Source organism: Rhinopithecus roxellana, chromosome 19, assembly GCF_007565055.1.
Source record: "Rhinopithecus roxellana isolate Shanxi Qingling chromosome 19, ASM756505v1, whole genome shotgun sequence".
Lineage (NCBI taxonomy): Eukaryota > Metazoa > Chordata > Mammalia > Primates > Cercopithecidae > Rhinopithecus > Rhinopithecus roxellana.
The window spans coordinates 42,163,437-42,235,525 of NC_044567.1; the positions used below are offsets into that span (position 1 = coordinate 42,163,437).

Here is a 72,089-nt window from a genome sequence, read left to right on the forward strand (position 1 = left end):
CAAGTAGCTGAGCTTACATGCATGCACCACCAAGCCCTGCTAATTTTTGTATTTTTAGTAGAGGAGGGGTTTCGCCATGCTGGGCAGGTTGGTCTCAAACGCCTGACCTCAGGTGATCCACCCGCCTGAGCTTCCCAAAGTGCTGGGGTTACAGATGGGAACCACCACACCCGGTCCCAAGACAGCTCATTCTTGAAGAGAGTTCATCAGCATTAAACATGTAGTTATTCAAAATGAAGTCAGAAAATAAAGACCAATAGCCAGAATGAGTGAGTCTACCCGCAGAGCAGGTTGGATTTTCAGGGGAGTTAAGTTAAATGAGTCAGGCCAGGCTGGGCGCAGTGGCTCACGTGTATAATCCCATCACTTCGGGAGGCTGAGGGGGAGAATCATTTTAACCTAGGAGTTTGAGACCAGCCTGGGAAATATGGCAAAAACCCCATCTCTACAAAAATACAAAAATTAGCCAAGTGTGGTGGCATGCACCTTATTCCTAGCTACATGGGAGGCTGAGACAGGAGGATCCCTTGAGCCCAGGAAGGGCAATTGTGTGTTAAAGGCATTATTTACCTTTATGAGGAAGGGTCCTAGAGAGTAAACCTGGGTCAAGGACAGCTGAAACAAGACCCTCTTGCCTGACAAGTTCTACAGAACTGCACCTCCTTCTTGTTTACTCCAGGTCTCTGAAACGATCCTACTCTACCTGCTTCCTATTCCATGAACAACTTCCTTCCTTTATCTCTGGCTTCTTTTTTTGGAGACGAGGTCCGGCTCTGTCACCAAAGCTGGAGTGCAGTGACACAATCTTGGCTCACTGCAACCTCTGACTCCTGGTTTCAAGCGATTCTTGTGCCTCAGCCTCCCAAGCACCTGGGACCACAGGTGCGCACCACCACATCCAGCTGATTTTTGTGTTTTTTGTAGAGATGGGTTTTCACCATGGTGGCCAGGCTAGCTCTGACCTCTTTTTATTTTTATTTTTTTAGGCAGTATCTTGCTCTGTCACCCAGGCTGGAGTACAGGGCCATGAACTTGGCTCACTGCAGCCTCAACTTCCTGTGTGCAAGTGATCCTCCCACCTTAGCCTCCTGAGTAGCTGGGACTACAGGCACGCACCACCATGCCCGGCTAATTTTTGTATTTTTTGTAGAGGTGGGCGTTTTGCCATGTTGCTCAGGCTGGTCTTGAACTCCTGGGCTCAAGCAATCTGCCCAACTCCACCTCCCAAAGTGCTGATATTACAAAGATAAGCCATCCTGCCCAGCCAGATAATTACTTATCAGACTTTTTTTTTTTTTTTTTAATTGAGATGGAGTCTCACTCTGTCGCCCAGGCTGGAGTGCAGTGGCTCGATCTCAGCTCACTGCAACCTCTGCCTCCCGGGTTCAAGCAATTCTCCCACTTCAGCTTCCCTAGTAGCTGGGATTACAGGCACCCGTGTCAATGCCCAGCTAATTCTTTTTATTTTTTAATTTATTTTTTAAGGTCAGATAATCTTTATTTACCAATTTATATAATTTGTATACCTAAGAAGAATTTCAGGCAGTTTATAAAGTTACAACTAGTACAGTAAACTTTTTTAAAAATAGAAGATAACATTAGAAACATGAAACAAATGGAAAACAAATAATAGGACATCAGTGAAGCCAGTGGTGAAATGAGTGCCCAAACGCACACACCCTCAGAGATTGTAGATGCCTCCCTTTGTCATCAGATTAGAAATTGGGTGTCACAGTGTATTTTGCTAGGGTGGTTGTAACAAAGGTCACAAATTTGTTGTCTCCCAGTTCTGGAGGCCAGAAGTTCAAGCTCAAGATGTTGGCAGTGTTGGTTCCTTCTGAGGCCTGTGAGGGAAGGATCTGTTCCAGGCCTCTCCCCTTTGGCTTGTAGATGACCAATGACCACCTTTATGTTCACATGGTGTTCTGCCTGAATGTGTCTGTGTCCAGATTACCATTTGTATCAGATTAGGGCCCATCCCAATGACCTCACTTTAACTTGATTACTTCTGTAATGTCTGCATCTCCAAATAAGGTCACACCCTAAAGTACTGGAGGTTAGGACTTCAACATACATATTATGGGGAGACGCACTTCAACCCATTGCTTTCAACAGAGCAAACTGAGAGCTCATTGTTTTGTTCTATTTTGTGTTTTATGAGTTTTTTATTTTTCAAAATCTTGCTTCAGGACTTGACAGGGCTTCAGCGAGATCATTTAAATATTAATTACTATATAAAGGACTAGAGAGGGGCCCTGCGGGCTTTGGGATCACAAGGATTCTGCTAGAAGGCAGCTTGCTGCCCCTTGGACGAATTACACTCTAAGAGCTTTTTGAGTGTGAGGAAGTGGAGGCTTTTTCAGTTCTCCTATTCTACATCTCTTCAGTCCTCTATAATTAACATAAACCATCCCCTCTTCCATAATGTTGTCTAGCACTCTGGAGTTCACAATTGCTTTTGTGTTCTGGTAGTTTCATTGTAGGTTTGTTGAGTGCATAACCAAAATATCTATAGAATCTGGCTAAATGTCCTTTCACACCACTGAGAGAAATGTCAGCCAAGAATCTGTCTGGAAACATACGAGAAAGAAAAAGATTTTCACCTTTCTAAATTTTTAATGCAAATAATAATATACAACAATCTCATCTTTATGGCAGTAATGTCTGAACATTTCTTAAGAAAGCAAGAAGGTATGGAAATCAAAACTTTAGAGACAGAAGACTTTAAATGCCATCTCCTTCTCCGCGTAGAGAATTGAAGCCAGAAAGATGAAGTCTTCTGGCCCCCAAACCAACATTCCTTTTATTAGGCTTTAAAAAAAAAAAAAAAAAAAAAAAAAAAAAAAAGACCCAAATAGTACTGCTTCAAACACCACCTACAGACTGCACATGAGGATTTAGTACTGGTGCCCTTTACTTGAACCCCCTAAAGCCAAGTGTGTTTCTGAATTCAAGAATTCTTTGGGCCGGGCACAGTGGCTCACGCCTGTAATCCCAGCACTTTGGGAGGCCAAGGCAGGCGGATCACGAGGTCAGGAGATTGAGACTATCCTGGTTAACATGGTGAAGCCCTGTCTCTACAAAAAAATACAAAAAATTAGCTGGGTGTGGTGGTGGGCACCTGTAGTCCCATCTACTCAGGAGACTGAGGCAGGAGAATCGCTTGAACCCAGGGGAGGGGTGGAGTTTGCAGTGAACCGAGATCATGCCACTGCACTCCAGCCTGGGCAACAGAGCGAGACTCCGTCTCAAAAAAAAAAAAAAAAGAATTCTTTGGATTTCAGAAAGACAGTTCAGTGCAGTGTACGTACCATATATCCCTCAACATTCCCAGTAGGTTCAGGGAGAGCTACTTCTAATCAAACACACTAATATTTCTGCACCGAAGTGTGTGAATGTCCACATTATGTGCAATAAATAAGGATCATTTATAGTGTGATGTCACTTCATGGATCAGATTTTGCTACCAAAATGAGTTATGAAAACCTAGCAGTTTTCAGTTTTCAGTACTCTTTAGATTTCAGGGTTAAGGATAAAAGATTGTTCACTCTCCCTAATCTACAAGTGAGATTCTCAAGCTGCGTTTTGCAGAACTACTTAGAGTGCCCCAGCCCAGCAGCACTGAATCAGATGCTTTGGGGTGTGGCCTGGGAATTAGAATTTTTGACAAAACCCAGCTGATACTGATGCAGAGGCTGGATAAACACTTTGAGAAACACTGCCTAGGGCACAGTGCTACGGCATGGGAAACAGATGGGAACCTCAGCTGGGCTATTTTTATCACATGCCTCTCCCCAGACCTCCCTTTGACATCACTTTGACCCTGCAGTGAGGTTTCACAGAATTTTTCTATGACATTTTGATGGAGGTGGGTGTCCAAAGGACAGGAATATACAAAGATCAAAGGGACAGGAGAGAAAAACAAAGCAGAAAAAGGCAGACAGAATTACTATTCTAAACTCAAGCTACAGTCTGGTCATCGGATGATGTCACATGTATTCATTCACTGTCTACTGAGTATGTGTTATCGGTCAGACACTGGTGCAGGTAGTTGGACAATCACAAAATAATTCTAGATCAAGTAATTTTCCCTTTTGGTCATTCTCATTTCTCTCTACACCACTTGTTGTTTTGGGTTTTGTTTTGTTTTTTGAGGAGTGGGAATCAGCCACTGAAGCACATTGAGTTCTTCTGAAAGAGATCAAATGAAATAATGAAATCCACAGGCAGACAGCCCGGGCGGCGCCTTGAGCCTAGCTAAAAGTTGACCCTAAAGGCAGACAGCCCGGGCGGCGCCTTGAGCCTAGTTAACAAGTTGACCCCGGACCCAACCGATAATGTTATCTATAGATTTCAGATGTTGTATAGACAAGCATTGTGAAAGTCCCTGTCTTGTTCTTTTTCTGTTCTAAATTACTAGTGCTTGCCATATATCTCTCAAACTTCCTGAGTCCAGTATAAACATATCCCTCCATATACCTCTCAACTTACTGGGCTCATCCCACTACATGTCTCCCCACCATATATCTCTCAATTCAAAGACTACCATATATCTCAACTTTAGAAAGACACCACCTGGAAAGTCCCCGATAAGAGCACAGCCGTTTGTGAGAGCACGGGAACCAATAAAAAAACTGCTAAATGTATAGACTTAAAATGTTAACCAATTGTAATGCTGTAACCTAGAGAATTCCCTCGTTCCTCTGCAACTTTACAAGTCCTGTTTACATTAGGCTATAAAAGGCAAGCGCACGCATTGTTCAGGGCCCTCTTGTATGTTGTAAAACGGAGGGACCAAGTTCGAACTTGCATTAAAGATCCTTGCCGCTTGGCTTTGACTCTGGTCTCTGGTGGTCTTCTTCAGGGAATAAAAGGTCTGGGCATAACACTTCCAGGCGGTAGCTCCATCTGCCAAGCTTGTACTCACACCCCTCTTCAGCTGGGCGTCTGTTTCTCTAGGTTTCTTTTGCATGGGTTTGCATATGGAGATCTGGTTGTTTCTGCGGAGGTTTCTATGTTGATGTCTCTGTTTGGCGGTCTCTCAGTAGGTAGGTGTGTAACCCTTGTCAAGAAGAAGGACCCACATTTAACATCAAAATGTCCTGTGGACTCCCCACACGCTAATTGTCATCTTCTTTACATAGTTCTGGAGGTCAGAAGTCCAAAGTCAGTCTCATTGGGCTAAAGTCAAGGTGCCAGTAGAACTGGTCCTTTCTGGAGGTTCTGAGGCCACCTGCATTCCTTGGCTCATGGTTGCTTCCTTGCTTCACTCCCACCTTTTACTTCCTTCATCACATCTTCCACTCCTGACTGTTGATCCTACTGCCTCCCTGTGATAAGGAGCCTTGTTATCACATTGTCCCACCTTAGGAACCCAGGATCACCACCCCTGTCACCGGAGGTGTCCTTGCTCTCAGAGCTCCTAAGGTGGTGGCGGGCCACTTCCAAGATGGCGGTAAGCCTCGTGTTCTCTCACCTGGGGTTCTTGGCCTCACGGATTCCGAGGAATGGAATCTTGGGCCATGCAGTGAGTGTTATAGCTCTGTTAGAAACTGTGGGTCACGTAAGAGAACTGTGGAACCCAGTGACTAGTGTTCAGCTCGATTAGGACAAACCTGGGCACTTAGCCGTGCAGGAACAACGGCAAGCCTCTAGCCCGATAGGGAGTGGCAATGGGCACCTCACTGGATCAGGAGCACAGCGGATACCCTGTTGGATCCGGAGGGATGGAAGTCAGCGGCGGCTGACTGCAACGGCGGCAAACAGCAGTGGTGGAAGGCAAGCAAAAGCTCAGCTCCAGCCGTAACAAACACGGACCAGAAGATAGTGCAGTTGCAAGATTTAATAGAGTAAAAACAGAGCTCCCATACAAAGGGAGGGGACCCAAAGAGGGTAGCCCTTTTTTTATTTTTAGTAGAGATGGGATTTCACCACGTTGGCCAGGCTGGTCTCGAACTCATGACCTCAAGTGATCCATCAGCCTCAGCCTCCCAGAGTGCTGGGATTACAGGTGTGAGCCACTGTGCCCAGGCTTCTTCTGACTTTTATAGTAAATACTTTTCTTGCTTGTCTTTATACTTATATCGACTGTGTATGTATTCCTAAGCATGGTTTAGTATTGTCCCTTGAAAGAGTTATATAAGTATATATATGTGTGTGTGTGTGTGTGTATATATATATATGTATAGGCTGAGATTACAAGTGTGAGCCACCATGCCTGGTCAAGAGTTATATAAGTATACTTTATTATTTTAATATTTATTTTGAAATAATTTCCGAAAAGTTGCAAAATAATACAAAGAATCCATCTACTCTTCATTGAGATTCCTCAAATGTTAACATTTTACCAAGTTTGCTTTTAAATTTTTGTCTCTCTCTTCACTTCCCACACACATTTTTCCCCAAAACTATCATTGAATAAATTGCCTACACAATTCCCCTATCACTCATTACTCGTACTTTCTTTCTTTCTTTTTTTTTTGAGACAAAGTCTCACTGTGTTGCCCAAGCTGGAGTGCAGTGGCACACGATCTTGGCTCACTGCAACCTGCACCTCCCGGGTTCAAGCAATCCTCCTGCCTCAGCCTCCTGAGTAGCTGGGACTACAGGTATGTGCCACCATGCCTGGCTAATTTTTGTGTTTTTAGTAGAGATGGGATTTCACTATGTTGGCCAGGCTAGTCTTGAACTCCTGACCTCATGATCCACCCAACTCAGCCTCCCAAAGTGCTGGGATTACAGGCATGAGTCACTGCGCCCAGCCCATTTCTCATACTTTCTAAAAGTAAGCCTATTTTCTTACATCACAGTACAGTTATCAAAATCAAGAAGTTAACTTTGACATAGTACTATTATTTAATCTAGACACTATGCAAATTTTGCCAATGGTCTCACTAATGTCCTTTATAGGAGAAGAAAAAAAGTAAAACAATTTCTGTCTCAAGATCCAATTCAGCGTCACACATTGCATTTACTTGTCAATGTAGTCACCTTTAATATTCAATAGTTTTTTGGTCTGATTTTCATAACCTTGACACTTTTGAAAGTTACAGGCCACTTATTATGTACAATGTCCCTCAGTATGAGTTTGCATAGTATTTCCTCATAATTAGATTCAGGTTACACATTTTTGCCAGGAATATCCAGAAGTGATGCTGTGTACTTCTCCATATATATTACCAGGAAAAATAATAACCATTTTGTGGGGAGGCATTTTTTTTTTTTTTTTTTTTGAGACAGAGTTTCCCTCTTGTTGCCCAGGCTGGAGTGTAATGACTCGATCTCAGCTCACTGCAACCTCTGCCTCCCCAGTTCAAGTGATTCTCCTGCTTCAGCCTCCCAAGTAGCTGGGATTACAGGCATGGGCCACCATGCCTGGCTAATTTTGTATTTTTAGTAGAGACAGGGTTTCTACATTTTGGTTAGGTTGGTCTCAAACTCCCGACCTCAGGTGATCCACCCGCTTCGGCCTCCCAAAGTGCTGCGATTACAGGCGTGAGCCACTGCGCCCTGCCTGGGGAGGCACTTTTGAGACTAGATACAACTCCTGTTTTTAATCACATTTTTGCTTATTAATTTTAGTAACAATTGATTATTCTGACCTGAAACAATTATAACTTTGGTGGTTGACAAATAGTGATATATATTGTTTTTTGTTTTTATTTGATATGGAGTCCTGCTCTGTCGCCCAAGCTGGAGTGCAGTGGCACGATTTTGGCTCACTGCAACCTCTATCTCCTGGGTTCAAGACAGCTGTAAAACTTGTTTATTTTTAAAAAATGTTTCTAAAAGATAAAAAATGTTTTTACCTGGAAATCGAGTAAACAAGTTATTTGTATTTGTAAGAAAGCCTATGGAATGTCTCAAAAAGATCTATTCTGGCCAGACACGGTGGCTCACGCTTTGTAATCCCAGCACCCTGGGAGGCCAAGGTGGGTGGATCACCTGAAGTCAGGAGTTCGAGACCAGCTCGGCCATGGCAAAACCGCATCTCTACTATAAATACAAAAATTAGCCAGACGTGGTGTTGGGTGCCTATAATCCCCACTACTCAGGAGGCTGAGGCAGGAGAATCGCTTGAACCTGGGAGGCGAAGATTGCAGTTGCACTGAGCCGAGATCATACCACTGCACTTCAACCTGTGCAACAGAGTGAGACTGTCTAAAAAAAAAAAAAAAAGAGAGAGAGAGAAAGAAAAAGAAAAAACAGAAAAAAAGGCTATGCTAAGACCCTGGTTTCTGAAGTCCCATAGTTCCCCTAGTAGATGTTTTGGCTATGTAGTAACCACATGCATGCGTTTACCACAGTCTACCCAACCAACCTCCTCTGCTTGGACATTTGAGTAGTTTACAAGATTTTGCAATTACAGATAATCAGTAATGAATAAACCTATACATATGTATTTTCATGTTGTTGAGGTATATGTTCAGGGTCAATTCCTAGAAGTAGGATTGTTCAATAGAAGAGTAGATACATATGTGGGTTTTTTTTTTTGTTTGTTTTTTTGTTTTGTTTTTTTTTGCTTCTGAGATGGAATCTCATTCTGTTGCCCAGGCTGCAGTGCAGTGGCACAATCTCGGTTCAAAGCAACCTCCACCTCCTGAGATCAAGCCATCCTTCCACCTCAGCCTCCCGAGCAGCTGGGATGACAGGCACACACTACCATGCCCGGCTAATTTTTCTTTCAGTCGAGAAAGGGTTTTGCCATGTTGGCCAGGCTGGTCTCGAGCTCCTGGGCTTTGGCGATCTTCTGCCTCCCAAAGTGCTAAGATTACAAGGCGTGAGTCACTACACCCGGCCTCATTTTTCCTTTCTATTTTTTTTTTCTAATTTAAGGTGACTTTTCACTTTCTTACATGTTTTTGAAAGATATTTTCTTTTCCTTTAGCTTTGTAGGTTTTTGGGGAGGATTTTCAACAGTAGAAAAACCTTTAATTTCCTGACTTTTGCAATAATTTTGTATGGATGTTGGCTACTTTATTCCAAATCATTCAATTCATAAAATTCTTACTTTGAGTGGCCTTGTCAGTTGTGCCCTCTTTTCTGCAGTTTAAAGATTTTTGTTGATGCGGTGGGGGAAAACTTGGCATTTTCTCTTCTCTTTTTTTTCAATTCCCCTTTTCCTTTCACCACCCCTCCTTATAACTGATTCTCTCCCAGAAACACTTTCTATGAGGCTGCCACTCCTGGTACCACACGTTTAAGGCTGTTCCCTAAAGCCAGGGCTGTGATCTACCGAGTCCAGTTCAGTAATACTGAACCTGTGTTCAGTATTTTAGACTTGTTCTTTCACATTTCCCCCCTGGAAATTGTGTCTGTGCTTCCTCTCAGTCCTAAACTCCATTCTGCTTTGTCCATCCAATGCTTTAACCTCCTTTTCTTCACACTCCACACCCACAGGCTTATGGTGGTGGCAGGATCCCTGTTGCAAACTTTTTCCTCTATTTACAGGTAATTTGAAGTTGCAGTGTTCTGCCCTGTATAGTTTTTATTTGTCCTATTAGATTTTATGGTTGTTTTGGGAGAGGGAGGGACAGATTTACAATGAGGTTACCGCTATTATTCTCCAGCCCCAGAAATCTCTGCATGCTTTTCTTTTTTCCTTCCTTCCTTCCCTCCTTCCCTCCTTCCTTCCTTCCTTCCTTCCTTCCTTCCTTCCTTCCTTCCCTCCCTCCCTCCTTCCTTCCCTTTCTTTTTTTTTTTTTCGATGGAGGCTGTCACCCAGGCTAGAATGCAGTGGCACAATCTTGGATCACTGCAGCCTCTGCCTCCCGGGTTCCAGTGATTCTCCAGCTTCAGCCTCCCGAGTAGCTGGGATTACAGGCATGCCACCATGCCGGGCTAATTTTTGTATTTTTGGTAGAGATGGGGTTTCGCCATGTTGACCAGGCTGGTCTTGAACTCCTGACCTCAGGTGATCCACCTGCCTCGGCCTCCCAAAGTGCTGGTATTACAGGCGTGAACCACCATGTCTGGCCTGTATGCTTTTCTTAATACACAGACACATTTCAGTATCTAGTCATGATGAAAATCATTGAAAACTAGCAATAGAAAAGACGTATCTTGGCTGGGTGCAGTGGCTCATGCCTGTAAACCAGCACTTTGGGAGGCTGAGGCTGACAGATCGCCTGAGGTCAGGAGTTCATGACCAGCCTGGCCAACACGGTGAAACTCTGTCTCTACTAAAAATACAAAACTTAGCCAGGCATGGTAGCACATACTTGTAATCCCAGCTACTCAGGAGGCTGAGGCAGGAGAATTGCTTGAAACCTGGGAGGCGGAGGTTGCAGTAAGCTGAGATCATGCCATTGCACTCTAGCCTGGGCGACAAGAATGAGACTTCATCTAAAAACAACAACAAAACAAAACAAACAAACAAATAATAATTAGCTGGGCATGGCGGCACCCGCCTGTAGTCCCAGCTACTTGGGAGGCTGAGGCAGAAGAATCACTTAAGCCCAGTAGGCAGAGGTTGCAATGAGCTCAGATCGTGCCACTGCACTCCAGCCTGGGCCACAGAGCAAGACTCTGTCTCAAAAAAAAAAAAAAAAGAAAAAACAAAAAAACAAAAAAACGGAAGTATCTTGTGATCTTGTGGTATAATCAATGGTTATAAATGATAGTTATAAGTGGAGTTGAGTGTTGAGAATGGTCACAAGATTAGCAAAGGTAACGTGTTGGGCTGGGTGCTGTGGCTCATGCCTGTAATTCCAGCACTTTGGGAGGCTGAGACAGGAGTTCAAGACCAGCCTGGGCAACAAAGTGTGACTATGTCTTTACAAAAAATAAATGACATTAGCCAGGCATGATGGTGTGCACCTGTGGTCCCAGCTACTCGGAAGGCTGAGGTGGGAAGGTTGCTTGAGCCGGAGAGGTAGAGGCTGCAGTAAGCCAAGATCACGCCACTGCACTCCAGCCTGGGTGACAGAGTGTAACATACTGTACATTAGTGGCTTTAGATTGTGTCATCGAGTTGAACGTCAATGTCAAATTTGAGAAAATTGAGAAGCATCTTTTTAAAGATGGAGAGTAAGACAATGAATACTAGTTTTTATGCTGCTACTGCTCAATATAGTATTGGTGATCCTGGCATGGCAATAAAGAAAGAATTAAGAAATAAGGTATTTGACCAGGTGCCGTGGCTCACGCCTGTAATCCCAGTACTTTGGGAGGCCGAGGTGGATGGATCACCTGAGGTTGGGAGTTCACGACCAGCCCGACCAACATGGAGAAACCCCGTCTCTACTAAAAATACAATATTAGCAGGTCGTGGTGGTGCATGCCTGTAATCCCAGCTACTCGGGAGGCTGAGGCAGGAGAATCACTTGAACCTGGGAGGCGGAGGTTGTGGTAAGCCGAGATTGTGCCATTGCACTCCAGCCTGGGCAATAAGAGAGAAACTCCATCAGAAAGAAAAGAAAGAAAAGAAAGAGAAAGAAGGAAGGAAGGAAGGAAAGGAAAGAAAGAAAAGAAAAGAAAGAAGGAGGGAAGGAAGGAAAGAAAGAAAGAGGGAGAAAGAAAGAGAGGGAGAAAGAAGAGCGTGAGAACGAAAGGAAGAAGAAGAGAAAGGAGGAGGGAAGGAAGAAGAAGAAGGTTCTTGTTTCCCCTCCCTCCCTTCTCCCCTTCTCCCTCCTCCTTCGCCGCGAAAAAGCCTCCCCAAAGAAAATAAGACTACCTCCCTCCGCCCCGCAAGAATCCCCTCCTCCTCCGAAAGACCCTCCCCAAAGAAAGAAAGAAAGGTATTTTACATAAGGATTGAAAAGAAATTAAAACCATTATTTGAAGATAACAGCGGCAGGGCGCGGTGGCTCAAGCCTGTAATCCCAGCACTTTGGGAGGCCGAGACAGGTGGATCACGAGGTCAGGAGATCGAGACCATCCTGGTCTACACGGTGAAACCCCGTCTCTACTAAAAAATCCAAAAAGTAGCCGGGCGAGATGGCAGGCGCCTATAGTCCCAGCTACTCGGGAGGCTGAGGCAGGAGAATGGCATAAACCCGGGAGGCGGAGCTTGCAGTGAGCTGAGATCCGGCCACTGCACTCCAGCCTGGGCGACAGAGCGAGACTCCGTCTCAAAAAAAAAAAAATAAATTAAAAAAATAAGTAAATAAATAAAAAGAAGATAACAGCTTAAACAGAAACTCTGCAAATCCTTAGAATAAGGAAGTTCAGGCCAGGTGTAGTGGCTTGTGCCTGTAATTCCAGTGCTTTGGGAGGCTAAGGTGGGAGGATTGCTTGAGCCCAGGAGTTTGAGACAAGCTGGGGTAACATAATGAGATCCCATCTCTACAAAGAATTTAAAAATGAGCCGGGTGTGGTGGTGCATGCCTGTAGTCCCAGCTACTTGGGAGCCTGAGGTGGGAAGGTCACTTGAGCCTGAAGAATTCAAGGCTACAGTGTTATGATCATGCCACTGCATTGCACTCCAGCCTGGGAGACAGAGCAAGACCCTGAGACCCTGTCTCAAAAAACAAAATAAAAAATCCTCAAATTGAACATAACATCAACATTCAATAGCCATTCCCCTTCTCCTTTGCTAATAAAATTCCAGTTTCTTTGTGTTCCATCCCAGGATCATGATTTATCTAAACTGGTCATTCTTGGTCAGTAAGTTTGGCTAAAAATAAATATCGAAATTGGTCACAGCAAATCTATTCTTTTGTTTTTCTTGGCTCAGTGCAAACTCTGCCTTCTGGGTTCAAGCAATTCTTTGCTTCAGCCTCCTGAGTAGCTGGGATTACAGGCACCCACCACCACGCCCGGCTAATTTTTGTATTTTTAGTAGAGTGGGGTTTCACCATCTTGGCCAGGCTGGTCTTGAACTCCTGACCTAGCAATCTACCCAGCTTGGCCTCCCGAAGTGCTGACTCTGTCACCCAGGCTGGAGTGCAGTGGTGCAATCATGGCTCACTGCAGTCACAACCTCCCTGGGCTCAGATGATTCTCCCACTTTAGCCTCCCAAGTCACTGGGATTAAAGGCACATGCCACCATGCTCAATTCTTTTTTTTTTTTAGAGACAGGGTATCCCTACCTTGCCCAGGCTGGTCTTGAACTCCTGGCCTCAAAGGATTCTCCTGCTTCAGTCTCCCAAAGCACTGGGTCTATTATTCCCTTTCTTATTCAAACTTAATTCTGCATTTTCAAGGCCTTGAATTTTCAAATACAGCTTTTTCTTTCCCTGAATTTGTTTGGGATTCAAATACAGCTTTAACTCTCAATTGAAAATTCTATGTTGATGATGTTGAAAAGATTCTCTCCTTTGACCAAAACTTTAGGCAGGCCCCTCTAAGTCCTTTCTGATTAGGCCTGACCTTGGGCTTCCCTCTCTGTCCTTGTAGAATATAGTTTGGAAAAAAAAAATCCTGCTAAATCATTTTAGCAAAAATTCCCATCTTTGATATCTTATCAACGTAGTTAGCTTCCAGCAATAATCCTATCAAGTCAGTTTAGCCAGAAACCCCTTATCTTTGATGTTTTCTCTTAGTAATTTTCCATCAACTGACCCCATTCTGTTCCTTGGATATACACCTCCACTTGCCCCTGTTAAAATCAGAATCCTATCTCTCTCCCCTACTGCAAGACCCCATTACAGTAGATATTGCAGTAGGCCCTATATCTACGTTCATGCCCCACTATTGTGCCTTATGATCTTTAGCAAGTGTCATAAATACATTTTTCTTTTCTTTTGAGATGGAGTTTCACTTTGTTGCCCAGGCTGGAGTGCAGTGGCACGATCTGGGCTCACTACAAGCTCTGCCTCCCGGATTCACACCATTCTCCTGCTTCAGCCTCCTGAGAAGATGGGACTACAGGCGCTCGCCACCACGCCCAGCTAATTTTTTGTATTTTTTTTTCTTTAGTAGAGACAGGGTTTCACCGTGTTAGCCAGGATGGTCTTGATCTCCTGACCTCATGATCCGCCTGCCTCGGCCTCCCAAAGTGCTATGATTACAGGCGTGAGACACGTACCCGAATATAAGTACATTTTTATTTTTTCCTTTGAGACAGGGGCTCGCTCTGCCACCCAGGCTGGGTACAGCAGTGCCATCATGGCTTACTGCAGCCTCAACCTCTGAGGCTCAAGTGATCCTTTCACCTCAGCCTCCTAAGTAGCTGGGACAAGAGGTGCACTCCCCCATGCCTGGCTAATTTTTACCCATTTTTTGTAGAGATGGGGTCTCACTATGTTACCCAGGCTGGTCTCGAACTCCTTGGCTCAAGTGATCCATCACCCTCAGCCTCCAAAAGTGTTAACATTACAGGCATGAGCCACGGTGCCCAGCATACATTTCTCTTTTTTTCTTTTCTTTTTTTTTTTTTTGAGACGGAGTCTTGCCCTGTCACGCGGGCTAGAGTGCAATGGTGTGATCTCGGCTCACTGCAACCTCCACCTCCCAGGTTCAAGCGATTCTCCTGCCTCAGCCTCCTGAGTAGCTGGGACTACAGATGCACGCCACCACGCCTGGCTAATTTTTGTATTTTTAGTAGAGACGGGTTTCACCATATTGGCCAGGATGACCTTGATCTCCTGACCTCATGATCCACCCGCCTCGGCCTCCCAAAGTGCTGGGATTACAGGTGTGAGCCACCATGCCCAGCCCATTTCTTTTTTTTAATTTAATACAGATGGGGTCTTGTTATGCTGCACAGGCTGGTCTCTTATCTCAGGCTCAAGCAATCTGCCCATCTTGGCCACCCAAAGTGCTGGGATTACAGGTGTGAGCCACAACGTCTGGCCTACAGTTTTCCTTAACAGTGTTGAATATTAAAAGGATGCATGGGGCAGGCGAACTGCTTGAGCCCATGAGTTTGAGACCAGCCCAAGCAATATGGCAAAACCCCATCTCTACAAAAATACAACAATTAGCTGGGAGTGGTGGGGCATGCCTGTTGGTCCCAACTACTTGGGAGGCTAAGGCAGGAGGATCGCTTGAACCTGGGAAGTAGAGGTTGCAGTGAGCTGTGATCGTGCCACTGCATTCCAGCCTGAGTAACAGAGCAAAACCCTGTCTCCAAAAAAAGGATGCTTGTGATAGAGGAAATTGTTAATAAAAATGCAAGAACTGAAGGAAAATTGAAGATGTATAACTTTCTACTTTAAAGCAAATCCTAGTCACTCAAAGAGGGAAAATATATTCCAATTTCAGTGGGAGAAGAGTAAGGAAGCAGCACATAGATCAAAGCCCTAACAAAGGACTATACTACAACAGATCTGGATGATTAATAATCAAGTTTCCTCTGTAAAACCTGGACCTGGATATTAGCCTACAGTAGACTTTATATTTAAAAATGCTAGGCTGGGCACAGTGGCTCACGCCTGTAATCTCAACACTTTGAGAGGCCGAGGTGGGCGGATCATGAGGTGAAGAGATCGAGACCATCCTGGCTAACATGGTGAAACCCCGTCTCTAATAAAAATACAAAAAAAATTACCCAGGCGTCGTGGGGGTGCCTGTAGTCGCAGGCTACTCGTGAGGCTGAGGCAGGAGAATGGTGTGAACCCTGGGAGCTTGCAGTGAGCCGAGACTGCACCACTGCACTCCAGCCTGGGTGACAGGGGGAGACTCTGTCTCAAAAAAAGAAAAAAAAAATGCTAGAGAGGGCTGGCCACAGTGGCTCACGCCTATAATCCCAACACTGTGGGAGGCCGAGGTGGGCAGATCACCTGAGGCCGGGAGTTCGAGACCAGCCTGACCAACATGGAGAAACCTTGCCTGTACTAAAAATACAAAAATCAGCCAGGCGCAGTGGTGCATGCCTGCAGTCCCAGCTACTTGGGAGGCTGAGGCAGGAGAAGCGCTTGAAACCGGGAGGTGGAGGTTGCGGTAAGTGGATATCGCTCCATTGCACTCTAGTCTGGGCAACAAGAGTGAAACTCTGTCCCCCCCCCCCAAAAAAAAAAAAAAACAAAAAAACAATAGCTAGAGAGGGCTGGGTGAGGTGGCTCACGCTTATAATTCCAGTGTTTTGGGAGGCTGAGGTGGGAGGATTGCTTGAGGCCAGGAGTTTGAGATCAGCCTGGGCAACATAGCAATACCCTGACTCTACAAAAAAAAAAAAAAAAAAAAATGAGCCAGGTGTGGTGCTGCATGTGTTGTCCTGGCTTCTTGGGTGGCTGAGGTGGGAGGATTGCTTGAGTCTAGGAGTTCGAGGCTGCAGTGAGCTATGATCATACTACTGCACTCCAGGCTGGAGGTCAGAGCAAGACTGTCTTAAAAAAAAAAATGCTAGAGAAGACAACTTACAGTTACCATTAAACATGACTTGAAACCTCCAGAGGAAGTCCAAAACTAAAATATAAGATTCTGAACATACACTAATGCCAAAAGTGCCCAGTTGTATCATTTAATAGCTGAGCCTATTTTCTCTTTTGTAAAATGAATTAATACCTACCTTCTAGTGTTGAGAATTGAAAATACCATCCACAAAGCAAGCAACACAATCCATAGAGCAGGATCTCAACAAACACAGCTTTTTAACAAAGTTTGCACCTACAAAGAAAAATAAAACCTGTACTGAACCTTCATGAAACATGAGTTGTCAGCTAAACAAGCCAAAGAATAGTTTCATGTCTAAGCTGCTGTTTATCCTTGTTCAGCTGACATTAAATGGCAGGTCCTAGGGAAGGTTATGAGGTCTGCATTGTTCCCCTTGGAACTGCCCAGCTCACCCCACCTTCATGTGTTTTTCCCTGTTACTGCCTTTTCTTCAAGTCTGAATAAAACCCTTCAGCTCTCTGTACTTTCTCCAAGATACCAAAAAAAAAAAAAAAAAAAAAAAGATTTTCAAATTAGAGTAAAATTCAGTTTCTACATCTTACTTCTTTCAGATCCTGACCTTTTTAAATAGATTCTAATTGGAACAAAAAACCTTTGTGTCCCTTTTGAAGAAATTTCAGAAATCATGTGATCAAAGGATAAGCAGTTGACTTGCAAATTCACAGCTGCTGGTTGGTAACGGGCTTCTGTAGTTTGAAAAAAGGTATTCTAAAAATTACCATTGTTTTTGTCATAGTACTTATTTTGATATTCCAAATAATACTAAAAAAGAGTATGACCGTTTAAAAATATATTAAAAGAGAGTGTAAGTTTTAAAAAATTAGATAAACATTGCTCTAGATTTTTGTGAAACATAAAACTGTATCTCTATTTTTCTGTGCTTTCTTATTAAAATACAGATGGCACAGCTTTCATATAGCTTTAACAACTTGATTATCAATTGCTTTCAAAAGTAACTTATTTGGATTTTCCATATCCTTTAATGAATTGCAAATATATTAACAGAAAAGACTTTCCCCCTCAAGACTGTACAATTTCTGAAATAAGTCAGTTAAAGCAAAAAGAAGACACAAAATTACATTGTTTCAATGCAAACAGAACACACACTTCACACCCACACTTGCATTTTCCCAGGTTTTCACAAAGAAAATGGGTCACCGTATTTCTCAGTGAAGACTCATACTATACTCTGGCTAATCAGAGACTTCCAAACTGTTTTCTTCAAAAAGAGCATTTTTAATAGACTAAATACTGGTTATCACTGAGTTTTTGTTTAAGGTACAACAGCAGCATGGTTCAAATGTTACTTGTAGTTCTTGGAAAAATAAAAAAATTTAAGTGATGAATACAGAAAATGTAGGGACCACCTTTCATTATTTTGAGTACCACTGTTCTCTTGAAAAAATATTCTAACCTTCTAAAATCCCAGAGTTAAGAACCATTTCCAAGGGGAAAAACAAATCCAAGGCCACAACATAGCTTCTGAGCAAGTGTGTGCACATATATATGTATTAGGTTGGTACAAAAGTAACTGCAGGTTTTGCCATAAAAGTCATGGCAAAAACCACAATTACTTATGCACCAACCTAATATGTGTGTGAAACAGAGAAAAGGATGTCAAACTACTTAATTTAATTTCTGTAAAATAAACTTCTGATGTTTGAAACAAACATTTTGCTTGATCAAAATGTGTTCTTCTTCTGGTTGTTTGATCCCCATTCCATGCAAAAAACAAAACAAAAAAAAGAAACCGCAAAAGCCAGAAAGTGTTACTAGGTGGGAAATAAGGCTTCAGATACCTAATAATTTTAAAAGTAGGTATGAGGAAAAATAAAATAGGCCAAGCTTGGGCGGAAACTGTCCCCCAGCCAGCCATTGATTGCCATGGCGTGTCTTACAAAACGATCCTTTTATCCTTGGTCTCAAAAAATCAGTACCAGAAAGACTCTCACTTGTGGCACAGGACATAAATTCCTACTACAAAAAGATAATTATACTTCAGCAAATTATGTTCTAAGCTTAGCTTTCTCCAGGCTTTAAAACGCAGAACTCAGGTTGAAGCTTTCTATAAAACTCTAAATGACACTGTTACACAGCACCTTGTGCTTTGCCAATTAAAAATATAAAAGAATCTAAAATTAAATATTACAGAACTAATGGATAATACAATAGCATACGCGTTAGAATCCAAGTGCTAGCCTCTGGGAATTTTTCATTATATTTATTTTCTCCCAACTGTTCCTTTTTTTTAAAAAGTATTTTTTTAGACAGTAATACATATTTAGTATTTTTTTAGACAGTATACATAAATTAAGGTAGGGAAATCTGTTAAATATCTCTCTGGCACCTGATACCTAAAGACCCTGACTTGAATTAATTTATAATTGTACCTAATCCATATTCAAATGAGATTAACAGTAAATTATAGAAAATTACTGAGTCTACAGGCTACAATTTTTTTCACATCTTTTGTAATCCACCTTATTTTCACAGCTTGACTAACAAATACAGGTAAGTTTGTCCTTCATCAAATAATCCAAAATAATAACTGTAGGCCTGTCATTCAAAAGAAACTATAATTTGTTATATTCTGACATTGGCACTTAATAAAATGTTAACAACTAAAGTTTCTCTAATATTTCAATACATTACAATAAAGGAGATAAACAATTTAAGACTGTTTAAATCTGTTACGGTGGAATTCCAATAATTATCAATTTATATGCATAATTAAATTCTTAAAATTGTGGTCATTTCCCAAAGACACCAACCGATATTATGACAAACTCAGAAGAGAACCTATTTCCTTCTTAAGAATGTTTCTTCCCCTAAGCTAAAAATTTCCAATATCCTAAACCCAATTCTTAGTAAATGTTTTGGTGACTCACACTACTGAAAAAATCTGAAGCAGAGAGTCAAAAAGAATGGAAAGGATCTCAACCAAAGGTAACCGCACATTCTTATACTCTGCTTAAGCAAACACTTAGAAAAGTCAAAGGGATAATGTTTTGAACAAATATAGATTCAAGGTTATGGTACAATTCTGATTATATTAAGGCTTTCACTATCATGATCTCTTAAAGTCTGTCCACTTTAGTGTTCTCATTCTGATTGATATGGTGAACTTAAGGGATTATTAAGGGCCTTGTTTTGGCTTCTCAGTGGGGAACCACTCTATCATCTCTGAATGTTAAAGGTGATCCCACAGAGCTCAAAGAGAAGAGGCAATATGGTATAACCAATTTTAAAGTTTGCAATACCAAGACAACAATGATCAACACTTTGAAGCAAGATGAATAAATTAAAATTCTTGGTTAGACATTAAAGCATTCTTGCCAAGAATAAGTGTACACTGTATGGAGGGATATTTGATTCCTACATACGAGTCCCAATATGCCCATTACATTTGTTTATGGGAGACACTGCAAGTTGAAGGTAATTTACATTCCTTGGCAATCAAGTTACTGTTATAGGCAACGTCTTTTATTGTTCCATCTGGCACTTGCAAACACCATTCTTGAAGAACCTAGAAATGAAGGTCAGTTACTCTGTTTATCAGGAACAGAACCAAATAAAAACACATTTTTGAGAAAGCAACCAAGAAATTCTGGTTCATCACTATTTTCCATATCTAATGGTTCCTTCAAGATAAAACATAACTCTTCCTTTCATGATACTTTCCAACAAAGGGAGATTAAAGAAAAACAGAAAAGAAAGTTCCCCACCCTACCCCCCATAAATTGTCATTCATACTGGTAAAAGAGCCAGTCTTGTGAGCAGCTAAATATTGCACTGCCTTTCATTCCGTATACAGTCAGGGTCCAATGAAAGTGGCACACTCATGGTATAAGTGATGGATGATGACATCGCCGGCTCAAGAGTAAAGACTCAGTATATGGAGGGACAAGAAACATGTCAGCACTAGTTACACATCCAGTTGTAAAAGTCCGATTTCCAGAAGTTAAAATTCATCACTTTCAGCTGCATGAAGTTGTGTGTCATCCGCATCTGTCATGCTGCTCTCCTGGGATTCATCTGTTCCCACTTTAAAAATAGAACAAAAGTCTACAGTAAGGTTTCTGACAAACATCCTGTTGGTTCATGAAAACAAGAAAAATTGTAGTATATTCAGAGAGATAAAACCCTAAATAAAGGCCCTTAAAAATCCTCATATCCTTTAATAAAATGCAACTCAAGTTTCCTAACTTTGTAATAGGTCTGACATTAGCTTACTGCATTTTACTTTTAAGGTTTTAACTACCAAAACTGCCTCTCCCTAATGGGTTCCTTATTCCTGCCCTAGGATTTACAACTAGCTAGTTCTCTGAGACATTAAAAAAAAAAAAAAAAAAATTGACATTTCCCCAACCTCCAATCACTGACTTCACTTTAAGAATACTCCCTGCTAGTCCACAGAAACATAGACTATAACCTTCAGTTTCAAAAGGTTTATGGGGTCGGTCTATCTATTAATCAATCAATCATTTATCTTGGTCTGTCACCCCAGGCTGGAGTGAAGTGGCACAATCATAGCTCACTGTAGCCTCAAACTCCTGGGCTCAAGTGGTATGATTCTCCTGCCTCAGTCTCCCAAGTACCTGGGACTATAGATGCATACCACCACATCCAGCTAATTTAAAAAAATTTGTTTAGAAGCAGGGTCTCACTGGCTCGTCGTGAAATCCTAGGCTCAAGCAATCCTCCCACCTCAGCCTCCTGAGTAGCTGGGATTACATACACAAGCCATCATGCCTGGCTTATAATTTTTTTTTTTTTTTGAGACAGAGTTTCATTCTTGTTATCCAGGTTGGAGTGCAATGGCATGACTTCAGCTCACTGCAACTTCAGCCTCCTGGGTTCAAGCGATTCTCCTGTCTCAGCCTCCTGAGTAGCTGGGATTACAGGTGCCTGTCACCATGCCCAGCTAACTTTTGTATTTTTAGTAGAGATGGGGTTTTACCATGTTGGTCAGCTGGTGTCGATCTCCTGACCTCAGGTGATACACCCACCTCCGCCTCCCAAAGTGTTGGAACTACAGGCCTGAGTCACTGTGCCTGGCCCCGTGGCTTATAATTTTAATTAAAGGTTTTCACCAAGTTTTCTGGAACAAAGGCATCTAATCAGAATTTACCTTGTCAGAAATTTCTCCATTTTCTTATTTAAAAAACTACATTCTTAGGAAGCAGATAAAACACTACCGGTTACATATTCAAACATAAATTGAGGCCCAGATAAAAATTAGCAATGAATTTATTAGATCCAGAACAGAGACTAATTATCTGACTTTATATGCATTTTGTTATTACATCAGCCTGTTAAATTTCCCTAAAAGTTCATTTGGTAACACCATGGTTAGAAAAATAAAATAAAGGAGTAGCCTACAAATCCTTATGCAAAAGGTAACTTTCTAAATACTCACAATCATATGTGTGATACTTACTGATCTGTTCTTCTTGGGTTATTGGCTCCTCATCATTTGGAAGATAGCGCTTATCAATTGCCTCTTTAATCTGGTTATTGGCTCCGTTAGGATCTAAATCCATAGCCCAAGAGAAATTCATCAGGGCGAGGTGCGTTTGACCTAACTTCTTGTAAACCTAAAAATAAACAGCAATACTACATTTTTCATTAAGTTGTGAGCTTCAACTATAAAATTCTAAATATTTATATATTTATTTTTGAGATGGAGTCTTGCTCTATTGCCCAGGCTAGAGTGCAGTGGCGTGATCTTGGCTCACTGCAACCTCCGCCTCCCAGGTTCAAGCAATTCTCCTGCTTTAGTCTCCTGAGTAGCTGGGACTACAGGTGTCCACCACCGCCCCTGGCTAATTTTTGTATTTATAAGTAGAGACGGGGTTTTGCCATGTTAGCCAGGCTAGTCTCAAACTCCTGACCTCAGGTGATCCACCTGCCTCAGCCTCCCAAAGTGCTGGGATTACAGGCGTGAGCCACAGTGCCCAGTCTCTACAATTCTAAATATTTATAATTTAAACTAGGCTCCTGATTTATGTGATCTAAACTCATTCTAATGGTAGGATATTTTCTTCCTACAGATGAACTCATACCAGCTTTTGAGTTCCTTTTCATATAATCAGATATTATTTTCAGAATTCCTTGCTTCTATCTTTCAGGTAGTAAGTTTCCAATAAATATCACTCTGATTGGAACAATGATAATGGGATTAAATGGATTGTAAATTACTTAATTAACTTTCACTTACAGTGATTTTAAATTGAGTTATATCAACTCTTAACAACTGTCTACAGGCACCTTAACTAATTGGCATATGGGGGTCTAGTCTGTAAAAAACTGACTAGTCTGGCCTTGGGACTCTCAGAAGCCATTTCTCTTAATCAAGAAAACACAGTGCCATTCATGTTCTTCTTTTTCTTTCTTTTTATTTTTTTGTTTCTGAGACAGAATCTTGTTCTCTTGCCCAGGCTGGAGTGCAATGGCGTGATCTTGGCTCACGGCAACCTCCGCTCCCGGGTTCAAGTGATTCTCCTGCCTCAGCCTCCAGAGTAGCTGGGATCACAGGCATGAGTCACCACACCCAGCTAATTTTTGTATTTTTAGTAGAGGTCAGGTTTCACCATGTTGGTCAGGCTGGTCTTAAACTCCTGACTCAGGTAATCCACCTGCCTAGGCCTCCCAAAGTGCTGGGATTACAGGCGTGAGGCACTATGCCCAGCTAGGATATCATTTTCTTAAGTGTTAGAACTAAATCTGTTATTCCCAGAGCACTCAGTTTGGAGCTTTAGTTGAATTTGCTCAATAGATATTGTACAGTAAGTATTAAATTTATTCTTATAAAATGTCAATATTTGCTGTGAAAGTCACTGTTTGGGACCATGGCCCCAGTCTTTACCTTTCCTATTAAGAAGTAAACGAGGGATTCTTTGGGAACAATTTGTTTCAATTCTTCAAGTTCTTGTAAAGCAGACTGAAAAAGGCAAAGAAAAACCTTAAAGTAGCAAAAATTTTTAAAGTTTTGACCAAGCATTTTTTTATTCGATTTCCCAAATCATCTTCATAAAAGCTAACTAAATCTTAATCAATATACTTCCTTATTGTATTAGTTCTTATTGTTGTGAAAATAAAATGCATACTTATATGACAATAAGTACTAACAAGTAGCAGGCACTCTAGTACACTGAAAACACACACACACACACACACCCTCCCACCCTCTGTGAAATATGCAGGTGGTGACAATCCTTGCTTTTGGTCATCTATCTATCTATCTATCTATTTTTATTTATTGAGAAGGAGTCTCGCTCTGTCACCCAGACTGGAGTGCAGTGGCGCAATCTCTGCTTACTGCAATCTCCGCTTCTCAGATTCAAGCAATTCTCCTGCCTCAGCCTCCCGAGTAACTGGGATCACAGGCATGCGCCACCACACCCAGCTAATTTTTGTATTTTCAGTAGAGACAGGGTTTTACCATGTCAGCCAGGCTGGTCTTGAATTCCTGACCTCAAGTAATCTGCCTGCCTCAGCTTCCCAAAGTGCTGGGATTATAGGCGTAAGCCACCGTGCCTGGCCCAGTGATTTATTTTTTAACGAAAAATAACTGTATAATTTTTCAGAACAACAAAAAGTCATTGAGAAGAGTGGCATTAACATTTTTGCAAGTCTCTGTTAGTAGAAGACAGCTAGATTCTCACATCTATCTCCTCCATTTAATCTGTTTTGATATCACATATTATGTAGCTTTTGGAAAATTCTACTGTCTATTTGGGACAGAATGAAGACTAAAAAAGGTAAATAATGTCAAGACATTATTGTAAAAATAGCTCTGACCTCTAGGACTCTTTGGAAGAATTTTAGGGAACCCCAGAAGTTCCCAGACCACTTCTGAGAATCATTAAAGAAATCTTTTTCTTTTTCTTTTTTGAGACGGACTGTCATTCTGTCACCCAGGCTGGAGTGCAGTGGTGTGATCTCTGCACACTGCAACCTCTGCTTCCTGGGTTCAAGTGATTCTCCTGCCTCAGTCTCCTGAGTAGCTGGGATTACAGATGCTTACCTGTAATTCCTGGCTAATTTTGTTTTGTATTTTTAGTAGAGATGGGGTTTCACTATGTTGCCCAGGCTAGTCTTGAACTCCTGACCTCAGGTGATCCACCTGCCTTGGCCTCCCAAAGTGCTAGGATTACAGGCGTGAGCCACTGCGCCGGCCTTACTTTAAAGAAATCTTTTTTGTTTTTGAGATGGAGTTTCGCTCTGTCACTCAGGCTGGAGTACGGTGTTGTGATCTTGGCTCACTGCAACCTCTGCCTCCCGGGTTCAAGCGATTTTCCTGCCTCAGCCTCCTGAGCAGCTGGAATTACAGGCGTGTGCCACCACGTCCCGCTAATTTTTGTATTTTAGTTGACACAGGGTTTCACCATATTGGCGAGCTGGCCTCGAACTTCTGACCTCAAGTGATCCTCTCACCTTGGCCTCCCAAAGTGCTGGGATTACAGGCGTGAGCCATCATGCCCACCCTTTAAAGAAATCTTTTTTTTTCCCCCCGAGATGGGAGTTTTGCTCTATCGTCCAGGCTGGAGTGCAGTAGCTCACTGCAACTTCTGCCTCCCAGGTTGAAGCAATTCTCCTGCTTCAGCTTTCCAAATAGCTGTGATTACAAGCGCCCGCCACCATGCCCGGCTAATTTTTGTATTTTTAGTAGAGATGGGGTTTCACCATGTTGGCCAGGCTGGTCTTGAACGCCTGACCTTGTGATCTACCCGCCTCGGCCTCCCAAAGTGCTGGGATTACAGGCGTGAGCTGCTGTGCCTGTCCTTTAACGAAATCTTAACCTTTAAGATGACAGACTCCAATCCTCATTCACTGCTACAACACACCCAATTCAGAATTGATATGTTTTCTTGCTATGACTGCATATTATAATTGTTATCAACATTTCATGCAACCAGCATGCCTATCCCCACCCCCAATGATCTAATTACAAGGATTCATTGAGAAATAGTGTCTAACACAGCATCGGAGTTCTTACTTTTACCCCAAAGACTTAAGATTTAAATGATTAAATATCAGTACAATACATTAAATAAGGTGATAGCTAGCAATGTTTTAGAGATGTTGAAATGGTTCCCTTGATTTTCATTTTGGAGCCAGAAAATCTCAGAAGCAATCATTAACTTTTCTTGCTTGTTTTCAAGTGACTAATGAATGGCCCATGACACAGTCCCAGGAGATCCTGAGAACATGTACCCTTTAACTTTTCTTTATGCCCTTTTCATACAGTAACATATCTATATCTAGTCCATCCATCAAATTAGGCCTCATAATTCAGTGAAGCCCCAAGCTCATACCCCAAAATGCCTATAACTGGGAGTTTCTCTGAGTCTACTGTGGCTCAGGAGGCTGCCTGATATAATAATGATAATGAAAATGATAATAATGGCCGGGCGTGGTGGCTCAAGCCTGTAATCCCAGCACTTTGGGAGGCCGAGGCGGGCGGATCACGAGGTCAGGAGATCGAGACCATCCTGGCTAACACGGTGAAACCCCGTCTCTACTAAAAAAATACAAAAAACTAGCCGGGCGAGGTGGCGGGCGCCTGTAGTCCCAGCTATTCGGGAGGCTGAGGCAGGAGAATGGCGTAAACCCGGGAGGTGGAGTTTGCAGTGAGCTGAGATCTGGCCACTGCACTCCAGCCTGGGTGACAGAGCGAGACTCCTTCTCAAAAAAAAAAAAAAAAAAAAAAAAAAAAAAAAAAAAAAAAAGAAAATGATAATAATAATAATAATGATAATAACAAAAGAGGGAGTCTCTCTGGTACTACTTTGGATTGGAAGGCTGCCTAAACAAAAAAACAAAGAAAACCCCACAAAGATGGCTATAACTATATATATATCATAGTCCAGACAACTGATGAGATTAGAACTTGGGCTTCTTGAAGCAAGTAAAGGCTGATTTATGTGGCCTATCTGGTAGGCATGTTGGTATTAAAATGGCTTTTTTTTTTTTTTTGAGACGGAGTCTCGCTCTGTCGCCCAGGCTGGAGTGCAGTGGCCGGATCTCAGCTCACTGCAAGCTCCGCCTCCCGGGTTCACGCCATTCTCCTGCCTCAGGCGCCCGCCACCTCGCCCGGCTAGTTTTTTGTATTTTTTAGTAGAGACGGGGTTTCACCGTGTTCGCCAGGATGGTCTCGATCTCCTGACCTCGTGATCCACCCGTCTCGGCCTCCCAAAGTGCTGGGATTACAGGCTTGAGCCACCGCGCCCGGCCTAAAATGGCTTTAAGAATAATGAATAAAGTCCTTCATATCTAAAGAAGTACAATAAAGTAAGTACATAAAAATAAATATTGATTTGCAATTATAGTACTTCAAAGAATAGTTAAAAGTTGAAAAGGGTTTATTAGATTTAAAATAAGCTTAAAAAAAATTTTTTTTTTGAGACAGAGTCTCCCTCTATTTCCCAAGCTAGAATGCAGAGGTGTGATCTGGGCTCACAGCAACCTCTGCCTCATGGGTTCAAGCGATTCTCATGCCTCAGCCACTCGAGTAGCTGGGATTACAGGCATGCACCACCAGGCGTAGCTAATTTTTGGATTTTCAGTAGAGACAGGGTTTCACTATGTTGGCCAGGCTGGTCTTGAACTCCTGGCCTCAAGTGATCTGGCTGCCTTGGCCTCCCAAAGTGCTGGGATTACAAGGATGAGCCATGGCACCTGGCCCTAAAAGAAGCTTTTTCAAGACTTGATTTTGACAAAAAAATTAGCTGGGCATGGTGGCTTATGCCTGTAGTCCTGGGTACCTGGGATTCAGCCTAGGAATTTGAGGCTTCAGTGAGCTATGACTGCACCACTGCACTCTAGCTTGGGCAACAGAGCAAGAAAAACAAAAACTAAAGAAAGAGAGGCTTTGCCGGGCGCGGTGGCTCAAGCCTGTAATCCCAGCACTTTGGGAGGCCGAGATGGGCGGATCACAAGGTCAGGAGATCGAGAACACCCTGGCTAATACAGTGAAACCCCGTCTCTACTAAAGAATACAAAAAACTAGCCGGGCGAGGTGGCGGGCGCCTGTAGTCCCAGCTACTCGGGAGGCTGAGGCAGGAGAATGGCCTAAACCCGGGAGGCGGAGCTTGCAGTGAGCTGAGATCCGGCCACTGCACTCCAGCCTGGGCGACAGAGCCAGACTCCGTCTCAAAAAAAAAAAAAAAAAAGAAAGAGAGGCTTTTTAAAAGGACAAAACCAGTAAAAATAGAAATCCATGTCTTCATAAAGAAGATAGAATAAAAAAAAAAAAGATAAATTAAAACTAAAGGAATTACTGGATAAATTATATATTTAATCCCTTTGTATATCTTTATTAGTCTATTTTTAAATTTTTTTTGGAGATGGAGTTTCACTCTTGTTGCCCAGGCTCGAGTGCAGTGGTTTGATCTCAACTCACTGCAACCTCTGCCTTCCGGTGTCAAGCGATTCTCTTGCCTCAGCCTCCCAGGTAGCTGGGATTACAGGTGCCCGCCACCATGTCTCGCTAATTTTTGTATTTTTACTAGAGACAGGGTTTCACCATGCTGGCCAGGTTGGCCTTGAACTCCTGACTTCATGATCTGCCTGCCTTGGCCTCCCAAAGTGCTGGGATTACAGTCGTGAGCCACTGTGCCTAGCCCTATTTTTTTTTTTTTTTTTTTTTTTAAGACAAGGTCTAGCTCTGTGGCCCAGGCTGAAGTGCAGTGGTGTGATCACAGCTCACTGCAACCTCCGCCTCCTGAGCTCAAGCCATTCTCCCATTTGAGCTTCCTGAGTAGCTGAGAGTACAGGCACACGTCACCACATCTGGTTAATTTTTATATTTTCTTCTTGGTAGAGATGGGGTTTTGACATGTTGCCCAGGCTGGTCTCAAGTTCCGTGGGCTCATGTGATATGCCCGCCTCTTCCTCCAAAGTGCTGGGATTATAGGGATTTTTATTGGTCTTAAAATAAGTTATCACTGGTTTGGTATATTTCTTTCTTTTTTTCTTTTTTTGAGACAGAGTGTTGCTCTGTTGCCCAGGCTGGAGTGCAGTGGCATAATCTTGACTCACTGCAATCTCTGCCTCCTGGGTTCAAGTGTTTCTTGTGCCTCAGCCTCCTGAGTAGCTGGGACTACAGGTGTGCACCATCATGCCTGGCTAATTTTTGTATATTTGGTAGAGACGGGGTTTGATCATGTTGGCCAGGCTGGTCTCGAACTTCTGACCTCAAGTGATTTGCCCACCTTGGCCTCCCGAAGAGCTGGGATTACAGGTGTGAGCCACTGTGCCCAGGCCCGAATTTATTTTAAAAGATTTTGCTTCATGGTTTCTAACTGAATAAATGATAACAAAAATCTCGTGTCTTTTTGCCTCTTTTCTCTTTCTCAGTTTCCTTATCTTCTTTTTTCAATACTTGTTTCAGGCTAAGCATATATAATTCGAAAAAGTGAGAAGTAAAGAGAAAGACACATCAGACTAGAATTAGTCTCCATGTTATAAGCTCTCATAACTTACTACACTTTCCATTTATGTATTCAACATTTATTATATTTTGTGATTATTTGGTTACTGTCTGTTTTCCTAGAGAAGTACTAGATAGTAGGCCCCTCAAAAGCAGGAAAGATGATTGCTTTACTTGCCACTATATTTCTGGTGCCTGACACATAGTGGGTAATCAATAAATGCTGAATAATGCACACACATTCATTTTCTTCTTTTTTTTTTTAAATTTTTTTTTTTTGAGATGAAGTCTCACTCTGTCACCCAGGCTGGAGTGCAGTGGTGTGATCTTGGCTCACTGCAACCTCTGCCTCCTGGGTTCAAGAGATTCTGCCTCAGCCTCCCAAGTAGCTGGGATTTACAGGCACCCGCCACCATGCCCAACTAATTTTTTTGTATTTTTAGTAGAGATGGGGTTTCACCATGTGGCCCGGCTGGTCTTGAACTCCTGACCTCAGGTGATCCGCCCACCGTGGTCTCCCAAAGTGCTGGGATTACAGGTGTAAGCCACTGCACCCGGCCCATATATTCATTTTCTTTCTTTCTTTTTTTTTTTTTTTTGAGAGGGAGTCTGGCTCTGTCGCCCAGGCTGGAGTGCAGTGGCCGGATCTCAGCTCACTGCAAGCTCCGCCTCCCGGGTTTACGCCATTCTCCTGCCTCAGCCTCCGGAGTAGCTGGGACTACAGGCGCCCACCACCTCGCCCGGCTAGTTTTTTGTATTTTTTAGTAGAGACGGGGTTTCACTGTGTTAGCCAGGATGGTCTCAATCTCCTGACCTCGTGATCCGCCCGTCTCGGCCTCCCAAAGTGCTGGGATTACAGGCGTGAGCCACCGCGCCCGGCCTATTCATTTTCATCTGTTCCCTTACTTTGGTCCTAAGAGGATGGTTTAGGTTTTACCTTTAAGATAACCACCTGATGAAAAAAACTGCCTTTCTATATAAGGCATCTTTACAAGGGATAACCACATATTTCTAAATTTCCACACACCTATCCTTCCTATGAGTATTTCATGAAGAAATAAAAATCACAAAAAATGAAATTAATAGCTCTGAAAAAATGTCTCAGATCAAAACTGAACAAATAACTTTCAGTTTATTGAAAACAAGGGATAAGGTTGTTTTTAAGCAACACAACCCTGAAGACCCTTAAGATATTTATCTTACCTTATATTTTTCATTTGCAAATAAAACTGAGGCTCTGTGAAATTTGCATAGAGGGTTCTTGGGGTCAATGACAATGGCTTTGTTTAGGGTATCCAAAGCCTTCTCTGATTTTTTCAGTGCATGTTGAACCTGTAAGAAATAAAGATCATGTTAATACTCCCTCTTGATATTTATGAAGAAAGGCGAGAACCAACGTGACTCAAAACCAACATAATCAAATTATTAGAGATAAGGCTGTAGGGTCTAACTGGATTGTCCACTGCATTAAGTGGATTTAGTAATTGATTACCAAATGATTAATAGATTATCTCTAAAATCACTTCTAATTCTAGTTCAACTGCTTCACTAAAGATGAGAATACTGAAGTCCAGAAATCTTAAATAACTTGCTCTGCGATAAAAATCTAGGTCCTCTGGTACATATTTATGATGATAATCAATAGTCTATCTTTAGAGCAGATATTTGGTTACCTTTAAGTCTAAAAGGCAAGCAAAACCTTGGCGTTCTATTAAAAAAAAAAGATCTGTGCTATTTAGCCAGATAATATTCACATTTCATCAGGTTTATGCAGTCTTTCAAATATTAGACTTCTCAAAACTGTGTTAAAAAAACTCCTGTTTACAAACCTTGTTTCACTCAGAACAATGATACTTTCATATTTTAGGTATTTATTTGAAAAATGATTGTACTGCTTTACATAACTGAAAATCACTGATCTCTACTACTGGGAAGCAAATAATTTATTTTATTTTATTTTATTTTATTATTATTATTTTTTTTGAGGCAGAGTCTCACTCTGTCGCCCGGACTGGAGTGCAGTGGCCAGATCTCAGCTCGCTGCAAGCTCCGCCTCCCGGGTTTATGCCATTCTCCTGCCTCAGCCTCCCGAGTAGCTGGGACTACAGGCGCCCGGCACCTCGCCTGGCTAGTTTTTGTATTTTTAGTAGAGACGGGGTTTCACCGTGTTAGCCAGGATGGTCTCCATCTCCTGACCTCGTGATCCGCCCGTCTTGGCCTCCCAAAGTGCTGGGATTACAGGCTTGAGCCACCGCGCCTGGCCAAATAATTTATTTTAAATAACTTAAAATTTAAAAGATTTAAAAAAGTACCAAACCTCACTATTCATTCATATGTATATACTAATATTCTGCTATGTTCCCCCTTGGACAAATTATATGTTACAAATGAAGTGGGGTGGGCTGGGCCCGGTGGCTCACGCCTGTAATCCCAGCACTTTGGTGCATCGCCTGAGGTCAGGAGTTCGAGACCAGCCTGGACAACATGATGAAACCCCATCTCTACTGAAAATACAAAAAATTAGCTGGGCGTGGTGTCGGGCACCTGTAATCCCAGCTACTCGGGAGGCTGAGGCAGGAGAATCACTTGAACCTGGGAGGTGCAGGTTGCAGTAAGCTGAGATTGCACCACTATACTCTAGTCTGGGCAATAAGAGCGAAACTCTGTCTCAAAAAAAAAAAAAAAAAAAAAAAAAAAAAGTGGGGTGAATGAATGTATGAATGTGGCTGCAGAACTTTAACAAATATCATGGTCATAAGAATGTGAGAGTAGGTAGTGCCAACTTCTGCTTGCTGAACTCATCTATGCAATGATCTAATGGTGGCCAAATATTCTGCCCACAGGATTGAGACCCTAAATACTAGTTCCCTAAAGAGAAAAGCTTACTCTCTTACCTGACAATTTCTTCAAATAAACCACTCAAAAATTTAAAACCTGTTCTACAATAAGTTTCAAAGAATTCCTATTTTTAAAAAAGTGTTCAACTTCACCAAAAGGTGTCAAGAGATATCTAATTTTGAATTGAATAAATAAGGTGATGACAACACAAAATAATTTTAAGTAGACACATTATCTCTACATTTTTTGCGTAGTAGCTAACTATAAAAGAAGTTACTGTCAAGTTTTTTTTCTTGCCTTGTCTTATGGTGCTGAACTATGTCCATTTTTAAGAAAATTATCATCATGGTCAATTTCATTATAGTCAAAAGAGAATTAGAATTCTACTCCCCACAAGATAGTGACATTTCTTTTTTTTTTTTTTTTTTTTTTTTTTTTTTTTGTGAGACGGAGTCTTGCTCTGCCGCCCAGGCTGGAGTGCAGTGGCCGGATCTCAGCTCACTGCAAGCTCCGCCTCCTGGGTTTACGCCATTTTCCTGCCTCAGCCTCCCGAGTAGCTGGGACTACAGGCGCCCGCCACCTCGCCGGGCTAGTTTTTTGTATTTTTTAGTAGAGACGGGGTTTCACCGTGTTAGCCAGGATGGTCTTGATCTCCTGACCTCGTGATCCGCCCGTCTCGGCCTCCCAAAGTGCTGGGATTACAGGCTTGAGCCACCGCGCCCGGCCGACATTTCAAACTAACATAATTTCCTGACATTGTATGACCATTCCCACAAAAGCTAAACTTGCTAGGGGGAAAAAAGAGAGAAGCTGAGGGGAGGGAGAGGGGGAAAGGGATGAGACGATGAGAACAAGAACTTAAGGTACCATACTTATACAGAAGCTAATAAATGAGATTTTAAAAAGCAAACAAACATAATGTACACATCTTTTCTCCTATTAAAGTACAATTTACTTATTTTCTTTTCTTTTAAGAGATGGAGTCTCATTCTGTTGCCCAGGCTGGAGTGCAATGTCACCTTCTTAGCTCATAGCAGCCCTGAACTCCTAGGCTCAAGTGATCCTTGTGCTTCAGCCTCCCAAGTAGCCAGGACCACAGGTGTGCGCCACCATGCCAGGCTCATTTTAAAATTTTTTTGTAGAGATTGGGTCTCGCTATGTTGTCCAGGCTGGTCTTGAACTCCTGGTCACAAGCAGTCCTCCCGCCTTGGCATCTCAAAGTGTTGGGATTACAAGTATGAGTCACTGTATCCAGCCAAAGTACAATTTGTTACCAGATATATTTAAAATATATGAATATAAAAATGATTGTGCATATTGCCTTATAAGAATTTTAATTAGTTACAACATGCCTATGTTACTCAGAGGCTTAAAAAACACAGGGAACCATTTGCCTTAAAATATTACCTACTTAAGGCCGAGCGTGGTGGTTCACGCCTGTAATCCCAGCACGTTGGGAGGCCGAGGCAGGTGGATCATGAGGTCAGGAGATCCAGACCATCCTGGCTAACACGGTGAAACCCCGTCTCTACTAAAAATACAAAAAATTAGCCAAGCGTGGTGGTGGGCGCCTGTAGTCCCAGCTACTTGGGACGCTGAGGCAGGAGAATGGCGTGAACCCGGGAGGCAGAGCTTGCAGTGAGCCGAGACTAGGCCACTGCACTCCAGCCTGGGTGACAGATCTCAAAAAAAAACCAAAAACCAAAAAACAACAACAACAAAAAACAACAAAAAAACTACTTAACTTAGGAGCTAAATATTAGCCCATGCTTTCAAAAACAGGAAGTATCTCTCTTTTTTTAGGGACAGATTCTCGCTTTGTTTCCAGGTTGTAGTGCAGTGGCACGATCTCGGCTCATGGCAACCTCCTCCTTCTGGGTTCAAGCAATTCTCCTGCCTCAGCTTCCCAAGTAGCTGGGACTACAGGCGTGTGCCACCACGCCTAGCTAATTCTCGTATTTTTAGTAAAGATGGGGTTTCACCATGTTTGCCAGGCTGGTCTCCAACTCCTGACCTCAGGTGATCCACCTGCCTCGGCCTCCTGAAGTGCTGGGATTACAGGCATGAGCCACTGCATTCGGCCAGGAGACATCTTACTTGAGTCACAGAACAACCCTATAAGGTAAGCAAGTAGTACATGACATTCATAACATAGAAGCTCAGAGCAATGAAGTGACTTGTGCAAGGTATAAGGGCAATTCTGTGATTTTTCTTTATGCTAAGCCAAATGGGTAGTATTTTTGGTTGTAAGAGACTCCAGAATACTGTTTCAACACAAAAAAGGACCAATTTTTATCATAGCAATTAAATCAATAATAAACATATTTCAAAAGGGAGATTAATAGAGTATTAATGTTTAGAAAGCTACTTACTACTCCAATGTGGCCAAAACTGAACTTTGAGGGTTGATATCAAGTGCTTTTTGGAGATGCATTTCTGCAAGGCTGAATTTTTCTTGCTTGTAATAAATCATTCCTAAACCATACCTGAAAGTATAAAACAAAGTATAATTTTTAAAAATATAAAGTTTAGGTTGCTAACTTAGTTCAATTAGTAAAAGAACAAGTATAGAATCTGGCATTTTAATAAACCAGTGGAACAATACTGGTGGTCTTAGAGGGGAGGCAAAAAATACCAGTTATGATAAAAATCATTAAAGCATTTTATTTACTTATTTTTAATTTAAAAAAAATTTTTTTTGAATTGGGGTCTCACTCTGTCACCCAGGCTGGAGTGAAGTGGGCCAATCATAGCTCACTGCATCCTTGAACTTCAGGGTTCAAGGAATCCTCCAGCCTCAGCCTCCAGAGTAGCTGAGACTACAGGCATGAACCACAATGCCTAGCCATTAAAGCAGTTTATTATTATTACATTTTAAAGACAGCGTCTCACTCTGTTGCCCAGGCTGGAGTGCAGTGGCTCAATAACAGCTCACTGCAGCCTCGACCTCCCAGGCTCAAGTGATCAATCCTCCCACCTCAGCATCCCAAGTAGCTGGAACTACAGGTGCATGCCATCAGGCACGGCTAATTTTTTAATTTTTTGTAGAGATGGGGTTTTGCCATGTTGCCCAGGCGTGCATATATGTATATATATATATACATACACACACACACACACACCCCTCAAACACACACACACATATATATATTGTTTTATATATATATTTTGAGACAGAGTTTTGCTCTTGTTGCCCAGGCTGGAGTGCAATGATGCGATCTTGGTTCAATACAACCTCCACCTCCCAGGTTCAAGCATTTCTCCGGCCTCAGCCTTCCGAGTGGCTGGGATTACAGGCATGCACCACCACACCCAGCTAATTTTGTATTTTTAGCAGAGATGGGGTTTCTCCATGTTCATCAGGCTGGTCTTGAACTCCTCAGGTGATCCGCCCACCTCAGCCTTGGCCTCCCAAAGTGTTGGGATTACATGTGTAAGCCACCATGCCTGGCCTATATTTTTTTCTTTTTTGAGACAGTCTTGCTTTGTCACCCAGGTTGGAGGGCAGTGGTGCAATCTCAGCTCACTGCAACCTCTGCCTCCTGGGTTCAAGTGATTTTCGTGCCTCAGCCTCCCAAGTAGCTGGGATTACAGGCATGTGTCACCATGGCCAGCTAATTTTCTTGTATTTTTAGGAGAGACCAGGTTTCGCCATGTTGGCCAGACTGGTCTTAAACTCCTGGCCTTAAGTGATCTACTTGTCCCAGCCTACCAAAGTGCTGGGATTACAGGTGTGAGTTACCGCCCCCAGCCTTCTTATATTAATATATTTTTAATTTTTTCTGGAGACAAAGTCTCACTATGTTGACCAGGCTGGTTTCAAAGTCGGCCTTAAACAGTCCTCCCACCTTGGCCTCCCAAACGCTAGGATTACAGGCATGAGCCACCATGCCCAGACCATTAAAACAGTTTAAAGAGTCACTTTTACAAGCAAAAACAATCAAATCAAATCAAATCAAATCAAACTATGATAATAAGGAAAAAAGAAACCACACCCCTAAACCCACATAGTTTTTTTTGTTTTTAATTCAGCGTCTTGCTCTGTCGCCCAGGCTGGAGTGCAATGGCGTGATCATAGCTCACTGTAGGTAACCCTGAACTCTTAGGCTCATGCAATCCTCCCACCTCAGCCTCCTGAGTAGTTAGGACTACAGGCATACACCACCATGTCTGACTGTTTTTTTTTTTTTTTTTTTGAGATGGAGTCTTACTCTGTCACCATACTGGAGTAGAGTGGCACAATCTCGGCTCACTGCAACCTCCACCTCCCAGGTTCAAGCAGTTCCCTTGCCTCAGCCTCCTGAGCAGCTGTCGGGACTACAGGCACGCACCATCACACCCAGCTAATTTTTGTATTTTTAGTAGAGGCGGGGTTTCACCATGTTGGCCAGGATGGTCTTGATCTCTTGACCTCATGATTCACCCGACTTGGCCTCCCAAAGTGCTGGGATTAAAGGCATGAGCCACCACGCCTGGCCTTAATTTTTTTTTTTTATTGTTGTTGTTATTAGGGAAGGGGTCTTGCTATGTTGACCAGGCTGGTCTCGAACTCCTGGTCTCAAGTAATCTTCCCGCTTCAGCTTCCCAAAGTGCTGGGCTTACAGGTATGAGCCAGCATACCTGCCATATTCTAGATTTAACAGCGAATTTTTACTGAGTAGTTATTACATGTGTGACAAGACCATTGCTAAATTATCTCATTTAATCCCTGGAGGAATCATAGGTACCATTATCATCCTTATTTCGAATAAGGAAACTGAAACTTAGAGCTAAGTTAAATAACTTCCTTAAAGCTATACAGCTAATAAAGATTCTAACCAGGTTCTTCCTTAATGATTCTAAAGGCTGAACTCCTAACAATGCTATTTCCACATTCTGTTTTATATTATCATAATTACAGCATACATAGTGTCATGTTTGGCTTCCTTCTCCCCCACTTACTGTTATTAAAAGCATGCTCCTATACTTATAGACCTCGAAATTACAATTTTTAAAGGCTATGTAATAGTGTGTTAGGTTAATATGCAGGTATTTCTCCTGAATTTTCCAAATGTCAAATGAACATAGCGTGGATGGTTTATGTTACAGAGACTTCTCACGGCCATAACTAGATGATGATGATGATGATGATGAAGGGGAATAAGCACCAAATGAATAAGAAAAAAGCACAACATATCTGCTTTATTTGAGTGGCTTTATATATCATTATAATTGTGTTATAGATGAAGAAAAGGTATTAAACACTATGCTAATGATAGTGAAAGTGAAAACAAAAGAAAGGCTATTTTGTAGTTAAAATAAAGTTGCTCAGTATTTAGAGTTACCTAAATACGTCAGCATTTAAACTCCTCCCAGTAAAAGCTTGCGAATCTGAATAATCCTCCTTTAAACACAATTTTTGATATGATTAAGTTTTTTAAGAATGTGACTACTGCAAAACAGCTGAACAGACAATACACATTTAAAAAAACAACACAAGGATCAACCAGATGTGGGAAAAAATAAAAAACAACACAAGGATCAACCAGATGTGGGAAAAAATAAAAAACAACACAAGGATCAACCAGATGTGGGAAAAAATAAAAAACAACACAAGGATCAACCAGATGTGGGAAAAAATAAAAAACAACACAAGGATCAACCAGATGTGGGAAAAAATAAGAAACAACACAAGGATCAACCAGATGTGGGAAAAAATAAAAAACAACACAAGGATCAACCAGATGTGGGAAAAAATAAAAAACAACACAAGGATCAACCAGATGTGGGAAAAAATAAAAAACAACACAAGTCTTATTAAGAACTGAGTTCTTAAAATATTACAGAGAACTTATCTATTGGAAGAGAAGGCAGTATTGGCAAGTTGATTGTTACGTCGGTCAGCAAAAGCTAGCACTATTTTTTTGGCCATCTTTCAGGCAATGTAACTACTACTGTAAAATGAGATATAATCCATTAAACAACATATTCACAAATCAAAAAATGTTTTAGTAATATAATGCTTCAGATTTAGAAGCAAATCAAATGATAAAACTCAACTGCTATAATTAACTCCAAAGATAACCATATATGACAAAAAAAGACCAAAAATTATGACTTCAGAATTATACTTTCTCTTGATATTTAAACTATTCAGTCAGTCCAGAAAAATACAATACATGCCAACAGTAAGTATGGTGTTGAGGCAGAAATAGGACCAAACTATTTCATATCTTATTCAGCTGATAACAATATGACCTAGGTAGTAATTTCCTATGTGCCTACTTATACACAAGCACAAAAAAGTAAAATAGAGACACTGCTAAATAAAAGGGTACACTAAGTTCTTAATAGTAACTCAATAAACTGGAACACTGTCAGAAAGCAGCAAGTAGTGAATGTTTTTTTCTATTATTCAATAAGTGAATTATGCTATTCCTTTCCAATTTCCCAAGCACTTTTTGTCCTAATCACCATTTTGGTGTTATAAGAGTAACAAATCAAGTAACAAAACTAAACAAACAAACAAACAAACAAAAAACAACTACAGTATCTGCAAAAGTTTGGTAGAAGGCTGAAACTGTTGAGTATAAGAATCTGGTATTCTATTATCATTAGTTAATTTCAGAGTTTGATAAAGACATACATTTCATAAGAAAACATTTTAGTGAGAAGTTATTGACCAGTATGCACCATCCCTAAGTATTAGTAACCAAATTCACGACAATAAAGAGCTATCTAACAAGAAAAATTAGTGAGTGCCAGCACCATCAGTAAGACTTTGTCTCTGCACTTCATTAGCACTCACCATGCATTATAATGTCTAGGATTAACTCTGATAGCATTTCGAAAACAAGCTAATGCTTTGTCCAATTCTTCAGTTAAGACAAACTCATGCCCTAACAGAGTATAGGCATAAGCATAATTTGGATCAACTTGGATAGCTCTCTGGAAGAATTTAATTGCAATATCATGTTCCCGTTGCAGACTGAAACAGTTCCCTGCAGCACACCAGGCCTTAAAAAATGGGAACAAAAACCAAACAGAATTAAAATTTTATTTTTTTCTAAAACCAAATCTATGACTAAAATCAAGCCTCAACTTAGAACAGAAAGACAAAAATAGAGCTTCAGTAGATAGTCAATTCTAATTATTCACAGATTCCAAATTTGTGAATTTGTCTGATTGCTAAAATTTATTTATAAAATCAAAATCAATACTCGTAGTCCTTTCATGGTCATCAAAAGGTATGTTCTCATTTGAGGTTGAATAATGTGACTCTACCTTCTTGTTTTAGCTCTCATGCAGAGATGACCAGGGGACAGAAACTCTGTGGGGTAGTTTAGTGTAGTGCAAGAAGCTTTGGCTCTGGGGACAGCTGGACAGAATTTGAATTCCAATGCTGGCACTTTTAAGTAGGGTGGCTTCAGGCAAGTCACCTCTGAACCTCATTCTCTCTCTTTTTTTTTTTTTTGAGATCTGATCTTGTTCTGTTGCCCAAGCTGAAGGGCAGTGGTGTGATCGTGGCTCAATGCAACCTCTGCCACCTAGGCTCAAGTGATCCTCCTGTCTCAGCCTCCTGAGCAGCTGGGACCACAGACAGGCGCCAGCCCCACACCTGGCTAATTTTTGTATTTTCTGTGGAGAAGGGTTTTGCCATGTTGCCCGGGCTGGTCTTGGAACTCCTGAGCTCAAGAAGTCCGCGTGCCTCAGCCTCCCGAAGTGCTGGGATTATAGGTGTCAGCCACCACGCCCAGCAGCATTCTCTCTTTTGTAAAGAAAACAGGATCTACCAGGATGAGTTGCTTTTAGGGTTTAAGATTATAATCCACAATCTATCTCTGTTTCAAACTCTCCATCACTCCTAGGAACATTGGTTCAGTAGCACTAATTTGGTGTTCATGTTGACTACAGAATTACCGCAAATAATGAGAATTGACTGTATTTAATTCTAAGCTTAGATATGTTACAAAAGTATCATTAAATATTTTTGAAATGCAATGAAATACAGTCTTACAAGATTAGAGCATGTAAATTAATTGCACCTATGTCTTACAATGACAATACTAGTTTATTTTAATTTAAAATTATTAAGTTTTGCCGGGCGCGGTGGCTCAAGCCTGTAATCCCAGCACTTTGGGAGGCTGAGACGGGCGGATCACGAGGTCAGGAGATCAAGACCATCCTGGCTAACATGGTGAAACCCCGTCTCTACTAAAAATACAAAAAACTAGCCGGGCGACCTGGCGGGCGCCTGTAGTCCCAGCTACTCGGGAGGCTGAGGCAGGAGAATGGCGTGAACCCGGGAGGCGGAGCTTGCAGTGAGCTGAGATCCGGCCACTGCACTCCAGCCTGGGCGACAGAGCAAGACTCCGTCTCAAAAAAAAAAAAAAAATAAAAAATAAAATAAAATAAAATTATTAAGTTTTTCAATCTATGTAACTTCTGCTCGATGAACTCTAATCTTGGTGACAACAGCTAATTTAACGTAGTCAAATCTTGATAAATCCTGAATGAAATATCTGCTTTGTGATTTTTCTATTTGTGAATCTGCACCGCACATTCTAGGACTCTCTCTTCCTCTCTGAGTCCCTGACTAGATAGAGAGAAAAAAAAAGAAATACTTGTGGGTGACACTAAACAGTGTTTGAATTGTTTGGTTCATCTCTATCTGTTGAGGGTGATCAAAAAGGTAACTATATAAGCAAAGTATTTTGGTTAACATACCTCTGGCGAATTTTTATCCATGTCTGTTAAGTCTTTTGACAGAACTGAAAGAACAACATCTTTTTGAAGATGCCAAAGTGTTGTAGAGTAGATTTCCATGCCTTCAACTCTGTAATTCTCAATCCTTCTAACCTCTTGAGAATATTCTTTCAGCCTGAAATAAAAAAAAAACTAGTAAGAGAAAATAAGTTGATATAATTTATATATATACACAGGGAAAGCCCTTGTCATTATCTTCACAAGATCTAAATGCTGCCTTGTATTATGGTTTTTATGTGAATGAGTATTAACACAAGGACAAATTGAGCAATCTACTATGGCAGGTCAAATACTGATGTAACCATATTGACAGTCAACCTAGTATTTATACACAAGTCATGGTAAGAATATGAACTTTGAAAGGGAAATTTGAGTTTCTACCAAAAAGACAGAAGAGAAATCTATACAAAGCTACAATTCAAAAGAAGAGTCAATATTTCCTTCTCAAAAACCACATTTCCAAGTGATTTTTTTGAACTATTTTTTTATTGAGAGGTTGTGCTAGAAAATTTAGAGGGAAAAAACAGGTTAAGCTGGCTATCAATCCTATGGTTATCAATCCTATTGAGCCCTGAATACACACACCAATATTGTGTCTGCTAGGAATTATAGGCCCTACCTATTAATTACCCTTTCCTTTGCATCTCTCTCTTGACTTCAGGGTCTCTCCTCAGCTGCCTGATCAATTTTTTTCCTCATGACATTCACAGCTCCCAGAACTGTGTTTCTCTCCCTCTAAAGTTTGAGGATTTAGGTTATATAAAATCAGTTTCCTAGTTTATCAATTTACCAAGTTCAAAATTCTCAGCTGCCAGAAAAGGTCTAGGTACTAAAAAAAAAGAAAGGAAAATAAATTCTCACAGTTTAGTTTAGAATAAGGAATATCTGGACTGTTATTAATGAAATGAATATGACAGAAAGTAACAGCATTTTAAAACTGAGTGCTTAATGCCAAGAAGTGGCCATATGATATCTGAGAATAGCTTAATGATTTGTAACTTCTTTTTTTTTTTTTTTTTTTTTTTGAGGCGGAGTCTCGCTCTGTCGCCCGGACTGGAGTGCAGTGGCCGGATCTCAGCTCACTGCAAGCTCCGCCTCCCGGGTTTACGCCATTCTCCTGCCTCAGCCTCCCGAGTAGCTGGGACTACAGGCGCCCGCTACCTCGCCGGGCTAGTTTTTGTATTTTTAGTAGAGACGGGGTTTCACCGTGTTAGCCAGGATGGTCTCGATCTCCTGACCTCGTGATCCGTCTGTCTCAGCCTCCCAAAGTGCTGGGATTACAGGCTTGAGCCACCGCGCCCGGCGATTTGTAACTTCTTTGCAATCTCTTAAAAGTTGTAAAGGTAAGTGTGCAGCCTTGACCTGCAGGACTCAAGTGATCCTCCCACTTCAGCCTCCCAAGTAGCTGGGACCACAGGTGAGTGCCACCACACCCAGCTAATTTTTTCATTTTTTGTAGAGACAGGATCTCACTATATTGGCCAGGCTGGTCTCCAACTCCTGAGCTCAAGTAATCCCCCTTCCTTGGCCTCCCAAAGTGCTAGTATTATAGGCTTCAGCCATCACACCTGGCCAAGATTTTCATGTAGGCATGGTAACAAGATAAAAGACCTATCAGCCAAATATATGGTTTCAAAGTTTTCAGAATCTGTTGCTTCCTTTGAAAAATGATTATGGCATTGACAAAAAGAAAAATGGGAAAAAACTCATGAAATTAAGTTGAAACACAGGCTTTCTTTAGTTAAATATTTGGGTCACCACTATAACTAGGGGAAACAATAAAATTCATTTATGTTAAAGTAGCTGTGAAACAATAAATTAGAAATAATTTTTTAAAGGGCTTTTCCAAACACAGTTCTTGCCTGTCTGTGTATATGCTATATACCAATAAAGGACCATAATTGAAACACGGGTTTTCTAGTAATGAATAAGACTTTCTGTCTTCAACTCTTTTTTCTGTACTATTCAAAATTAAGTTATATGAATAGGTATCCTCCGTATGTATTCTCTGCGACAAAGAACACCTTTCCTCTAGATCTTTGCATGGATCATAAAGGGAAGAGTAACGTTCCCTCTGAGGGCATAAAAACAAAAACAAAGCAAAACAAAAACACCATATTTCATTGTCCCCCAGTTTCCTCACCATGCTTCATTTTTCTTCATGACTTATTGCTACCTGTCCTTATACATTTATTGGCTTACAATTTGTCTGTTGCTAGAATGTAAGCTCCACAGAGGCAAGAAATTGTCTGACTAGCAGACTCTAGAAGACAGTCCAGGATATCATATGCACAGAAATATATACTGAATAAATGAACTGAAAGCAAATTAAGCAAAAAATGAATCATATGAACTTTAATCCATATTAGAGATATTTTATTAATATATAGGTTTCTAAAAGGTTTCTTGTTTTAAGTTGGGGGTGGAGAAAATGCTTTGGGAAGAACTGAGGGGTAATTTAAATTGGGAATTAGAATTTTCTTTGACTTTAGGTTAATCATTCTCTCCTTTTCTGGTATAGACAGATAACTTAAGCAACAAATTTAATTAAAATCCAAAGAGTAAAAGCCTTGTAATAAGGACATTGTGTCCTCAAACACAATTTTCTTCATGGCATTCTTCAAGTTTGTTTTTTTTTTTTTTTTTTTTTTTTTTTTTTTTTTTTTTTTTGAGGCGGAGTCTCGCTCTGTCGCCCGGACTGGAGTGCAGTGGCCAGATCTCAGCTCACTGCAAGCTCCGCCTCCCGGGTTTACGCCATTCTCCTGCCTCAGCCTCCCGAGTAGCTGGGACTACAGGCGCCCGCCACCTCGCCCGGCTAGTTTTTGTATTTTTAGTAGAGACGGGGTTTCACTGTGTTAGCCAGGATGGTCTCGATCTCCTGACCTCGTGATCCGCCCGTCTCGGCCTCCCAAAGTGCTGGGATTACAGGCTTGAGCCACCGCGCCCGGCCCATTCTTCAAGTTTATAAAACATATTTAATGTCAAAAATTCATCCCTGTAATTAACTCTGTATATTGTAGAAAAAATATAAATCCTATTACATGGCAAATATGTATTTTCAGATACAACTGAATAGGACACACTCTACTTAAGAATGTCTGGATGACTTGGGTCTCTACAAACCTATTCCAAGAAGTTGCAAAGAATTTAAATTACTCCTTAACACAAGTAACACAAGAAAGAACTGTATCTATACATTATAAATACGGACAAAATAAATACATAGACATTATATAATAAATACCGATCTTTTAGATCTAGCCTCCTCAAGCATGGGAATTTATTTTAATGAAATTGAAATTATCCCTAGAAAGGCATATATAACCATTTTCTATACTTACTTGCATGTACTCTGAAAGTTCAGAATAGGCCCTTCCAATCTGGCACAGTACCCAACCAGTACTGTAGTGGTGAGAAGGTAGATGGCTCAAAATATTTATAGCTTCTTTGCAGTTGTATGAACACAAAGCTAAATAACCTTTCCCCATTTCACGAAGAAGGCTCATCAAACCTTCTAGGAGAAAATAATACAGTAAACAAAGGAAAAAACGCAATAAAACTGTTTGGTTCTCTAGAAAAGGTAATTACAAACTAATCTATTAAAAATTCGAACATCTATATAGAAAACAATGAAGGTACTGTAAAGAACATAAAGAAATTTACTTAAAATAAGTACATAATAAAATATAAAGATAATATTAAGCATTTAAAACAGACCTGCTGCTGCTTTTTGTAGATTAAAAGCCTGAATCTGAGGTGTGATTGTGGATATTTTCCCTTCTGAAATGATGGAAGAGTCCAATTTTGTAATTTCCAGGCTATCATTTATGTTAGGTTGAGTTATTCCTCCTTTGTTGGTTTTACTTTTTGTTTTTCTGTTTGGGATTTTAGGTGGAAACTTCATTTTTAATTTTTTGCTATTCTCCTGTAAAAGGGGGGAAATTTCACACTTGTTACACTCATGTATTTTAGACTACTCCTCAGCCCTTTCTCCAGTATTAGATATAAAATAAATGTACAATCTTGATTAATTCTATATTTTTTTCAGAAGACAGTTTATAAAAACAAAGGTCTTCAAAGTCATTTAATTTTAAACACAGTAATTCTGAACATAAATTACATTAACTAATAGTGATTAAGGTGTGTCAGCATTAAGTGTAGCCCTCTTGTGAAAGTATATCAAACTCTCATTTATTATTTAAAAGTAAGAAAAAAAGTAGATGTAATTCTTGGCTCACTGCAACCCAACCTCTGCCTTCCGGGTTCAAGCGATTCTACTGCTTCAGCCTCCTGAGTAACTGGGATTATAGGCATAAGCCACCGCACCTGGCCTTTGTTTTGTTTTTTGAGACAGGGTCTTATTCTGTTGCCCGGGCTGGAGTGTAATGATGTAATCAGAGCTCACCACAACCTTGACTTCCCCAGGCTCAAGCGATCCTCCCACCATAGCCTCCCAAGCAGCTGGGATCAAAGAGTACCACCATCCCAGCTCATTATTTTTTTTTAGAGATGGGGTCTTGCTATGTTGACCATGCTGGTCTCGAGGTCCTAACCTCAATTGATCAGCCCACCTTGGTCTCCCACAGTGATAAGAATACAGGCGTCAGTCACTGTGTCTGCCAGGTCTCCAGTTTTTTTTAACTTCTATTTTTAAATAATTTTAGACTCACTCTTCTGCAAATAATAACATCTGACATAACCGTAGTATATCATCATATCCAGGAAACTGAAATTAGTACAATACTATCAACTAAAGACCTTATATGGATTTCATCAGTTTTTACATAAAACCGTGTGTTCGTGTGCATAGTTCTGAATGGATCTGTGTAATCAACCACCACAATCAGGATATAGGACTGTTGTACCATCACAACGAAATTCTTTTGTGCCATGATTTAATAGTAACATCCTTCCTAGAGGCCTAACTCTTAATAACTACTGATCTGTTGTCCACTACTATAATTTTGCCATTTCAAGATTATTCCTGTCATTTTTAACTTGAGAAAAAAATGTTTTAATTGAAAAAGAATATTATATAATATTTACCAAAGGACTAACTAACTTCACAAAAATTATAGATGTCCCTCTAACTTAAAACATTCTTAAATTTGAAATAGTCTCTTTATTAACTTTTTAGGAATGGAGTCATCAATGAACAGAAATTTCAGCAGGGGAAGCATTAAGTAAATGTGACATACAGAAATCTTTAAATTACCTTGGTTGTGGAGCTGTCACTAGTAAAGAGTCGTGAACTTCTTCGAGGCAGTGCGTTTGGGGGAGATGCAATAGTGGGGCTCAATACCTGAGGTGTTGTACAAAAAAAAATTATAAAGGAAGACATTAATATTTTACTTGATTTATGACCATTAACTGTTGTTTCAATTCAGGTATATTTTAAAAATACACATTAATTATGTAAGTACTCTAAAGTTGATGATTTTGATCAGTTCTTTTCGTGGTTTCTCTATGAAAACACAGTATTTACAAATGAGGAACTCAGACTGGCTTTCCTGCTTCTCAGCTTGCAGACGGCCTCTTGTGGGACTTCAGCTTATGATCATAAGTCAGTACTCCTTAATAAACTTTCCTTCATATAAAAAATAAATAAAAATAAAATGACTCGTTACTACAAAATAGTAAAGATCATATCACAGATCTTCACTCTCTCTGAAATTGTTAATTTGAACTAAAAATAATCCTCAAAATTCTGGATCAATAAATGATAAGCCCATCTATAAATCAATTATTTTTACCCTTCATTTGCAACTACAACAAATTAGAGAAAAAAGAAAAGACAGTTGGGCAAACAGTCTTAAATGTGGGGTATCTGTCAACAAATACCACTAGAACAAATGATATTTGAGAAGTCATCTCCCTGTAAATTCAAACAACTACATCAAAGGTTTATTCTGTTTAGAGCAAAAGGAGCCTCTCTGTACATTTTCACTTTAAAGGCAAACCCTGAGATATGAGAATTTCAATCTTAGGAGCAAGCAAACCTAAAATCTGAAACAATTGAGAATTGACAGTGGGTAAACTTACGGACTAAACTATCTAAACTTTGTAATTTATGGGAAATCCTACTAGCTACCTGAGTCTGGGTCAAAGAATTTCAGAAAATAAAAAGAGATATATATTTTCATCTTTTAACATATGTACATATATAATATGTATACATACCTCTATATATGCATGTGTGTCTATGTCTCACACACACACGAATCCTTTTAATCTGCATCTGATAAACTAGGAGTTTGATAACGAAAGGCTTCCAAAGTTCAAAATCAGACTTCACTTTATGTGGAGCAAATGACACACAACCTTTTTTTGGATGATTTAGCTAAAAGTACTATGCCATTCTAACAATCTCTAAAAGAACTTCTAAATAGAAAGAACAGACTTCTGCCAGTCATGACAGAGTAATATGGAATACACTTAGTCTCCCATTTCAGATAACTACAAATTGAACCAAATATATGGAACAATGGTTTTCAGACACTGGACAACTGGCAAAACATTTCTGAGGACAGCTCTAGGGCCACCCCGTGCAGGAAAAAAGAATGTAAATAGAGCTCAGTGGTCCCACTGTGTTGAAAAGAAAATGTTGAGGATTTGAGAAAAGTCAAAGCAGCCAGAATTTGAAGGCAGAGCACCAGAGAGAAGAACGAGCTACAAAGAGGGGACCTACAAAGATCTGCAGAGGGCTTCCCTGGGCTCTTCAGTTGAAAACTGCTCAGTGTAGGTGTTTGAGTGTTAAATAATAAAGAATCTGTCTGGTCCACGCCCCAGGCTCCTGAGATCTACTAAGTTCTTGGAATTGCTCAAGTGACAGGGATGTCTTTGTTATTCATTGTGAGCTCCTGGGACCCTGGCTGAATTTATGCTAATGAAGTAACTCCTAGGTAGTTTCTGGACGGGGGCTGGCCATGCTGTAAAGGTCAGTCATGTGGCCGGGCGCGCTGGCTCACGCATGTAATCCCAGCATTTTGGCAGGCCGAGGCAGGCAGATCACGAGGTCAAGAGATTGAGATCATCCTGGCCAACATGGGGAAACCCCGTCTCTACCAAAAATACAAAAATTAGCTGGGCATGATGGCGGGTGCCTGTAATCCCAGTCACTCAGGAGGCTGAGGCAGGAGAATCACTTGAACCCGGGAGGTGGAGGTTGCAGTGAGCCAAGATCGTGCCTTTGCATTCCAGCCTGGGCGACAAGAGTGAAACTCTGTCTCAAAAAAGAAAAAGTCAACCATGTGATTATAGGGCTGGGGCTTTGAGCCAGCAACACCAGCCTGACCTCGTCCAGGAAGGAAATTGAGTTCAATCATGTGGCCAATGATTCCATCAATCATGCCTACATAATTTAAAAATCCTAATAAAAATTTTGAACACCAAAACTTGGCTAAAATTCTTGGTTTGTAAACATACTGATGCACTGGGAGGGCGAGTCCACAAAGAAGACATGAAAGCTCTGTATCAAGACCCTCCCATATCTAATCCTATGGATCTCCTAATTGTGTCATCTATAATAAAACTGTAATCCTAAGTATAGCACTTTCCTGGACTCTGTGAGGTGCTCTAGCAAATTACTGAATGTAAGAGGGTAGTAGGAATTCTTAAATTTGTAACCAGTTGGTCAGAAATGTGGGCGGCCTGGGGAACCCAGAACCTGCAACTGGGCAGTTCAGACAGTTCTTGTTGGGGTCAGTGATCTTAACCTGTGGTGTTTGTGCTAAGTCTGGGTAGTTAGCATCAGAATTACATTATAGTACTATAGTGAAGAAACTACCCAAAGCTGGGGAAAGTATTACTGAAAAGAAGTAGACAGAATAATTACTAGATCTCACTCCAAGCTGGGAATAGCTCATACTTTCAATAGGCAGAGTGAAGAAACTCATACTAAACAGGTTTCTGAGGAGAGTACCCAAAGGGCACTTCCTCAATGGTTGGACAAGGTTAGTCCAGACTAAGGCTACTTTTGTCTGGACAAAGTTCAAAAGGTAAGACCTGAAGGGATCAAGCTGTTTCCAAGCAACTTTACTGCATCTCAGAGTAAAACTTTAAAATACCTAAAGGAATACAAAAATATCTAGTAATCAACAATGTAAAATTTATAGCCAGGCACGGTGGCTCACACCTGTAATCCCAACAACTCGGGTGGCTGAGGTGGGAGGAATGCTTGAGGCCAGAAGTTTGAGAACAGGCTGAGCAACACAGCAAAATCCCATCTCTGCAAAACCAAAAAAATAATTAGCCACATGTGGCACGTGCCTATAGTTCCAGCTACCCGGAAAGCTGAAGTGGGGAGGACCTCTTGGGCCCAGGAGTTTGAGGCTGCAATGAGCTATGATCACACCACTGTACTCTAGCCTGGGCGTCAGAGTAAAAGACCCTGTCTCAAAGAAAAAAAGTAAAATTTATAATAACTGACATCCAATTAAAAAATACTAGGCATACAAAGTAGCAGAAAAATAAAATCTACAATGAAGAGGAAAAGTAATATAAGAAACACTTAGAAATAACAAAGTAACAGACTTAGTAGACAAAAGAGTAAAAAAATACAAATATATCCTATACGTTCAAAAACATAGAAGAGGCTAGATGAAGTGGCTCATGTCTGTCAGCCCAGCACTTTGGGAGGCCAAGCCAGGACTGCTTCAGTCCAGGAGGTCAAGATCAGCCTGGACAGCATAGCAAAACCTTGTCTCACAGAGAGCTTATCCTTGTCTCTACAAAAAAATAAAAATAAAAATAATTAGCCACATGTGGTGGCATGTGCCTGTAGTCCTAGCTACTCAGGAGGCTAACGCAAGAGAATCACTTGGGCCAAGGAGTTTGAGGCTACAGTGAGCCATAGTAGTGTCACTGCACTCCAGCCTGGGTGACAGTGAGACCCTGTCTCAAAAAAAAAAAAAAAAAAGGCTGGGCGCAGTGGCTCACACCTGTAATCCCAGCACTTTGGGAGGCCAAGGTGGGTGTATCACGATGTCAGGAGTTTGAGATCAGCCTGACCAACATGGTGAAACCTCATCTCTCCTAAAAATACAAAAATTAGCAGGGCGTGGTGGCACATGCCTGTAATCCCAGCTACTCAGGAGGCTGAGGCAGGAGAATCGCTTGAACCCAGCAGGCAGAGGGTGCAGTAAGCCAGACTATGCCATTGCACTCCAGCCTGGGCAACAGAGCAAGACTCCGTCTCAAAGAAAAAAGAAAACTAAATCAATCTAGAGATGAAAGAAGAATGTCTGAAACAAAAACAAAAACAAAAAACCCAACAACATTGGATGTGGTTAATAACAGGTCTGACACTGCTGAAGAAAGACTAATTACAAGACATAGCAATAAACACTATCCAAAATGAAACACGGAGATGAGAAAGACTGGAAACAAAAATGACGAGAGTATTAGTGAGCTGTGGGACAATTTCAAGGAATCTAATATACAAGTACTTGGAGTCCCAGAGGGAGAGATAAGACATGCACATAATATTTGAAGAAATAATGCCCCCAATTTAGCCAACTGTTATGAAAACTATAAATCCACAGATCTAAGAAGCTCAATGAATCCAAAGGCCGAGAAACAAGAAAACTACACTAGAGCACATCATAATCGCATTGCTTAAAATCAGCGATTAAAAACAAAACCTTGAAACAGAGAAAAGACATATTACTACATACAGAGGAACAAAAATGAGATTGACAGCAGATTTCTTGTCAGAAACAATATAAGCCAAAAAACCAGTAAAGTAACATTCCTAAAAAAATTGTCAATTAGAAATTCTTGGCCAGGTGTGGCAGCTGACACCTGTAACTTCAGCACTTTGGGAGGCCGAGATGGGCGGATCACCTGAGGTCAGGAATTCAAGACTAGCCTGGCCAACATGGTGAAAGCTGATCTCTACTAAAAATACAAAAATTAGCTGAGCATGATAGCGCATGCCTGTAATCCCAGCTATTCGGGAGGCCATGGCAGGAGAATCGCTTGAACTCGGTGAGCAGAGGTTGCAGTGAGCCAGGATTGCGCCACAGAACTCCAGTCGAGGCAACAAGCAAGACTCTGTTTCAAAAAAAAAAAGTAATTCTTACCTGGTAAAAATATTGTTCAAAAACAAAGATGAAATCAGAACTTTTTTTCTTATCCACAAAAGCTGAAGAAATTCATTACCGGCTGACTCGTACTATAAGAAATGGTAAAAAGGCCAGGTGCGGTGGCTCATGACTGTAAATTCTAGCACTTGGGGAGGCCCAGGCGGGAGGATCATGAGGTCAAGAGATCAGGACCATCCCGGCCAACATGGTGAAACCTCGTCTCTACTAAAAATTCAAAAATTAGCTGGGCATGGTGGCGTGCACCTGTAGTCCCAGCTACTCGGGAGGCTGAGGCAGGAGAATTGCTTTAACCCGGGAGGCAGAAGTTGCAGTGAGCCGAGATTGCGCCACTGCACTCCAGCCTGGCGACAGAGTGAGACTCCATCTCAAAAAAAAAAAAAAAAAAAAAAAAAAAAAAGAAATGTTAAAAAGAAGTCCTTCAACATGAAGGAAAATGGTTTCAGATCGAAATCTGGATCTATAGAAGTAACAGGCACCAGAAATATTAGTTATGTTTGTAAATATAAAATAGACTTCTTTTTCTCATTTAAAAAAATTTCAGCCAGGCATGGTGGCTCACACCTGTAATCCCAGCACTTTGGGAGGCCGAGGCAGGTGGATCACTTGAGGTCAGGAGTTCGAGGCCAGCCTGGCCAATATGGTGAAACCTTGTCTCTACTAAAAATACAAAAATTAGCCGGGCGTGGTGGCGCATGCCTGTAATCCCAGCTACATGGGAGGCTGAGGCAGTAGAGTTGCTTGAACCGGGGAGGTGGAGGTTACAGTGAGTCAAGATTGCACCATTGTGCTACAGCCTGGGTGACAGAGCGAAACTCCGTCTAAAAAACAAAAACAAAATAAAAAAACCTCTATAAAAGATAACTGTTTAAGGCGGAAACCACAACCACAATAAGGCACTGGGGGTTTATAACATACACAGAAATTAAATATATTACGACTATCCCTCTCATAAAGACTAAGAGAGGAGCATGAAAGAATACTATTGTAAGATTCTATACTATACATGAAATGGTCTATTATTTGAAAGCAAACCTTGATAAATTAAAATGTATACTACAAACTCCAAACAACCTCTAAAATGGCAAAATAAAGAGCAATTGCTAATAAGGCAATATTGAATTGTAACTCCCCAAAAGATATGTTGAAGCCCTAAGCCCCAATACATGTCAATGTGATTTTATTTGGAAATCTGGTTTTTGCAGATGTCATTGAGTTAAGCTGTGGATATCTGGGTTGACCCTAATCCAATATAACTGTTGTCTTTACAAGAAGAGAGATATTTAGATAGAGAAATACACATGGAAGATGACCATGTGAAGACAGAGGTAGATACAGTAGAGTTATACTGTTACATGCTAAAGAACACCTGGAGTTATCAGAAGCTGGACGAGGCAAGGAAAAATCCTCCTCTAGAGATTCTGGAAAGGGTACAACTCTGCCAACACCTTGACTTTGGACTTATGGCTTTACAACCGTAAGATAATAAGTATCTGTTGTTTTAAGATACTAAGTTGTGGTACTTTATTATGGCAGCCCTAGAAAACTAATATAGGCAATTAAGGAGATAAAATGGAATCAACAATACAAAGAATACAAAATTATTAAGAGTGGATGTTGGTCAGGCGCGGTGGCTCATGCCTGTAATCCCAGCACTTTGGGAGGCTGAGGCGGGGGGATCACCTGAGGTTGGGAGTTCGAGACCAGCCTGACCAACATGGAGAAACCCTGTCTTTACTAAAAATACAAAATTAGCTACGTGTGGTGACGCATGCTTGTAATCCCAGCTACTCAGGAGGCTGAGGCAGGAGAATCACTTGAACCCGGGAGGCAGAGGTAGTGGTGGGCCGAGATCACACCATTGCACTCCAGCCTAGGCAACAAGAGTGAAACTCCGTCTCCGAAAATAAATAAATAAATAAATAATAAATAAATAAAGAGATGATGTTTATTAGTGTAAGTCTATTTGTTTGACTCTACGTGAAATGTACAAATCAGAAATTATTTTTACATATAATGTTGTTTTGCAGGAGGCTTCAAGTTCCTTCTCACAACAGAGTCTCAGGCAATCACTGCAAGCTGGCACTCAAGGGAATTAGACTTACCATTCTGGGAGCAGTACAGGAGCATAGAGGTCTTTTAGATAGTCAAGGAGGCATATGCAAACCTGTGTCTGTTTTAAAATTTAGGTACATGTTCACAATTTTAGAAAAGAGAAAGAAAACTGTATCTTTCTTTTAAAATGTTAGCTATAATCTACTGAGTCCTTGAATAAGCAAAAGAAAATCCTATCTCACACCATTACTGTGTGGAAACGGATTTATTATTTAAAGGTTTATTTGTCTGTTACTTTTATAATCTGTTTATAGACATGCGTAATGTGGGAATGGGAGTATGAAACCTATCTGTAGCTAAACTATAGAGAGGGTCATATGCATAAGAAAATTACAAATCCATGAGGCAATCAGAGTAGACTAAAACGCTGCTTTAGTTAAGCATTGTCTTCTGTGCATTACAAAACTCAACTCAAAATTACACTAGTGTTATGAGAGGTTTCAAATTTTACATATTCAAAATTTACAGTAGTTATTCTAGAATCCATGAGAGTCACTATCTGCCTAAATTGAAGAAATATAAGGAATCAAGTTTTATGGCAAGAAAAGCTGAATAATTACAATGATAAATACCTTGTTTGTGGACCAGAACTTTGTGTTTGTGCAAGAATTGGAGTTACCTCTCGGCTATTTCCACTCTGTGAGAAGACAGACTTTGTTCCAGTTTGGCCGATTCTGGCAACAGACTGTAAAACACAAAAAGTCTAAGGTTTGTGAATTACAGGCTGCACTGTAAATGATAAGACACCACAACGCTCCCATCTACATTTTCTCAATACACGCAGCCATAATATACTGTCACCTTAAAGATAAACTATTTATATCATTATTGTTGGTTATTGTTACATTAGTATGAACATTAGTCTATTTCCTTGTTTTAACCTCAGAGTATTTTTACCTCTATAATATGTTTTCATCTTTTGCTTTTAGTTTCAAAGGCTAAAAATCCCCAGAAGCTATTCTTTTCATCTCATTGTGACCATCCTCCATTTATTATATACCTTCTCTATTTGGGGCTAAGTACTAAAAAATTTTAAGACAGCTAAATTCTCAAGATTTATGATTTATCTCATTATACACAGAAAAAATAATGATACAATAATATTTTATACTCCTTTGGCACTTGGCAACAGTTCTAGAGGAGTTCAGAGGAGTAGATTTTAAAAAACAACCATCTGATTACTTTCCAAAATCTAAGGATATTGTTTTTTTTTTTTTTTTTTTTTTTTTGAGACGGAGTCTTGCTCTGTCGCCCAGGTTGGAGTGCAGTGGCCGGATCTCAGCTCACTGCAAGCTCTGCCTCCCGGGTTTACGCCATTCTCCTGCCTCAGCCTCCCGAGTAGCTGGGACTACAGGCGCCGGCCACCATGCCCGGCTAGTTTTTTTGTATTTTTTTAGTAGAGACGGGGTTTCACCGTGTTAGCCAGGATGGTCTCGATCTCCTGACCTTGTGATCCGCCCGTCTCAGCCTCCCAAAGTGCTGGGATTACAGGCTTGAGCCATCGCGCCCGGCCAGGATATTGTTCTTTAGACTTAATATTGCTTAATTTTTCTAATCTTTCATTAATTGGTCTCTGTTCCCTTGGAGAAAAAGTCTTTGCTTGGCTCTTCAGTCTTCTCTAATTTATTCCCTTATTTCTATTCATTTCCACCATCTAGCTTCTTTAAATGATCTATGACTATTGTATTAGTGCACTGCTTCTCTCCTTTGGCTACCTGAGAATTTTCTTCAGAACTTACTATTATCCTGATATCCTGTACATAATCCTCAAACTGCATATTATAAATAATCACTAATAATCACTGTCTCATCAGATATGAAAACCTTATTTTAGCCTTTCCCACATTCAACATCACTGATTGTGCCCTACTTTTTGAAACTTTGTGTTACTTCCAAAACATTACATTATTTGTCCTGCCACTTCATTTGCTGGCCCTTTATCCTTCTCCTATTTTTAAATTAGGTTTACGCTGTTCTCCTTAGCTACTCTTTCTTTCCCTAGGAGAGCCTGGTCATTTTAATAGCTTCAATTATTATTTCTATCAGCAGCTCACATTTTTTCCTTTTTGACTAACCTCCTACTGAATATTTTCACCTACTGTACCACCACTTCAAAATAAAACTTCATAAGCCTTTCTCCACCTTTTCCAAATTGGAATCACTACATTCATCCAAGGCACAAAACTTAAGTCAATTCTAGCCCTTCCTTATTTATCAAAGAACTATGTACACTGCACTCACTACCTGGTTTGATATTTTCAGTTGACACTGCATGCAGACCTACATGCGTGACTTTTCTACGAATGTCTTGTATAAAGTAAGAGGAGAACAGAGGCAGAAGAGGATGAGACAGCAATCTTATTTGGGCACTAAAATCATGTGCCTACCTACTGCCTTAACTTGCTTTGGTTATTATGGTTATTATGGCTCTTCTAGTCTTGGCCTACTTCACCTGGCATGCTAACTACCATTTTGCTTTGCCTTCTTCATAACTGTAATGTTTAAAACAATACATACACAAACTATTTTGCAGTCCCTTTTAAGTATTCTTGGAGTTCCTATTATCACTCACTAAGGAGTTATTATAGAAAAATCTTTTGCAGATTCTAAGGATGTTCAGGAGTAAAATAGTAAAAAACAACTATAAGAAACATGTTTCTATTAAGGTAAAGAGGCTATAACTGTTATTCACATATTAGTATGACTTGTAGCTTCCATTTCTTGAATATCTGTGAAGCATGGCAATAGGTATTTTATATAGAGAGCCTAATTTAAATCTCACAGAAGTTACCTTATGCCACAGATACGCTTTTAAAAAATGGTACTTTAGCCTCTATTTCCATATACCTATATAAGGGAACATTATAAAACAAGAGCCTCAGCTGGGCAGTGACTCATGTTTATAATCCTAGCACTCTGAAAGGTCAAGGCGGAAGGATTGCTTGAGCCCAGGAGTTTGAGCCCAGCCCAGGCAACACAGTTAGATTCTGTCTCTCCAAAAATAAAAGTTAAAAAAATTAGCTGGGTGTGGTGGTGCACACCTATAGTCCTAGGTACTTGGGAGGCTAAGGTGGAAGGATCTTAGCCTCCACCTGAGCCTGGGAGGTTGAGGTTACAGTGAGTCATGGTCGCACCACTGCACTCCAGCCTGGGCAGCAGAGCGAGACCCTGTCTCATTAAAAAAAAAAAAAAAAAAAAAAAAGGCCTCATGATGCTTGCTGCAATATTTACTAAGTATACTACCAAATATTTTTCATTTTCATTTTAAAACTATATATCCATGATCTACCACAAATATCTTACTATTAGAAATATCTGGCTTTACCTGAGCGATTTTTTTTCATATAATTATTAGTGTTATTAAAAAAACATATGAGGCCGGGCACGGTGGCTCAAGCCTGTAATCCCAGCACTTTGGGACGCCGAGACGGGCGGATCACGAGGTCAGGAGAGCGAGACCATCCTGGCTAACACAGTGAAACCCCGTCTCTACTAAAAAATACAAAAAACTAGCCGGGCGAGGTGGCGGGCGTCTGTAGTCCCAGCTACTCGGGAGGCTGAGGCAGGAGAATGGTGTGAACCCAGGAGGCGGAGCTTGCAGTGAGCTGAGATCCGGCCACTGCACTCCAGCCTGGGTGACAGAGCGAGACTCCGTCTCAGAAAAAAACAAAACAAAACAAAAAACAACAAAAAAACATATATACACAGTGGTGGAGACAAGTAAAAACTATGGCAGACATAATTTCTGTTGTTTATATTCAAGTAATATAAACAATCTTAATTTTGTTTTTTTAAAAAGGAAATTAAAAAGTAAAAATATGAATATGTTTATTTAACTATACGCTGAAATAAACTAAAATTGTGAGATACAGTCTTACTTGGCCAAAAGAGTAAGAAGTCTGCCTCCTACTATAACCAAGAGGCTACAACAATGACATTCTTTTATATTTAGATCAACAAATCTAAGGCAAAAGCAATTATATAAAGTTAGATTTTCCCTGAAATTACCTGAAAGATTAAAATAAACAAGTTGCTTTAATCAATACCCAAACTGCATTTTACATGGAAAATACCTTTTTTGAAGGGGCTCCGGTGGATGGCACGTCAATTACAAAAGGTGTGTTAGTGTAGTTTTGTAAATAGGATCCATCTCCAGGACTTGGGGTTTCTAATGGCAAAAATCCCAAAACTGAGAAGAGGTTGAAATCAAGGTGTCAAAAAGTCATCAAGGCATATATAAAGCAGCAGTATACTTAAATTAGAAGGTCTAAAAGGAAGAGAATGGCAAATCAGTCTTAGGAACAGTGAGGATCTGAGGGGCAGATTAAAAATAAGCTGTGAATATAGACTATTCCACCCACCATAACTAAAACTAAAAAAAGCTATCAAACAAGGAACTAAAGTGAGCAACAATGACTGATCTCAGGAGATTTATTAGAAATAAAGAAGAGTAGCTTTATAAATCTAAGATCCAAATGATCAGATTACTTCAAATTCTTGGAATTTATGGGATTTAGACACAACTACAGAGAAAATGTCTCTAGAGACCATTAGATAACAATAACTCTCCAGAGTGGCAATCTCATGGTCATGCTATTTTAGTAGTTCCCTGGCCTCAGAACCTGATTCATAGCATTTCTTCTAGTAGATATAGATATAGATATAGATTTTTTTTTTTTTGAGACAGAGTCTTGCTCTGTTGCCCAGGCTGGGGTGCAGTGGCATGATCTCAGCTCACTGTAACCTCCACCTGCTGGGTTCAAACGATTCTTGTGCCTCAGCCTCCCAACTACCTGGGATTACATGTATCTGTCACCATGCCTGGCTAATTTTTGTAATTTTAGTAGAGCTAGGGTTTCACCATGTGGGCCAGACTGGTCTTGAGCTCCTGGTCTCAAGTAATCTGCCTATCTCAGCCTCCCAAAGTGCTGGGATTACAGGCATGAGCCACCATGCCCAACCCGTTCTAGCACATAATTTTTCATTTTGATACTTTTGGATATGTATCCTCTGGGCTGAGTTCCTGTATTTATACATACATATACTACTAATAATTTTGATAAAATATTTTATATTAATAGGTGTGACAGCTAGGTTCAGTGGCTCACGGTAATCCTAGCACTTTGGGAGGCCATGGCAGGAGGATCACTAGAGGCCAGGAGTTCCAGATCAGCTTGAGCAACACAACAAGACCCCATCTCTACAAAAAAAACTTAAAAAATTAGCCAGGTATGTTGGCATGTGCCTGTAGTCCTAGCTACTCAGGAGTCTAAGGCAGGAGGATCGCTTGAGCCCAGGAATTTGAGGCTGCCGTGAGCTATGATTGTGCCATTGCACTCTAACCTGGGTGACAGAGTGAGATCCTGTCTCAAACAAAAAACGGTAAGTGTCAAATTTCCTCGATGTTTTGGAAAAGAACATTTTAACAGCAACCAATGGTGCTCTGATTATAATATTTCATGAGGCTCACTGCTATCCAATAATGCACAGTCATAGACAGTATTTCTTAATGTGTTTACTACCTAATTTAAGAGTTTTACATTTTTCTCCAATTTTTTTTTTGAGACGGAGTCTTGTCCTGTCTCCTAGGCTGGACTGCAGTGGTGCCATCTCGGCTCACTGCAACCTCTGCCCACTGTAACCTCTGCGTCCCGGGTTCAAGTGGTTCTCTTGCCTCAGCCTCCCAAGTAGCTGGATCTATAGAAGCATGTCACCACGCCCGACTAATTTTTTGTATTTTTAGTAGAGATGGGGTTTCGCCATGTTGGCCAGGATGGTCTTGATCTCCTGACCTCGTGATCTGCCCACCTCGGTCTCCCAAAGTGCTGGGATTACAGGTGTGAGCCACCGTGCCCAGCCAATCCAATATTTAATATCAATTTTTTTTGAGTCGGAGTCTTGCTGTGTTACCCAGGCTGGAGTGTAGCAGCTCCATCTCGGCTCACCGCAACCTCCGCCTCCTGGGTTCAAGCAATTCTCCTGTCTCAGCCTCCCGAGTAGCTGGGATTACAGGCGCCCACCACCACACCCAGCTAATTTTTATGTTTAGTAGAGACAGGGTTTCACCATGTTGGCCAGGCTGGTCTCGAACTCCTGATCTCAGGTGATCTGCCTGCCTTGGCCTCCCAAAGTGCTGGGATTACAGGCGTGAGCCACCGCGCCTGTCAACATCATCATGTGCTGTTTTTTACTTCATTTTCTGAAAACAGAATGCCCCTGTTCCCATACTGATTTAGAAGTTGCCATTACAATAATCTGCATTACAAACAATATGAGTTATTATAAGATTATTTAGTACTACAGCACATTTGAAAGTATCTTGTTTGACTTACCCTGGGGTTAATGGGCTAAGAGCTGCTGGTCCTCCTAATAAACTTCGACCAGTTTTTGGTTTATTTTGAACCTGTTTAGATAATATGGAAGTTCCTGTTCCCAGTGGGACAGTATCAGGTGAAATTACAGCTGAATCAATATAAGACACTGGGGAATCTGTATTCAAGGAGTACTTTGAATTGGAAGATTCTAAATTCAATCTGTTTAATTCCTGAAACAGAAAATTTCTACCAAGTCATTCACAATATATTATTTAGTTCAGATCATTCTTTGTAGTTTTCATAATATTTTGAACACTCGAATATAAGACACTTACAATTGTGTCCTGGGGTGTTTCCGTAAGAACTGTCTCAGGCTGTCTGTGAGATAAACTATGATTAGGTACTTGTGTTGTGCAAGAGTTGGGCAGACAGTTGCTAAAGTTCTGTAAAGATGTGAATTTAAATGTTTGGTCAGGATCTGGCTTTTCACCTGTGAAGACAAAAAAAAAAAAGTTTCTCTCTGAGGAAGTGAGGAATACATTTTTTTCAAGTAAGAATAAGTTAGTGGAAATAGGAAATAGGCCTTATCCAAAATTTTAAATTCTCCTGTCCACTTCTGCTAATCAAATTTACTCCCTAAAAGCCCATCTATCAATATATCATAAAAGTTTACTAGTAAGATAAAGCTGTAAATTTAGAAAATAAACTACAAGAACACTAATTTTAAACATAACAAATCACAGAAAAATGCAGATTTCTGTGTTTGTTTTAAAGCTGAAAATAAGTAGATCTCATTTTTCTCGAAGTAGGAGATGTGGTTGAAGAGTTAAAACCCATTATATTTTACAGTGAAGGTTGAAGCCCTTCTCTCTCTCTCTCTCTCTCTCTCTCTCTCTCTCTCTATATATATATATATATAGATGCAACAATGTTGAAAAATGGTCCTTCATGTATCTCAAATGTACTGAGAAATTCTCTCCCTATACTGTTCAGGTCTTGTAAGTTTCTGCTCCAGGCATTCTATTAATTGCATTAGAAATTCTATTAATTTTCTTATTCAGAAAGCAATTTTTGCTAGTGTTAAACACACAATATAACCCATTCTAGAGGACACCAGCTACTTGAAAGTAGATTGACTAAACAGAAAATCTACTGTATTTAATCTTTGTGTAATTTTCAGCTATATGATTCTTGAAACATACCTATGATTCTAACTTATTTTTTATTTTCAATTTTAACTTGGAAAAATACTTTTCTTGGGGGTAGATGATCTGTATTGCTCTCCAAAAATTAAGTAGCGGGAAAAAAGGAGATGGGAACCCACCCACCTCTCAACCCCACCCACCTACCTATTTCACATAATGATTCAAAAGGAGACCAGAGGAAAGATTTAAACTAAGGCTCTTTTGGTAACATTCTGATCCTTTGGCAAGCCGATCTGTCTTGCTGTGGAGAGAAACAAGTAGATTAAATAAGCTACAAACCTCAAAACTTTTATCATAAACTTTTAGTACAAAAAATTAGGTAAAAGTTACAGAAGTTCGGAGAGCACTCTTTGTGATGCTTCTCTAAATTACCAATTTCTCCTATCTGCTAATCTCCAAATCAAGTGAAAGCAAATACAACATGAATCAAAAGAAATGCTTACAAAATAAACTATCATTGCCTTCTTGAATATTACTATTACTTTAAACTTCCTGTCAGATATTAGAGTTATTAAGGGAGATACAAAAAGCATTCAAATTCTTCAGTATTATTATTATTTTTTCTTTTTGGAACAAGGTCTGGCTCTATCATACAGGCTGAAATGCAGTGGCATGATCTTGGCTCACTGCAACCTGTATTTCCCAGGCTAAAGCCATCCTCCTACTTCAGCCTCCTGAGCAGCTGGGACTACACGTGTATATCACCACATCCAGCTAATTTTTGCTTTTAGAGACCGGGTTTTGCCATGATGCCCAGGTGGGTCTTGAACTCATGAGCTCAGGTGATTTACCTGTCTTGGCCTTCCAAAATGCTGGGATTACAGGTGTGAGCCACCACACCTGGCCTTTTTGTATTTTTTGTAGAGATGGGGTTTTGCCATGTTGCCCAGGCAGGTCTCGAACTCATAAGCTCAAGTGATCTGCCCACCACAGCCTCCCAAAGTGCTGGAATTACAGACGTGACCCACCACACTTGGCCTTAATTTTTAACGTAACATTCCCAGTGGTAATTCTGAAAGTGATTTAAATGCTTTAAATATAGCATAAATGATCAGTTTTTTTTTTTTTTTTCAGGCTTAATTCACTTTATTTTTCTTGTATAAAAACCCTATGTTGTAGCCACAGCCGGAGCCTGGATCCTCTGCACAGAGACTCTGGTGTGGGTCTTGAGGAGGTCGTCAGTGAATTCCTGACAGGGAGACTTGGTGAATAGTCTCCTTCCAGAGGTCCGGGATCAGGTAGTTGTAGGTCTTAGAGATGGCATCAAAGGTGGCCTTGACGAAGTTGCCCAGGGGGGCAGTGCAGCCCTTGGCTGGGGTATAACCATCATTGATATCAGCCATCATGAGCAGCTTCTTGGGCACAGATGCCGAGAAGATGCCAGTGCCCCTGGGGGCAGGGATGAGGCGCACCAGCACAGAGCTGCAGTGGCCTGTCACCTTGCAAGGGATGGTGTGGGGCTTGCCATTCTCATTCCCCAGTAACCTCTGAACACGGGGACAATGGAGAGCTTGGCCAGGATGATGATGGCCCCACAGATGGCAGTGGCCACCTCCTCCAAGCATTTAACATGCAGACCGATGTGGCCATTGTAGTCCTCGATGGCAACAAACGCCTCGAACCTGGTGCCCTGGCTGGCGCGGGTCTGCTTAATCTTCAAAACCTTGTCCTTGAGAGAGGCCCCCAGGAAAAAGTCAACAATCTCAGATTCCTTGATGGGCAGGGAGAAGAGACAGATCTATTCCAGGGACTTGATCTTCATGTCCTTGACCAGGTGGTCCAGCTTGGCGACGGGAATCCACTCCTTATCCTCGGCCTTGCCTCCATGAGCTCCATGGCCTTGACCTTGGCCCCAGATGCCACTGCCGAAACCTCTGCGGAAGCCACTGTGGTTCCCCATCCCAGGGTCCCCGGGACCCCCCACCCCCAGCTGCACCGGCATCATTCACCATTTGGTGTGTTCTCGGATGAGAGTTTTTTCTTTTTTTTAAAACACAGTAGAGGTGGTAGGTCTTTTTCCTCCCCTCCCCCCTCAAGATCTGTTTGTGGAGGATCTGCTTCCTTAATGAAAAGGACATTTTATGTTTCTTTGTAAATCAGGTGTGTAAATGCTTACATATGGAATCTGGACAATATCCCTGGGAACATTTATACTTGGAAAAATCTGGGGATTATCAGAACAGTATTACTGCCTCTTTAGATTTTTTTTTTTTTTTTTTAGAATCTGGCTCTGTTGCCCAGGCTGGACAGCAATCTCAGCTCGCTGCAACCTCTGCCTCCTGGGTTCAAGTGATTCTCATGCCTCAGCCTCCCGAGTAGGTGGGATTACAGGTGCACACCACCATGCTGGCTAATTTTTATATTTTAGTGGAGACAGGATTTCACCATGTTGGCCAGGCTGTTCTCGAAGTCCTGGACTCAAGTGATCCGCCTGCCACAGCCTCCCAAAGTGTTGGGATTACAGGCGTGAGCCACAGCACATGGTCGCTAATTATTCAATAGAGAGATGAAAGGGGACAAAGATGTAAGAAAAGTAAACTGCTGGGGTACTCTAAATTTAGATCAAAGTTTTTATTAAAATTGAGTCATACACACAAAACCTAGCCAGAAGTTTCCTAAAGAACTGGCATAAAAATATTATTTAAGTGGTATTGGGAAGAAACAGGTTAATTTAGGAATCAGACTTAGTATCAGTTGTATCCTAAACATAGAAGTCTCATGTTCTATAATAGACAAAAAGACTAAAAAATGTTTATCCTGGAGATAGAAAAGAAAACCTAACACACCTTAGCTACAAAACCACATATATGTATAGATTACTAGGTGCAATTCTGGTATATAATGGCTAAAATGAAAAGCCAGGATTGGGGTAGGGTGGTTCCACTTTTGATACTCAATCTTTAAATCTTGATGATGAATAAAAATAACCCTTGGCTGGGTGTTGTGGCTCATGCCTGTAATCCCAGCGTTTTGGGAGGCTGAGGTGCCAGGACTGCTTGAGCCCAGGAGCTTAAGACCAGCCTGGGCAACACAGGGAGACCCATATCTACCAAAATCAGAAAAATATAAAAGAACCCGTCCATATTCCTCTGAAGAAGGAGAAAATAAAACTTTCTTCTTTACATATATGTATACATACACACACATACCTTTCTGAGGAACTGATTTAACTGCAACTTAAAAAAAAAACTTTATTAATGATTTTATCTTAAAATAATAATACACATATAGTTCAGTGCCACATGACATTCTGTTCAAGGACAGATCACATGTATGACAATAGTCCCATAAGATTATTTGTTTTGTTTTGAGATGGGGTTTCACTCTTGTTGCCCAGGCTGGAGTGCAATGGCATGATCTCAGCTCACTGCAACCTCCACCTCTCGAGTTCAAGTGATTCTCCTGTTTCAGCCTCCCCAGTAGCTGGGATTACAGGCTTATGCTACCACGCCCAGGTAATTTTTGCATTTTTAGTTGAGGTGGGGTTTCACCATGTTAACCAGGCTGGTCTCAAACTCCTGACCTTAAGTGATCCAACCATCTCAAAGTGCAAGGATTACACGTGTGAGCCATCACGTCCAGCTGTCTTTCAAACATAGCCATATCCTATAGCTTTTCTCAACCAAATCATTGTATATCCTCCCTACTTTCCCAACACCATTTAATGAAAATCAAACAAAAAAAATTTTTTAATTGCCTATTAAGTTTAGACCATTTAAATTGGTTGAAAAGCACAGGTTGGATGACCATATTCTCTGATTTTCTATGAAGATTCTAATTTCAAAGAGTCTATCTTGCTAAACTCTCTTGTATATATGTGTATATGTATATACACATATACACATATATATACACACATTCATACCGGTTTTAGGTCCAAAAAACTATGGCAATCATAGCCATAAGGAAAACAGACCAAAAATATGACCTGGGCGCAATGGCTGACACCTGTAATCCCAGCACTTCACGAGGCCGAGGCAGGTGAATCACTTGAGGATAGAAGTTTGAGACCAGCCTGGCCAACGTGGTGAAACCTCATCTCCACCAATAATATAAAAATTAGCCAGGCTTGATGGTGCACGCCTACAATCCCAGCTACTTGGGAGGCTGAGACATGAGAATTGCTTGAACCCGGGAGGCGGAGGCTGCAGTGAGCTGAGATCACGCCACTGCACTCCAGCATGAGTGACACAGCAAGACTCTGTTTCAAGAAACAAAAACAAAACAAACAACAACAATAAAAACAAGAAAAATAGACCCAGAGTGTTCAGCAGAGAGAAAAACATTAAAGGGTGAAAAATTATGTTGTATCTGATCTATACTAAATATGCATATTCTATAAATATGTATATTCTACACTTTGGATGAATATTTCAAAACTAAACAAAGAATTAACCTACCAGGTTTTAGAAACCATCCCTACTTAGAAAAATTTCTTCTAAAAATAAACTTCTTTCAAATAAGCAAAATAAAGCATTATAAAACTTAATTACCATACAGGCATAGGATATAGTGAGCTGTATATTTAGTTACAAATATATAGTAGCCGGGCGCGGTGGCTCAAGCCTATAATCCTAGCACTTTGGGAGGCCGAGACGGGCAGATCACGAGGTCAGGAGATTAAGACCATCCTGGCTAACACGGTGAAACTCCGTCTCTACTAAAAAAAAAAATACAGCCGAGCGCGGTGGCTCAAGCCTGTAATCCCAGCACTTTGGGAGGCCGAGACGGGCAGATCACGAGGTCAGGAGATCGAGACCATCCTGGCTAACATAGTGAAACCCCGTCTCTACTAAAAATACAAAAAAAACTAGCCGGGCGAGGTGGCGGGCGCCTGTAGTCCCAGCTACTCGGGAGGCTGAGGCAGGAGAATGCCGTAAACCCGGGAGGCGGAGCTTGCAGTGAGCTGAGATCCGGCCACTGCACTCCAGTCCGGGAGACAGAGCGGGACTTCGCCTCAAAAAAAAAAAAAAAAAAAAAAAGAATGAATTATACAGTAAATACTCAAATATTCATATATTCATTATCTAGATCTGTACCTTACTCTACATATATATATAAATTTTTTTTTTTTTTTTTTGAGACGGAATCTCGCTCTGTCGCCCAGGCTGGTGTGCAGTGGCTGGATCTCAGCTCACTGCAAGCTCCGCCTCCCGGGTTTAGGCCATTCTCCTGCCTCAGCCTCCCGAGTAGCTGGGACTACAGGCACCCACCACCTCGCCCGGCTAGTTTTTTTTGTTTTTTTTTTTTTTTGAGACAGAGTCTCGCTCTGTCCCCCACGCTGGAGTGCAGTGGCCGGATCTCAGCTCACTGCAAACTCCGCCTCCCGGGTTCACGCCATTCTCCTGCCTCAGCCTCCCAAGTAGCCGGGACTACAGGCGCCCGCCACCTCGTCCGGCTAGTTTTTTGTATTTTTTAGTAGAGACGGGGTTTCACTGTGTTAGCCCGGATGGTCTCGATCTCCTGACCTCGTGATCTGCCCGTCTCGGCCTCCCAAAGTGCTGGGATTACAGGCTTGAGCCACCGTGCCCGGCCCATTCTTTTTTTTTCTTTTGAGACAAACTCTTGCTCTGTTGCCCAGGCTGGAGTGCAGTTCACGATCTGGGCTCACTGCAACCTCTGCCTCCCAGGTTCAAGCAATTCTCCTGCCTCAGCCTCCCGAGTAGCTGGGATTACAGGCCTGCAATACCATGCCTGGCTAATTTTTGTATTTTTACTAGAGATGGTGTTTCACCATGTTGGTCAGGCTGGTAACTGCATAATTCTTTAAACCTTTCTGTACATTTGAAATTTTTTATAAAATACTGAGGAAAAATGGAGAAAAAATTTAACTATCAAAAATAGAATTAAACTCTCCTAAAGTAGGCATGCATGTATATAAAAACCAGAGAGCTATACATTAGAAATGAAGTATTTTGTTTGAGAGGTTAACATCAAGTCCAAGTCATCAGGACAGGCTACGATTCTGAAAATCTTGTTATCATGCTGCAAATTATTCTTGGCTATTATCAGAACACCAGTAGATTCCATTGTTTTCATCTGACAAAACTCCAAGTTAGCTGGGCGCAGTGGATCACGCCTGTAATCCCAGCACTTTGGAAGGCCGTAGGTGGAAGGATCATGAGGTCAAGAGATCAAGACCATCCTGGCCAACATGGTGAAACCCCTTCTCTACTAAAAATACAAAAATTAGCCGGGTGTGGTGGTGCATGCCTATAGTCTCAGCTATTCAAGAGGCTGAGGCAGAATCGCTTGAACCAGGAAGGCAAAGGCTGCAATGAGCCGAGATCATGCCACTGCATTCCAGCCTGGCGGCAGAGCCAGACCCCATCTCACAAAAAAAAAAAAAAAAAAAAGAACCTCCAAGTTAAAGAACACTATTAGATATTATTTTGGGTATTCACCTGGACTGGGTGGTCCTAAACTATCATAGCCAAGATTTTGGTTACCAGAGAGAACAAATAAAGGTAACGGTGGGGGACTGGTGTTTTAATGGGGGATTCTTCTATCTGAATGTTCAATTCACTGACAATATACTCCTTGAAAAGACGCTGAGAGAATTAAAGAATTGTAAAATACCTCGTTGAGCACCTGGCCCACAGCAGACACTCAAAAATGTTAGTTACCCCTTCTCTTCCCCTTCAATTTTCAATTCTTGTGAATCCCTCCTCTTCTAGTACCACATTGACGTTGTGCCTTAACCAAAAAAGAAAGAAAGAAAGAAAAAAATATTTATGTCATTTTTGGGGTCCAGAGCTCACCATTAAATCCAAAGTGCAACTCATCTTACTTCCATGTACTCCATGTAGTACTAAGAGGATAACTGCAGGTTGCAAGGCAATCTCACAGCACACAAATTTTAGTCATCTAACTTTCTAAGAACATATTGTGGCCCAAAGCTCAATGCGCTTTGTTGTTCTCGATTACTACAAAAGGTTTAACTATTTTTTAAAAGTACATTACATGCTAAATTATACTGAAATAGAACATGCTCATTGTAGAAAATGCAAAAAATATGAAAAGGAAACCAACTACAATTCTACTATGCTGACTGGTCATTTGTCAATGATAAAAGCTGATCCAGTTGGTTATTTAGAGGAAGAGAATTTAAGTATCCCAATGACCCAGGCACAGTTTTTGCATGGTACTTTACTTAATTCTCCGATACGTAGTGTTCTATCACATGATAATTCACAATGACATTTACCAATTGCCCTATATGAACATTTTTAGTTTTTTACATTCCCCCAAATCAGACCACTTAACACTTTTGATTATCCATTCCTGTTTTGATTTTGTTCTTTATTTAATTAGGATTACGCTGTATATATAATTTTATACACAGACAAGCTCGCCCTGGAAAATACCTTTTTTCTTTTTGGTTTTTTTTTTCTATTTTTATTTTTTATTCTGGGAAATATTTCTAATTCAACATACTTTATAAAATCATATCTCACATTGCCTTTTAGGGGTCTGAAGATTGTTCTCTGTTATTGTACTAAAACACAGGAGAGCAAAAAGGGATTTATCTATTTTAATGTCATGACTCATACAAGGAAATTAAGGGGAGAAGTAAGCTGGCTGAAATTAATAAAATATCCTATGATTTGATCTATATGGAGGGGAGAGTAAGACAAATGGAGATTGTGTTATTGCAATTACTGATCCCCCAGAGACTTCTGAACACTGAAATTTTAATAAAAAAATTACACATTTTTCTAAACAGATCTAATAGAGGAATACTTCCAACTAACAAATACGAATAAACATACTTCACGGTAACTAAAAATGCTTTTTTCTGAAGACAAAATATATTTGTGCCCAACAGTATTTATATATGAGAGCCTATCATTCTCCAAAAATATGCACGAATTCACAGGAATATTGATGTAGAACATGTGAGAACAAGCTTGGATATAGCTATCTGGGTATCTTTATTAAATATAAACATTATATTTTTAAGCAAATGGAGAATGGGGAAAATTAATAGGATTATACGTATAGCAGATAATGTACGCAGAAGAGCAGAACTCAGAACCAGGCACTTGAAAGTGTACTTGCAGAATCTTACCTAACAATTTTATCCAAGTTAAAACTTAAAAGGCACTACAGTCGGCCCTCCCTGGCCAAAGGTTCTGCATTCTTGGAGTCAGCCAACCTCAAATTGAAAATACAGTATTCTCAGGATGCAGAATCCTTGGATATGGAATGTCACCTTTTCATATCAGCAGGTTCCACAGGACCGACTGCAGGACTTGGGCATCCACGTATTTTGCTATCTGCAGAGGGCTCTGGAAGCAATCCCTGAGAATACTGAGGGATGGCTATATTAGAAAACACAGGGGCCAGGCTCGGTGGCTCATGCCTGTAATCCCAGCACTTTGGGAGGGAGGCTGAGGCAGGCAGATCACGAGGTCAGGAGATCGAGACATTCCTGGCTAACACGGTGAAACCCATCTCTACTAAAAATACAAAAAATTAGCCGGGCGAGGTGGCGGGCGCCTGTAGTCCCAGCTACTGGGGAGGCTGAGGCAGGAGAATGGCGTGAACTTGGGAGGCAGAGTTTACGGTGAGCCAAGACCGCGCCACTGCACTCCAGCCTGGGAGACAGAGCAAGACTCAATCTCAAAAAAAAAAAAAAAAGGAAAAAAGGAAAAAAAGAAAGCACAGGTGGTATTTATTAAACATGCACAGAATACACCTGGCAGGATAAAAAATATAGCAATAATGATTGCCCCTGGGGCAAGGAAGGTCATATTGGAGATTATGAAGGAGAGTGATTCATTTTTCACAGCATACCCTTTTATACTATTTAAACTTTAAAGATATATATGTATTTATAACTTAAAAAAATAAAAAGAAAAGCAGAGTTGAGTAACAAAATACATAAGGTGACATTGTATTATAACCTAATAAATATCCAATTATAACCCAATGAGTATAAATATCCATGAATTTATAATCGTAGAAATAAATGTCTGAAAAAATAAACAAAAAATCTTCTGTGTAGAAAAATCCCAAATAATTGATGTAGATATTGCCCCTTCAAGAAGGTAGAACGTAACTCCCCACCCACCAAGTGTGGTTGTTTACAGTGACTTACAGTATTGGAGGTTTGAGGAGATGGGGGAGGATGTGGGGAAACCTGACAAACACTGCCTCACTCAGGGGACCAAGGTTAACATCATCAGTGATAAGTCACGAGGACAGCACGCACTCTTGATAAGAAGATGAGAACTGCACTTCACCTCTGTGGTCTTCCTCCCCAAAATGTAAAAACCTAGGCTGATCATGAGAAAAATCCATAATGAGGGCTTTCTACAAAATACCTAACCAGTACTCTTCAAAACTGTCAAGGCCATCAAAAACAAGGAACATCTGAGAAATCGACAATCTAGAGGAAAACATGATGACTAAATATCATGTGGTATAGGATCATGAGGCAGAAAAAGGTCAAAACTAAGGAAATCTGAATGAAGTATGGACTTGAGTTAATAACAGTGTATCAATACTGGTCCATTAGTTGTAACAAATATCCCACACTAATCTAAGACCTTAGTAACAGGGGCAACTAAGTACAGCATATATGGAAACCCTCTATTATCTTTGGAACTTTTGTATAAATCTAAAACTACTCTAAATTTTAAATTTTTATTTTTTACAAAAGGCAAAACATTCAAAAAGAATATTATTTCTTAAAATTAAAAGGTGGAGGCTGGGCGTGGTGGCTCAGGCCTGTAATCCCAGCACTTTGGGAGGCCCAGGCGGGAGGATGACGAGGTCAGGAGATCGACACCATCTTGGCTAACACAATGAAACCCCGTATCTACTAAAAATACAAAAAATTAGCCGGGTGTGGTGGCAGGTGCCTGTAGTCTCAGCTACTCAGGAGGCTGAGGCAGGAGAATGGCTTGAATCCAGGAGGCGGAGCTTGCAGTGAGCTGAGATCGTGCCACTCCAGCCTAGGCGAGAGTCAGAGACTCTGTCTCAAAAAAAAAAAAAAAATTAAAAGCTGGAATGCCAAAAAAGTTTAAAAAGATACTTGAATTAAAGAAACAAACTAGGCTGGGCACGGTGGCTCAAGCCTGTAATCCCAGCACTTTGGGAGGCCGAGACGGGCAGATCATGAGGTCAGGAGAGCGAGACCATCCTGGCTAACATGGTGAAACCCCGTGTCTACTAAAAAATACAAAAAGCTAGCCGGGGGAGGTGGCGGGTGCCTGTAGTCCCAGCTACTCGGGAGGCTGAGGCAGGAGAATGGCGTGAACCCGGGAGGCGGAGCTTGCAGTGAGCTGATATCTGGCCACTGCACTCCAGCCTGCGCGACAGAGCGAGACTCCGTCTCAAAAAAAAAAAAAAAAAGAAACAAACTAACATATTGGGGAATATTAGTGATGACCCAAGGCAGAAATAAAACACTAAAATGTACAGCATCCCTAATTTATGTGGGAATGAACAAGGTTCTCTTGGGAAAATGAAATACGGAGAACCAAAGTAATATACACACTGTCACGCACTGCACAATGTTTCGGTCAACCACGAACCATGTGATCCCATAAGATTTTATGTATTACCTTTTTAAACGTTTAGATATGGTTAAATACACAAATACCTACTGTTGTGCTACAACTGCTCATGGGATTCAGTACAGTCACATGACGTACAGGTTTGCAGCCTAGCAACAATAGGCTATGCCATATAACCTAGGTGTACAGGAAATCCTACCATCTAGGTTTGTATAAGTGTACTCTATGATGTTCACACAATCATGACATTGCCAAATGACACATTTTTCAGAATATATCCCCATCACTAAGCAATGCAAGACTGTACTTAAAAATGTTAATCTATTTTCAAATTTTGCAGTGATTTCATACAACAGTTTAGCTCAGACTTAACAAAAATAAAATGAGAAAATGCCCCTCTCACCATTAGCTTCTGCCAGAAAGGATTTGTTACTGCCCCGAGCCTTATCAGTCAGGTCTTCAGTTATATCCATGTGTCGGTGGATTTCTTCACGCATTTCTTCCCGAATTTTGTAGATCTCTGCTTCCCAATAATCTTTGTTTAGACAGTCAGTTAATTCTGCAAGCTGGACCTTTGTGCTGTAGTACCAAATTTTCTTTTCATTTTCATTTCTGTATCTTATTCTCTATTTAAAAATGGGGGGAAATACTTTATATGTTTGACATAATGCCGCTTATCTGACAGTTTCATCTACCCAGTGAAAAGTTAAAACAAAGCTTATGCACTAAAACTCAATATATGTGCTCACAAGAGATCCCTGCAGGTCTTACTCAAACTTGATTTACTCTGAGAAAGGACATCTAAAAAACATGACACAAAGAAAGATGACCTCAAAATTCAGAACCACGTGAGAGTACTTTGTGGAAGCCAGTTTCAGCTACATCTCAATGAACTTTAAGATCATCAATGTAACAATATGATGAGCAGAATGTATTTAGAATTATTTTATTTTATTTATTTTTTGAGACAGAATTTTTCTCGTTGTCCAGGCTGGAGTGCTGCGGCGCGATCTCAGCTCACTGCAACCTCTGCCTCCCCAGTTCAAGCGATGCTCCTGCCTCAGCCTCCAGAATAGCTGGGACTACAGGCATGTGCCACCATGCCTGGCTAATTTTTGTACTTTTAGTAGAGATGGAGTTTCATCACGTTGGCCAGTATGTTCTCCCTTTACTGACTTTGTTATCCGCCCACCTTGGCCTACCAAAGTGCTGGGATTACAGGCATGAGCCACTGCACCCTGCCTAGAATTATTTTAGAATAAAACAAATTTATTTTAGAGACAGAGTCTCATTTTGTCACCCAGGCTAGAGTGCAGTGGCACCATCATGGCTCACTGTGTACTCAGACTCCTAGGCTCAAGCAATTCTCCCGCCTCAGCCTCCCAAGTAGCTAGGATTACAGACATGTGCCGCCATACCCAGCTAACTTTGTAATATAGTTTAGAAATATTTCCATCAAAATGGTGTAAATGTTTGCTAAGTTCTGATTCTTGAAGGAGTTTTCTCAAATAATATCTCATCCCTCTTC

The 72,089-nt window shown here is 40.9% G+C and overlaps 1 protein-coding gene, 1 long non-coding RNA gene and 1 pseudogene across 2 annotated transcripts in view; all 3 read right to left on the reverse strand.

The window, feature by feature from the left end:
* Window positions 1-17,239: 17,239 nt before the first annotated feature.
* On the reverse strand, window positions 17,240-53,122 carry LOC104679571 (cell division cycle protein 27 homolog). The gene is given in 13 exon segments (XM_030922724.1): window positions 17,240-20,323; window positions 21,720-21,876; window positions 23,148-23,222; window positions 29,919-30,047; window positions 33,926-33,939; window positions 33,942-34,039; window positions 38,341-38,549; window positions 40,260-40,394; window positions 40,396-40,413; window positions 43,640-43,809; window positions 44,016-44,223; window positions 45,514-45,613; window positions 53,089-53,122. Coding segments are annotated over 11 exon segments (1,275 nt in total). The 5' UTR covers window positions 44,203-44,223; window positions 45,514-45,613; window positions 53,089-53,122; the 3' UTR covers window positions 17,240-20,240.
* A 3,483-nt stretch (window positions 53,123-56,605) lies between these two features.
* On the reverse strand, window positions 56,606-61,977 carry LOC104664858 (annotated as a pseudogene).
* Window positions 61,978-66,403: 4,426 nt separating this feature from the next.
* Window positions 66,404-72,089, reverse strand: part of LOC115894750 — an 8,868-nt gene continuing 3,182 nt past the window's right edge. Inside the window, exons 2-3 of the long non-coding RNA XR_004054911.1 lie at window positions 70,965-71,187; window positions 66,404-66,731 (exon numbers count right to left, since the gene is read on the reverse strand). This is a non-coding gene — a long non-coding RNA (uncharacterized LOC115894750). The remainder of the gene's footprint in view (window positions 66,732-70,964; window positions 71,188-72,089) is intronic.